Source organism: Thermobia domestica, chromosome 18 (assembly GCF_964235325.1).
Source record: "Thermobia domestica chromosome 18, izTheDome1.hap1.1, whole genome shotgun sequence".
NCBI classification, from domain to species: Eukaryota; Metazoa; Arthropoda; class Insecta; order Zygentoma; family Lepismatidae; genus Thermobia; species Thermobia domestica.
Window position 1 is genome coordinate 97,740,465 of NC_137471.1, and position 72,089 is coordinate 97,812,553.

At 32.1% G+C, this 72,089-nt stretch overlaps 1 protein-coding gene across 1 annotated transcript; it reads right to left on the reverse strand.

Annotated features, from left to right (window-relative positions):
* Positions 1 to 2,123: 2,123 nt before the first annotated feature.
* LOC145675796 (knirps-related protein-like) lies at positions 2,124 to 58,188 on the reverse strand. Its single transcript, XM_081746498.1, has 3 exons — positions 57,360 to 58,188; positions 21,546 to 21,623; positions 2,124 to 6,445 (listed from the first exon to the last, which is right to left on the reverse strand). Exons 2-3 carry the CDS (start codon positions 21,621 to 21,623, stop codon positions 5,360 to 5,362), a joined length of 1,164 nt encoding a protein of 387 aa, XP_081602624.1. The 5' UTR covers positions 57,360 to 58,188; the 3' UTR covers positions 2,124 to 5,359.
* Between the last annotated feature and the right edge of the window lie 13,901 nt (positions 58,189 to 72,089).

Here is a 72,089-nt window from a genome sequence, read left to right on the forward strand (position 1 = left end):
TTTTAAAAAAATAATAAATGTGTGACAGTTTCACCAACTAACTGAACATATAGACTTCATTAGACACTTTCTGACAGTGTCTGATGAAGACAATATGTTCAGTTAGTTTGCGAAACTGTCACGCATTTATTATTTTTTAAAATAAAAATTTTAGAAAATAAATATTGCTTTGCTCAGCGATTTGTATTTTTAGTGTAAACTAACCTATGTCGTGATAGAGTTTCTTATGAAGTTATTGTTTTCCGTACTATCCCGCCGTAGCACGCATCGCGGAATCATACTCCGCGGAGAATCCGCGGATAAAATTTTGTTTTCTTAGAACTGTTAAAAGAGTTTGTGCTGTAAAATATACGTGGGCAATTGTCAAAGAAAATATTGAACAATTTAATATCACTTCAAAACAAAATATGCATTAAAATGAGATTAATAAATATTGCGGAGTGAGACTCCGCTCGCGTGCCTTGATGTTACAATTGACTACGCGGGCTATGGAGGGTTAAATGGCCTTGTTCGTTAAATGGCCGTATTAAATGATATTGGTTTTTCGTTGTTTCACTCCTACTCAACACTTCATGTAGCACAAGACATTCACCACTTCCAAAATTCTGGATGAAACCTTGGTAAAAACAATATGGAAAAATCGTCACTAGTTTGTTATTCTGATGAGTCATTGTACTATATTGAAGAGTTAAATATTTTACACTATACGGTTCTGTATTACGCCTCTAAACGAAGTACTTTACGAGCACATATTTGCAAAATCATAAAATATACTCGAAATTCAATAAGAAAATATGTTTACAAATTTACTTTATTACGCATTTCAGTTTCATATACAGGGTGTTTCGAAAATAGAAACATAGCGAAACAAATAAAATTGAGGACAACACAAAAACAAAGCCCTCTTAATAGAAAAATAGAATGCAGTGACACAATTAATTCTATTATCTGTTTTGCATTTCACAGCGTAGAAAACTTGTAATAATAATAATAAACAATATTATAATTGACGGCATTATAATTCGTCATTCGATGGGATGAAAACATTTTAAGTTTTAATTTATAGGAACTGGCCTTGGTCCCAAAAAAACAACATTGAAATTCTGACTGTTTTCTTCTATATATATCAGAGCCATTAAACCATATTCATAAGATTAATAAATAACATATTTACTTACATAATCTTCGTCTAGAGATACTTTTTTTTTAATTATACTCGATTCAGAGAACATTTATGTATGTTTTGAAACGGAAATGAATTACTAAAGCGTATCATTTGGATTTTACAGAAAAAATATTTTGAAGCCCTATTTTCTACAAATAAAGAAAAATATATTGTGATTCATTGCACTGATTTCAATCTATCTTCATTAATTACTCAAATTTTATTTATATTGTTTTAATACATGTTGTACTTTGTTAATGAAGATATTTTCTCTTCTAATACACATTAATATTTAAATTTAGATAGTGTTAGTTTCTTGCAAGAATGATATTAAATACTTGCATAAATCTATTTTTGGAGGTCTACATGGAGGTCTTTCTTCTTCTTGTCAGTAAGTGACCATACCAAGTGTACTTAAAGCTAATAGAATTTGTATCATATTACAATTTAAATATCATTTAAAATAAATTTGCTTGAAAAATAGGGCTTCAGTTTTTATATTCGTACGACGAGTCTTTGAAATATTTTTAGGTAACATATAATTGTTGAATATATATTATTTGCTTGGAATGACAGTTGACCACGTATTATTGCAATATCACAACTTCTCTGTTTTAATAAAAACTGTTTCATTAAAAAAAATCTATTTAGGATGATTCAAAATTCTTCCAATAAATAAACATAAATATTAAGTTTGGGGCATGTACGAAAAATGCCTCCTAATACTTTAAATTTGTATAGCCTTTGAGCAACGTTGACACATTTTTAACACCAGTGTCATCTCTATCATGTTTTTCGAAAATATCAATTTATTAACATGTTTAAGATTCAAAACAAGCTAATGTTCGATAGTAACAGTATTCCAAAGCATTTATATAAGCATGGGAGGTAATTAAATATTTAATGAAAATTAGTTGTAGACAGATTTTAATTTTATAAATGCATTGCGGCTCGTATATTTTCTTAATGTTCAATTTATTGATGTTGTATATGATGAAAATAATATCACGTACAGTCTTGAGAAACCTACCCCGCTAACACTTTTTTGTTTAACAATGCATATATTAAGAGTTGCAACTACACCTTCATCGATATATTTTACATAGGTGCTTATTACAATTATTTTTCTATCAATTTTTATACAATTAAATCTTCTTTGGCGAAATTAGAAACATGAACTAGTTACTTCTTTATTGATCCACACGTATAATTTCCCAGTAAAATAAAATTTGACCCTTCGCTAAAATAACATTCTGATTTGACTATTGTTTTTCAATATACCTAGGTACGTAAATGAAAAACAATAACAACAATATAAAATACCTACGTAACTATATGAGTAAAGAACCCTCAAATTCAATGCAATTGAAATAAAAGGAGTGTTAATCCAGTAAGTATCTATATTATTTACAAATGAACTCATGAACTAAATTAGAGTCTAGACCTCAACAGGTTGCTCTGAAGCTTAAACAGACTGATGAAAGTGCAAGTGAAAATGATGGATGATCTAATTCAATAAAGATAATGAAAGACATGAAGAATCGTAAGAAATCCTATAGGCACCTTGTTGTTTACCAAAATGTTTCATGTCCTGAGTTTGAGCCAGAAGCTTTTCTTATGAAACTAACAAGAAATTAGTAATTAAAATAACATGAAGAGGTACTCAATTTTGAACTTACCAGAAGTATTGATATCAATATATTAGATAAATTATTTTTGTTAAATATTACCAAGTGTATTTGCAAGATAATGACTCGCTATAGACTTCTATTCAGTAAAAATTATATGGAAGTAACTTGATGATTTTATGTCTGTAACGAGTAGAAACTTCGTAGTATTGGAATGCTTATTGTTTCTAAAGTAACAAAGAAGTTGTGACATTACAATCAATATCTTAGTTAATGTTTCAAACAACATGGTGTCAAATCTGAATATAATATACAATATAAAAAATCTATAGAGTATTTAAAATGTCAAACATTGTATACACTTCGTTGATTTACTTTTAGACTAAAAATAAGTCTCCTTTATCGACTTTTTCTCCATAAAATTGACTCTGAATTAAGAGAAGTCAAAGCTTAATAAAGTTACCTAACATTTTAGGCAAAGGGAAAATAAATTAGAGAAACATTATAGTGTCGTGTTTTTGAACACATACACATAAATACTGGCCATACTACGTATTGTAGATTGTTTTACTCTTGAAATCTCAGACCAGCAGAGATTTCTATATTTCTGATTGGCAAATGTACTTTCATTGCTTTCCATTCTCTCTTTAGAATTCTATTATATATCGTGTAAATGCACACTACCGTTTGTTAAATAAGATATGATTATATAACACCAACTTGTAATAGTATGTACTACACTTAAGATTAAATTCCAAAGTCTGTTAGTAATTTTAACATTTATATAAAGATTTTTACATATTTGTCATTAGTCATTATAATACGTTGAAATAACAATTTTGTATTTCTTTTCATAAATAAATAATTTCAATACTCTTTAAAATTACAAGTATAGTAATATATGGACTTGTGGTTATCAACCTGTAAAACATAAATATTACACGAAAAAAAATAAATAATAGCAAGAACTAGGCTCATGGAAAATGTTTAAATGAGATTTTCTTTTTACAACTTTATAGTCTTGTTCATAAATAATCCCAGTTAGTTTCCTTTCACAGAAAATTAAGACATTGTTTTAAAAACAGATAGTTCTCAACAAACGAACAATGATAGGAGTTTTAAATCCATGATATTCCTCAGAACTAAGTATTGCAATAGGCTAAGTTTGTAGCCGAACTCTTGTTTCACGGAACAGGAAATCTTTCAACCACAAATTTACAGTTTAAGTTTAGGTCAGAAATATGAATTCCATAACCACGATGTTAAACAGTGCCGTACATTGTTTATTTCTGTGCTTCATGAAGGAACTCCATTATCTTCTATATTATATTCACAATAAAATTATAGTAAACTATATGTACGTATTAAGATTAATAGCATCTCAATACATTTTCAAGGTTATAAAAAATCGAAACTTACCATGCGAATAAATTTTTATCACAATAAACTTGTAGTAATGCTTGGAAGTATACAAAGTTAGAAGAAAAATTTGTTCAAGGGATTACAACAGGAAATAATTGACTTAGTTGTACAGCGTTCATCAAATAGTATCAGCATTGTTATATAGAAGTAATGTTCTTCCTAAATATATAGAGCCGTATGTAACTAATTATCAAATTTGAGGACTTTCTAAATCGCGGGTTAAAGATTATAATTACGAGTACCATTAAGTACCATTCAAGTTTTAGCTTTAATAAGATTAAGCCAGGCTTCGCCAACTGGTGTGTCTGTAATACAACAGAATTAACTATAATGTTAAAACAACAAACCTTGGACTAATCTAATTTTGTTTCATTTCTTCTGATTCTGTGCTCAATGATTTTAATTCAACAATGGAATTCCCTAATGTTTTGATACAATTTTACATTTTTTTTATAGAATCTACTAGTATGGTCAATCATAATCAGTCTTATATCCAATATTAACATAGTTTTGTATACTTCGCTTAATAATCAAAACTTTTATGTTCAACTAATATATTATGTACATTTGCCATCCAGAAATACTCTATCTTAGATTAATGTATATATTTATCATCTTCCTTTCGTAAAACAGAGAAAAAAAGACTATTAGAAAATTCTGCTTGGAGCAAACTTTTGCCATTATTTTAAGGTCACTTAACTCTTTCTTACTATTATTGTCATTCATAATCCTTGCTTCTTATTGCTTCATATTTTTACTTCCTAAGAAGTGTTTTATTGTACTTATTTCTTGTATATATATCATGTTGATCAAATTACCACATTTGCAGATAATGTATACTACAACATGATGTCATATAAGCAACGCACACACATATAACTTTATCCTTTATACCACCTGACTTGCAAAACGTAACTATTTCTATATAATAATATAGTATACATCTGTTTCATGAAGCAAACTAATTTTTTTTTGGTATGAACAGTAGACAAAAATAACTAATATAATCCCCCTATTTAACAAATGTTTTAAACAAATGTATCCCCTAAAATTACCACAGAGTGGATGTACATTTATTGAACACTTCATGAGATAATTTTAATTCTGTCCCTCTATTCGTACTCGGGATCAGAAATGTTTAAATTCAAGTTTTTGTTGTTAAGTCTAACGGCGTGCCTTCTCTTTCTTCATCACTTTTCATTGCACTGTCATTTTCATCACCACTATTTTCTTCATTATTCACTTCACTGATGTCTTCTTGATCAACTATTTCTTGTTTCGCTTCACTCGAACACTTCGCCTTCTTCATCGAAAGATCAATCGGACTATTTTCATCATCGTCCTCATCATCATCTTGATCATCTTCACTATGTTCCAGTTGACGGTGATGTGGTTGTTGTTGATGATGATGATGTCTCGATTGAAGCTCGGGACTTTCCCTACTAAACCCGCTAGGTGGTGATGGTGAAGATTCATGATTTAGTGCTGCCGCTTTTTGAGATTGCAGAATAGCGTCCAAGTACACTCTTTTACTATACAGATCATTAGGTTTGGGGGGATAAAGGTAACTTGCAGGAGGTGGAAACAAAAATTTTTGTTGTGCTGCTGCGGCTGTTGAAAATGCTGATGGTAAGAATGCAGGTGGTATAACTGGTGCTATTGACGACAAAGAGGCAAATTGTAACGGCATGAAGAAGTCTTTCGGATCACAGAATTGACCCATACCGGGAATTGATGATGGCGTAGCACCATTTGGTTTTGGTAACCCTAATCCTCTATGATGAAGCCCACTAACACTACTACCGATGGCCAACCGATTGTCACTTACTTCAACGGATGAATCTGAATTATGTGATTCTGGTGAACTAACGGATGGTGATGTAGAATTCTTGTATTCATCTGAGTCCTCTTTGGAGGCAGCACGTAAAAGTCCTTGCGGCACAGAGAGCAATCGAGGATCTCTACCAACATCTGGTGATAACATTCCAGCAGCAGCTTTGTTTTGAAAGCTTGGGTCCATATTTGCCTGCTCTTGTAGAAGACAGTGGATTTTAAACCAATTGGATCGGCGTCCATATCGAGAACCACTCTTTGACATCCCAACCATGAGGCACTTACGTAAGCGACACGCTTTGCAAGACGTCCTGTTCTTCTTGTTAATAACACATTGTCCATTGTTTTTGCACTCTGATATGGAGGATAAATTGTTATATGAGCGACCGAAGAAGGACTGAAATGAGAAAAAGAGAATAATGTTAGTGCTTATGAATCAACATAAATTTAGCTAATCAAAATTTCACATCTAGATCTGTGTCTACTTTGTCGCAAGTGACAAACACGTTTCATGCTGGTTCCAATTTTTTTACATTTTGCTGCTTCATAGCCTGAGTTACAACTAAGAATTAGTATACAAATGTTCAAATACAACTACAATTACAATTAGTTACAGGAATAATTAAATCTTTAGATAATATCTTTATTTCAAATTGCATCCTGTATCAGCAACTAAAAAGAAGATCTCCCACTCTTCTCTCTCACTTAAATTTGATATGCATTCTCTTTACAGTAGACGTGTTCTTATTCAACAAATATATTTGTACAAAACAGTAAATTCAGTGGAAGATAATTGTAATTTACTCCAATGTATTAATTTCAATATCCCAAAACGATCATTGCGTAAGAATTTAGTATTTAACATAATGAGATCTGACATTACAATCCACCAGGAGTCATTCATAGTTAGAGCTTGTAAAAAATTCAATCAGTTGGTTTCATCAGTTCTGGATCTTGACTTCTGTTATCCTATCTCTGTATATTTACGTACTCTCAAAAATAATATCTTGAAGTGACATTATGTATGGAATAGCAATAAATTAAGTAAGAAGTGTTACCTCTATGAATTTTGAACTTGTACTGGAGACTATTTTTCATATTTTTAATTTTTTTAAATATTTATACTACTAATATTTTAATTTTGTTTTTATTATTTAACTTTTATTTTTTTCCTTCTTTACTTGTATAATCTTTTTTCTTTCACTATATAGATATATATGTATTTTATGTGTAATTATATGACTATACCAATGTTCCTCTGTAAATGGAGTTTGGCTCTGTAGAGGACTATTATAAATAAATAAATAAATAAATAAACGTGTTACTACTATTGTTTTTTCTTGATTTATTTTCTTCTTACACTTCTTATAATTTGCTACTTATTCTTTTGTTATTTTCACGTTTAGTTAGAATTTTCTTTTCTTTATAGTCTTATTTTTTATGTAGGTTTACTTCAACTTCCCGTTATTGAAGTTTCATTTTGAATTTTCAGTAAACAGAATGTGTAAGCCATTGGACTTATCGTAACGGAGACAACAGTCAATGAACAAAACGAAGTCGTGCAAGAAAGTTATAATATTGTTTATTACTCCTACCGCCCTACTTACGTATGAAAAGATTCCTCGTCTTACAGTTGGACCCAAAATATAAATGTTAAGTATGAATGGCATTTTATCCAGATAACTAATAAATTTATATGCAATAATTTTTATTACGGTAGTAATTAATACACGAATACCAGAAATAACTGTAGAAAGAATTCTTGCATTTGGTTTTGAAATAATTATGAAACCCATTTAACATAATTTGATGGGACCAATAGTACTTCCGTTGAACAAAAATTTGCTTAAAGCGGAATCAGGGTTGTTTGACATAGTACAGTATTGTATATTCGCATGCAAATCTCAACTGGTAGATGTCTCTTAATTGTACAGTACAGTACAGTACAGGACATGTGCTAAAAATAAACAGGGATGGCGGGGTAGTCGGTAAGTATAGTCAAGAGCCAATGCATCGTAACAAAGAACTTACGCTTTGATAAATAACTGTTAGACCAAAACAAATACTATACCCATTGTTGGTGTTTTAAAATGGGTCATACACAAATAAAGTCTTTTTTATCAATTCTGATAACCTGAAAATTCGGTAAATGGGGATTCGGTTAAATGAGACTGTAGTGTGCTGGTGATTTTCTTTTTTAAAATTTTCATGCTCTAAGAGAAGACTTTAAAACTCACATTTTCACTTCCTTTATCCTAATATATAATACAGGTTTCAAATAACATTTAAAATAAAGAATTTGAATTTAAAATTATATATATGTGGGGTAAAGGGAAAAACAAGGAATGTCCATGTGTCTGCTTTAACGGGTGCTTTAACAGTGTTGATGATTCTTGGTACTATTTGTCTGTATATGCCATGCATGGGGCAAATGTAGATGTCGAAATGTCCAAGGAAAGGGGCAAAAGATTTCACTAACCCTATTCATTTTGTACGCGGTTTTCAATATTAAAGCGTAGTTTTCTCGAAAATAGTTTTGTGACATTCCTTCTTTTTTCCCCTTACCCTTCATTTTGACTTTCTATAGCAATATAGATAGTATGCACTATTATAGTTACACACTTTTCCTAACTGTTCCGAGATACACAGATCAAAAAGTATATGAAGCGAAGATTTAAAATACAAAGATCTTTCATATATTACAGAATTCTGTGTAGAACTGGCAGTGGCGTAGGCAAACACTTTCAGAGTCTTAACCTCCCTTCTACAAGGCATTATAGAAAAGTGCACATTTATTGTGTTACGACATATATATATATATATATATATATATATATATATATATATATATATATATATATATATATATATATATATATATATATATATATACCGAAGATCGCGCGTGTCCTTAAAAGATACAAGATTGAGTGCTAGAATCCCCCTTGACGAATATCTGCGGACCCAACTGAATTTTTAAAATTTTAATCTCAATGACACATAGGAACAATAAACAGTATACCTCAATATATCTAACTGAAATATGTAAATATATTAATTAACCAAGTGAACTCTTTGTAGTGCATAAAATTATTTCCAGTAATCCTAGAAGATAAAAATCATCAAAATATATAATTTCACACAGAGAATATTATCTCAGGCGCTTTGATGCATTGACATGTAGAGCTTATTTGAATGAGTCATAAATAAATAATTGGCTTTTCAAGAAGATTAGCTGATGTGAGGACCACAAAAAAGGAGTAAACCTTTAAAAGCACTCTTGCTTTTATTAATGACCATTTCATTTAACATTGACAAACTTACCAAAATACTCATTGTAATTAATCGGCCACATTAAGCGTGTAATTTAAAGAATTCTTATTGCTTCTCCGTATTCGTGTGAAAACGTTTAAGTTGTTAAGTTCAGTATTTCTTATTCGTGAATTAAAACTTACATGTTGTCTTTTGGTGATCGTGAAACCTGTAGTAAAAGTGTTTAGCTCTAAAGTTACAAAGATGCCTTAATAATGCTTGTAATAAATTAAAGTAATGAAAGAATTAAGACCTCTGGTTTTTCATTCAGGTTGGGTATTTTTTAATGTTAACGTTTTAAATACCAGCGAATCATTAAAGTGCAAAACCTAAAAAAGAATTTCATCTAAATGAAAGAAAAGACTTTTTTGTGTTGTAATCATGATCTGAAATTTCTATTGATATTTAAGAATTAATATTGCTTTTCTTTCCATCTTGAATTTCAAAGTTGGTATGAAAAACCAAACCTATTGTCATTATGCAAATGAGGTATTACCAGTTTGTTTCTTTTATGAGTTTTGTTCCAAAGACTTTATTTTTTTTATTATTTTTGTAAACAAGCACCTTTCACTACTGAAGATATAGTATAGGATAAGTTCAAACAGTCTCAGAACGAGAATGAAGCTAGCTTTTGTATTAAAGACTTCCCGAAAGAGGTGAAAGTAACTCTAAGTGATGCTCATCTATCCAGTTTTTTTTTTTTTTCGTTTCGTACGGTTGAAACTTATTGACAAAAGAGAAATCTTTGTATTTCACCTTTTACCTCTGATTTCTTGGATGACAAATATGTATTGAAATAGAAATAAGCCGACTAAAATTAATATTATAAGGTAAAAATTGCTCCCATCTTTATGGGAGTCTTTGGTACAAGTGTAATCGGCTTCGATTCTTGGAGCGTGCACAAATTTTTAACGTTAGCCCAGCATTGTGTGGCAATTGGAAAGCTACTTGAACTAGGAGGTAGCGAACTCCGGTCTAGAAAGCCAGAAATACTGGCGATAGGAGCTGGTGCGATGAGTGTATATCACATATTACGCAACAAAAAGATCGTCTTGTCAACCTTATCATGCTGTAAAACCACATAGTTTAATGTGGTATAATTTAAATTAGTCTATAAGAAATAGTATGACAATTGAAGTTTATTCCACATTACAGTAAGCTTTTGCTGGCTACGTAATGTCATAACTATGCCAGATAGCAGATTCAATTTCCAAAGTAACTTCTATAACAGACCCTGTAGATATCAACCAGCTGCACATTGGACATTCTCCGTCACGAGAATTATGGGTAAAGCATGGAATACTCTCTTCTGCAAGTATATTGTGCATAATTTATACAGGTAACAGTTAGGTTCCAAAGAAGTGTGCTACATATGAAACTTAGTGGCTTTGTCTTGTATTGATTCTCTTTTGTCTAAACTGTAAAGCTAAGGAATGTAAGGAGACATAGTGCATGGAAAAACTTCATTTTAACATTCATACTATAAGGAATCAAAAATACAACTTTTAGAACCTTGCTTTCGCGTTGTCACTGGAAGTGACGAAATTACTTGGTTCATCATTGGATTTGAATTCTATTCGTAAACAGATTATTTATTAAGTACTAAAATTAAAAGTAAATTACTATGGACCAAAATCTACTGCAAACATGGGAAATTGCAAGTACCTGATACCTACTCCTTAACTAGTATCTGAATATAAACTTAATATCACACATCGTTTAACTTTCTACAATGTTTATATTTTAAACTGAGATTAGAAACACAAAAAATTCATAACATAAAATTATATTTATTTTATAAAGTTCCAGTTCGTGCGGGAATTACATGTTTATTTCGTAGTCTTATTCCGAAAATTTTATTATTATTATTATTATTATTATTATTATTATTATTATTATTATTATTATTATTATTATTATTATTATTATTATTATTATTGTAAAGAAGTACCTTAGATTTACTTTTGTGGGAATGCATCACCCAATGCCATTGTGTATATATTGGTTATTAATATTTATGGGAAGTGACTTCACTATATTATTTTGTTCGAATAATCCTACAGCGTATTTATATATATTTTTTAAAACGTCAAGATTTAAATGAGAACTTATCAAGTAATTATAAGAACATACCATGCCCTTCATATATGAAATTTCCGTCCTCCTCCCTCAGGCAACAAATCGTCGAATGTTCATAAATAATATATTCTGTATTGCTAATTTATTCTGCATATAATGGTCTTAGTTTTGTTGATTTAGGGCTTTTTGCGACTGATCTACGGATTTTAAATACTAATTTTGTATTTTACTAAAAATCTGCCCGATAAGCTAAAGATTAAGGAGTTTTGTGTGTGCTTTCAGGTGATCAGTATCAATTTTAGTTCATGGTTTATCGGGCTGCCTCATGGTTAAAAGACTAGTGTTACATAGTTTGATGATGAGGCCTCGGGTCTATTCCCATTGGGAGCTTATTTTGTTTTCCACGTTAAATTGTACGTCCATATTTCGGTGTTGAATAGAGATGCAAAACTCCAAAGTAATTGCTCAATCCATGGCCCAATCCATCAAGTGGTTATCTTTTCTTCCACACCAGTTATTTGTAACAAGTTCAATCTTCAATGACTTCTTATCTTCGTTGTTACTTTTTGTGATACTTATGGTTAGCTTTTTCTTTGCAATAATTCTGGCATTTGGCTCGTGTAATGATAGAACTTCATTTAAAAAAATGCTTAGTCTCTATAGTTCTTCCGTTTCCTTCATCATAATATATTTTTCAACCCTTATATTAATATAGCTACATCACTCTCCATTTCCCACACTTCATTTCCGAGTACACATTCGTATTAGACGTGATCGTATTAGATATTCCAAAATCTAAACTTACAATAATCCAAAGATCACTCATGTACATGCTACCTACTAAATTCGACATATTTCCATATCATTACCGCTGAAAGAATTTTCCAAACCAAATTGTGCAAAATTAAATTCTAAGTATTGTTACATCAATGTTAGTTAATTTATTATGTTAATCTTTATGATAATTTATTATGTTAGTTAATTTATTTTGTTGTATTATTTATTTTCCCTGTTGTTTTGGTTGCAAATTTTAGTGTAAAATGGTCAAGGTATATCTGGAATTATACAAATATATAATTAAAATGTTGGATAATTATATTTTTTTTCGTTTTAATGTTCTCAAACAATCAAAATTACATCGTGTAAAATTATATAACTTCATTATTCAGAAAAAGAAAAATGGATACTTAAACACTGTACATTCTAAGTTTTCTTCCGTTAAGTATATATATAAAACTTGTCCCTTTAAACCAACCTTAAGCAATATATATATACAGGGTGGGCCATTTTAATTAATCCACGGAAATATCTGAAAAATGATAAAACATAGAAGAAATGTTTCAAGTACACGTTATATATTGCTAAGGGGGAAAACCAATTCCGCCAAAAGTACCCCTTCCCGCCCCCCGTAAATGGGGGTAACGGGGGGTAACTTTGAAATGTCAAATGGGAACATGGGTCGAGTAATACCTCGTTCGAAAGGTCTTGGAAAACTAAGAAACGCTGTACCAAAATATGTTCCATATTGTGCACCGGTTTCAAAATGGCCGCCATGATATGGTTCGGAAACTCCAGTACCCGTAGTGTGAAAACCATGGAAGGTAAATGAATGGAACAAAATTGAAATACGTAAATATCATAGGGCATATCGAACGGTGTGGTTCCTGTGATCCCAGTGACCTCCCTAAAGGGGTCTTGGGGGCTAACTTCAAAATTTCAAATAGTAACATGAGTCGAGTGGTACCTCGTTCGATAAATCTTGCAAAATCTAACATATTGCATGAGAAAACGATTGATGAGAAATGGCAGTGTTCTCAAAAGGCCGCCGAAGCATAGTATCCGTGTCAGAGAAAAGGTTTAGTACCCGTAGTATGAAAGCGATTGGAGATAAATCAACAAAAGAAAAACTGGAGTAGCTAACTGACGTAAGGCACATCGAGAGGTGTTGTCGGGGTGACTCCAAGGGCCAACTGAAAGGTATCCGGGGCCAACTTGAAAATTTCAAATAGCAGCTTGAAGCGAGTAACATCACGTTACATAGACAAATTAATATCAAATAGCTTCTGTAAGAACATTTTCGACATGAGACACCGTTTTCAAAATGATCGCAAAGACATGGTGACTGTGTCTAAGAAAACGTCTAGTGCCCATAGTATGAATACGGTTAGACATAAATGAAAATAACGAAAATTAAATAGGAAAACCACGGAGGCGTTCAAAGGCTCGAGAATAATACAACAGAGATAAAAATATTAGAGTGAAATTGCCATAATGTATAGAGACAAATCCAAGTCCTGCAAAATAATCTCTCCCTGCGCTCTGTATGTGAGTGGGGTGGAAAGTAAAGTGAAAGTTCAAACAAGAACTCTACTTTAATTCGTAAATTAAGGCTAACCTTACAAATTGGTATGGTGTGGTTAAAACATTTGTTTGTAAGGATGACGCTGTAGTGACTAAAAAAAGAGAAACTTTTATGCAATGCGTGCTGGTTATTCAGAAAGCATTTCGGGGATATACGTACACACCGTTTCGTCCCTCAAGCTCACAATATGATATGAATGCTAATAGTTAATCAAAATGTAACTGTGGCCATCCGCGTTAACTTAGTGCACTAATTCTCTATGCATGAAGTCTGCCTTCCAAACAGCATTGGGTAGGTCAAGCGTACGCCCGAACCGTTGTCCGGTCGGACATTGACATTTTGAAGTTAGCCCACAAGACCCCTTCAGGGAGGCCACTGGGATCACAGGGATTACATCATTCGATACGCCCTATGATATTTACGTATTTCAATTTTGTTCCATTCATTTACCTTCCATGGTTTTCATACTACGGGTACTGGAGTTTCCGAACCATATCATGGCGGCCATTTTGAAACTGGTGCACAATATGAAACATCTTTTGGTACAGCGTTACTTAGTTTTCCAAGACCTTTCGAACGAGGTATTACTCGACCCATGTTCCCATTTGACATTTCAAAGTTACCCCCCGTTACCCCCATTTACGGGGGGCGGGAAGGGGTACTTTTGGCGGAATTGGTTTTCCCCCTTAGCAATATATAACGTGTACTTGAAACATTTCTTCTATGTTTTATCATTTTTCAGATATTTCCGTGGATTAATTAAAATGGCCCACCCTGTATATATATATTGCTTAAGGTTGGTTTAAAGGGACAAGTTTTGCCGATGGATGTCCCAATGGTCTTCGTATTTTTCTCATGTATTTTCTACCTTTCACCAAAATTCACAATTTTTCTTATAAATTTCAATCTAGAGACTTCGAATTTTTAGAGAAGGAACTTCATAGCCTATCGAAGGCAACACTCTGTTCCGATTTTTTATTTATAACTTTCTTCATTGTTGAAATGGCTTAAATGTTGAAATTGGATATCCAAATCTTTAACAATATACTGTTTCAACAATGAAGAAAATTCTAAATAAAATATCAGCATGGATTGATGCCTTCGATAGGTTATGAAGTTCCTTCTCTAAAAATTCGAAGTCTCTAAGTTGAAACTTGTTAGAGAAATCGTGAATTTTCTTGAAAGATAAAAAATACATGAGAGAGATACTAGGACTATAGTGACATCTATCGGCTAAACTTGTTCCTTTAAACCAACTTAATGACTGAACATGAATGTCATTGGAGCACCTTATGCTCAGAATTTCCTGTTTTGTCACAGCATCACGAGCATGGGAATAAATTCCGGTCCAAGAAACCAGAAATAATTGTGTTAGAAGCTTATTTGTTCGTCACTTATCATTAATTTAAATATACATTATCGGATTAGCGAGATCGCGACTTTGCATGCTGATTACTTTGGGGTTTAGGAATAGTTTAGTGTAATAAATAAGTCAAAAGAGTAAGGTCCCGCCAGAAGTCCTAAACTATTGAACCTCACAAGCACGAGCTCTAAAAGTGATTAAGATGCATAAGTCCTAGAAATCATTAGCTGGTTTCTAAAACGTAGAAGTTCTAAAAGTTATTTACTTTCATACTTTTACAAGTCCTAGAGCATAGAAGTCCTGAACTTCAAAATATCTAAATTTTAGGACTTATGCTCATATTTATAGGGCTTCTGCACTTTAAGACTTATGAATATCACCCAAAGGATATGATTTTTTTTCCTGTCTCCAAGATCTTTAATGGTTCGTTGAAAGCCTACAGAGATATTATCTTAAGCGAATGCCGTTTCATATTCAGGTTTGCGTAAATGAGATACAGCCATTACATAAACTATATAGATTGTAATAGAAGATGCCGTGGAAATATGAGGAAAAAAGAATCAGTTTTTACTCTCACTTTTTTCTCAAGGTGATGTTGGCATATGGACCACTAGGTCAAATCAGGATCTTTTTCTCTTTCTTTTAGAAAATAATACTCTTTTCTTAAATACATATACTTCCCGTGTTTACGGAAACAATTGCACATCAGTGTTATATGTTATATGCATGGTAGCGTAACAGGTGAAATGATTTCACCTCCATTCTGCCTCATCTTCTTCTCTGCCTCCTACCATCAATGCTATTCTAGTTTCGCGCTCTGCTGATCAACCGAGAAAATCTAATTGGCGGGCAAAACGGTTAGATGTTGTCTTGTATTATTTTTTCGTGTTTGAAAAAAAAAAGAGATGTATATAAAAGGAGGGAGAATCATATCCGTGCGCATTTAACTTACATAAATCTGCTTTTCTTGTTCTTTTTCTAATTTAACAAATTGATAAATTAATTTCTTTATTATTCCTTGTAATTGAACTTCGTTGCTGAGAAAAGAACATCAATAGATTTTCTTTAAATAGTTTCCTGTTTCACTCTTTTTTCCCTTCTGTTGTTTTTATATGTTTGAACGTGTTTTTTGATTTTCCGGTAAATTAGAAAGTACAGTAAGTAAACAGTTGTAACCTTTTATACACTAGCTTTATCTAACCTGCTTTGGGATCAGCTAAAGGAAATAAAATTCTGAATAATAATAATAATAATAATAATAATAATAATAATAATAATAATAATAATAATGATAATCTCATATTATTTAAAATCTTAAGAAAATAAGGAAAATATAGCAAATAAGGCGAAACAAAAAATGTAAATAATAGAGCAATATCGCAATAGTAAAAGAAATATGCACATTGGGTTTTGTATTGGTTGTCCCTTACAAAGTTCGTGCATGTTCTATGAAAATTAAAATCAACGCACATGCGCAGTAATTAGTAGCAACAGTGAGAGATTACCTTCATTGTAATATAATAACCATTTTCATTATAAATTGTCTCAATTTGTGTATAGTTGATAATCAAAGTGAAATGACCAAAGCACAATTGGATCCAAGTGCTGAACTTGCTCAAAAATTCATTTTACACGGTTCAGCTCTTTTGCTTGATATGCAAGTCGATTTCGTTTTTTATATTTTCATGTACACCATATTGTAACGAATCAACAGATATGGCCTTGGGAGGATTTCTGACTTATTCTCTCCAAGTACATTAGAAGACTAGATTTCTTTTGTTCTGTAGGTATTGATTTTGGGTACTATATTTGCAAAAGATAAATTTGATACCTGTCAAACTCATGGTTTAGAAAAGCCAATAGCACGGAAGTCAACGTTGCTTCTGCTGCAATACTGTACGTCCTAACAAAATACTTTCTGTTTCGCTTCTTTATGAACACGCTCGTTATGTAATGACTAAATATCAGGTGTTAGATCACTACAAATGTGTTTTACTCATTCATATCAAAGTCGCCACTAAAATGATATTTAGAAAAATATTAAAGAATTCATAAATTGCAACATAGCAACATATTATACATCATAATACAGACAAAATGAGAAGATACTCAGTACCATAAAGGCTAGAGTCGGCACTTATATTAATTTTTAATTTTAATTTTTTTAAATTTTTTTTTACGATTTATGGACAAAAGCCTTTTACCGACCATACTAAATAGACATTTTCCTGAACACCTTTTACACTACTACAAAATAAAACAGCTGAATATTATAATGAAAAATATTACATTATAAGAAAATAAATATTTATACATGGTACTGTCGGTGCATGTAATCTATACAGATCGACTCCCAATGAATGAATTTAACTTTAGTTTTGACGTAGCCACCTGGGGAGATAATGAATTGGATGTTATTAGTTTGTAGGTATTAAATATGTGCTTATTAATTAAACATGAAAAGAATTCTAAGAGCTTTAGTAACTGAAAACCTTCACAGTTTATTACAAATGTTTATGTCATTAAAGAAATATTAATGAAGTACGAACAAAATATTATCCCTTGTAATACGTATTAAAATTCTCTCGCACAAACCAAATTCTATTTCTGGATGAGTCAAGGCAAATTAAACGATATCGAATTCCAGTCTAGAAAAAACAAGAAAGAATGGATAGGAGCTGAACTGTTCAGCATATGTTACTCAACTGGAAGCCGCCTAATTAGTCAGTGATATTATCCATCACGATTTCTTTTATTTTTTTTTATTTGTTTCAAAAAGTTAAAATGAACTAAAATGTTAGTTCATGTAGTAGTATTTTGATTTTATGAAACCATTTCGTTCTTGATAAAACATCTTTTAAATTATATTGTACGTTCAATGTCCTAAGATTTGAAGTATCTTTTGTAAGCTGCATTGCGTAATATGTAACAACCACTGGGCAGGGAAAAGACATTACAGTATAATGCTCAGTGATTTGGATGCATGGGTCTGAGAGTAACTTGATGCTGCCTAGCGTGATCAACTTGCATTTTCATCTTCTTTTGTTAAGAGTTTGTGAGAAAGGATTTTTTTTTTTAACTCAGGAGAGCGGAAATGAATTTCTTACGCTAGCTTGGACACGGTACACTAAAAAGAAAGGAAAATCTTCCTCTGCCTCCTCCCCTCTTTTGATATGTATCATTGTATGTGAGTACATGTAAAAGGTAGGCCATACGCACATACAGTCGTATATATATACAAATAACACAGTAAGAGGTCTAAACAATAGAAAAACGAAGAAAAGAAATAGAAAAAAGCAAATTATGCAAGCAAATGTGAAAATGTTATGTAATATCTGAACCCTCGCAGTGATACTATACTTATTTATCTTCAATGTATGTACATTAGAGTATGTAGGCTTTGGACCAGAAGGTTTCACTTGATATGCATTGACCGACAAATCAAGTTAATTCTCTTCTTTTTCTGTACAATTGTTCCAGATTCTTTCTTATTTACATACTGAAACCATACTATGAGTTCATCCTTAAATTCCATCTGAACATTTCATCTCGTGTCCATTACAATTAGACATATAATAACTCATATGAACACTGTTATTGATTTCTTGTAACCCGTACACAACAGATGATCTCGGACGTTTTAGATTAACTAACTCCGTACACATACGCTTATATCAATTGTCAGAAAGTCATTACCACTGCAATTAGTCAAAACATCCCAGAGTATTGCGATCCATTGGAAGTTTACCATAACTCATTCAGAATGCTACTAAATTGCCACGTTGTTTGATTCCCTTTCAGATCTACTAAATAAATGAAAATAACATCACAGCAAAATATTCAGTCTGTGCTATTGTGACTGGACAGCAAGTCGTGTAGTACCATGTAGGAATTTTTGCTGTATTCTGAGGTGGGTGAAGAACTTTGGAAAGACTGGTAATATATGCATATCGACCTGTTTGTGAAATAGATGTCCAACAACTGTCGGCAACTTACAAGTTATATTATATTTGAAAATAGCACTCAAAAATCAATTTGCCGTGTCTGGTGGATCGAACAATTATAATTTATGCGATACTTTGCAAATGAATACATATTCATGCTTATAAACTATTACAATAATAATAATTATTATTATTATTACGCCGCAAGTAGAAAATTCTATGAATATTTATTATTGGTTTTAATATATATATATATATATATATCGCAGTCTTTCATTTTATTTGCAGATTTCCTTCATTTGTAACGTTACTAATGTAAGATATATTAGTGATATCCTTCTGAGATCATATTATCATGTTTTTCCAAGTGATGTTATGTGTAATGTATCTCAAATGTTGATCGCTGAATTGTACCATTCGCAGAATTTCGGGAATGATTCATTCAGATAACATTTAATTGAACAGTTCGGAGAAACATGATGGTACGTCACATTTTCTAACGTTCGAGCAAACTGGGAAAGAAGGTTCAATATTCGCATGCAGTTCAATACAATGCCACATACCAAATAAATATTTACAGATACGTTTCTGAAATTAAACTACCTGCATACTGTTCTGTGATTCAAATCCAATTTACTTCACTTAGTAATTCCATTTCATCAGAAGTGACGCTTATCATTATGTTCGCTACAGGTGATCGTGAGATTGTGTGTTGGAGGGAACCATATAAAAGCAGGAATGTGTACTGTAATATATTAAGTATATTGGCTTTCTCCGCACTATACTGCAGAAGATATTTTGGTAGGACTACTCTTATTTTCTGTAGTAAAGTCTGGTTGTAGTGTTTTTCCTAGTGGGTATATTTTTTACTTATATGTCAACTACGCATCCTTTGTACCAATACAAATTTTCCAACTAGCTGGGATGGTTTACTGCCCTGGGAATAAATTTATGCCAGAGATATAAATACAATTGTAACTTATCCCGCAGTATAGTCTCTCTTTTTGCTGTATTATTGCTGGAATCGCTAGTTACTCTAATCCAGGTGAAAATATCATTTATCACGAGTAAGTAGTAATGGAATATGGAACACTCAGTACACATAGGATTCGAGTGCATTTTTGGTCATTTTGGACATATTTCATATTTAAGATATTTATCTGAAGCTCCTTTCAGTGCTTAAAAACTCTGAAACTTAAAGTTTTTCCTCCTATCAATAGTTAGTGCAATGAATTAGGAATTAGATTTCTGGGCTTTCAGCATCTAAGACTATGCTAGCCCGTCACATATGAGAGATGACGTCTCTCGAGGGGGACACACTATCCGAGGAAAGGGAAGGAAGAAAGGATTGGGGGGAATGAAGCGGCCTAAGATCTGCATGTTAGGTACCATCCCGGCATCTGGCTGGTATGAATGAGGAAAACCTAGGAAATCCTCACTCAGGATGGCTGGGCTGAAAAATCGACTTCCATCGAGAATCAAACTCAGGACCGCTCGCACCAAAGGCGAGAGCGTTAGCGAGTACATCACAGTTAATGAAATGAATAAGAACTGGAAAATATATAATAAGTGAGAATAAATGTTTAAAATACAATTGAATAATGATGATCTTGAGAAACATATGAATATCTTAGAAATATTACTGTGAAATATATTCTGTATCTTTTAAGATACTGATAAATAGAGAGATTAAAGTTACAGCGATGTAACTCGCGTTTCCTTTTTATCCAAAAATTAATACAAACTGTACTGAAATAAATTCGAAAACAAAACAACTGTTTCTTTCATCACTTGAACTTCTACTGCCATCTTTTGACAGTTGAATGAAGCTTTGACTTATAATTTTCTGTTAACAAATTGACTTATGTAGTCTGATTTTCGTGTCTTTCTTTGTGATAAAACACCGTAACTTTAAACCGTCCAAATAATATTGGTTTGTTTTATAAACATTTAAGGAGAAAATAAGAATATCCTTAATCTGTCTCTCGTTACATGAACAATAATTTGTAATTGATAACTGAAATGTATAATTTAAACATTTTTCTAGACTATAAAAGAAACTTGGAGTGAAATGTAAAGCTTTAAGTTATATTGAGTTTTACTAACACAGAGATTTTGACAATTATAGAACTGTCTGCTTGTAAAATTATTCACATTTTGTACGTCTAACTATTCACTTGACCCTCAATCAAAGAAGAGAAAAGTGAAACCACAACTAACTCTTTTAAATCATTAATACACCTCATTATAGTAATGTTATAGGTATATGTTTCTTACTCATGATTTGAAACTAAACAATTTTTATTTCAATTATTTATCTACATTCTATAATTAAAAACAAATTTAAATGTGGTTTGAAAACTAAGATTTCTAAACCTACAATCTCTTCTATTTCTGTAAAGAATTATAAAATTAAACAAATATACACTTTACACACCTTACAGCCTTCGCATGTAAATGCTCCGAAATGAAAACCTGCTGCTGGTTCTCCGCAAACTTTGCACTGTTGGTTCATCTGGAAATGTAAAGATAATAGGTTAGTATGTGATTATTGGAAATAAAAAGTCATACAAATGCATCACTCTTTTCATTGTGATGCTATTTGATAAGTATATTAATAAAGTAAGTTATATAATGTTTAACGTTTAACTTAACTATTAAGTAGGTAATAATGGTAGGTAATTATAACAAATGTATTGATCAGTATTAACTAATGTGAGGATTAAAATATATCGATCAAGTAGTGTATTTTCCGAAAGGAAAAGAAAAATGAAAATGAAATGAAATCTTTAAGTTTTACGTCCCACGGTTATGCCGGTTAGGCTAAAGGAGACGGTGATAATGAGAGATGAATGAAATGGTGGAATGAATAAAGTGGGAGGAAACGGGAGAACCCCGAGAAAACCCACGAGCACGGCCGAAAGGAAAAGAATTCTCCGTAATATAATAGAGTAGGTTAGACTAGAGTAGTGTAAAGTGCAACAATGTTAATAGAGCAGAGTAGAGTAGAGTAGAAAAGAATAGCGTAAGTAGTAGGTTAGATTATTCAGTTAGGTTAGATTAAGTTATGTTAGAGTCACGATAGTATTGCACTCTAATAAATGTAGGAATTACAAATTAATTTTTTTATATTCCTCTTTCTTTGTGAAATGATAGATATCATGTCTAATATTTGCAAATTTGTGCAAAGCTATTATTAATCATCACCTTAATCAGAGTATATCCTTAGTCATTCTAATTATAATAACTTTTTAGCTACAAAAATTAGACAGTTTGTAAATTCACTTACAAGAATGTTTTCAGGAAGTAATGGCATGAGCAGTTTTGTGAATTAGTATTGACATGTTATTATTCTATTGACATTGACATGCCTACTCACTTCACAAACAATTGCTACACATAAATTGTTTTCTCCCAAAGTTCCTACACATATCTCATGATATCGTTGTTTACATACTTATAAGCAAATCCAATCATATTTTATGACATATTAATCAGAGTCACCCCTAACACACAATCACAGTTCATATGATATATTTTTTTCGGATTCATTTACATGGTAAAATTGGTTGACACGGGTCATCAAAGGAATTTTTTCTTAACGATTATCTTTATCTTCAAAATAGTCTTGCTGCTCTTTCTAATATACGAAATATTAAAAAAAAAAAAAAAAAAAAAAAAGCCTTCAAAATTCTATTGTCGTTCATCTTACACGTAAATTCCATGTTGATGTTGAGAAAATATTTCGTAGCTTTTTGGTGACTAGATTTTAGAAACTGCTCTGTCTGATGTTTGTAATTTGTAGGTACTGTGCGATGATAAATAAAATAATTGAATCTCATGCCTCTCTCAAAATTCGATTGCCTCAAGTAGATCCGTTATTTTTGCTTTTGCGAATGAGGAAGTGTCACTCACAGAAGTGACGGATGAACGTGACGAAATGACGTCCGAAATATACAAACATTGTATCTCTCACACAATGCAAACGCTTCAGTAAATCTCATGTGGTTCGGATTTTACTTTAATCAGCATGTCCCATCTCCTATAGCCTCGCTGCTGAAAGGAAGGTTAAACTCAAAATCAACTCAGCTTCGGTAAGTGTACATACTCACACAGCTTTGGTACCTTATCTGTTGAGTGCATAATATTATATCAGGCTAAGAAAATAGGCGTTGCAAATCACCTTGCAAAGAAAATATTGACATTGCCAGAAACTGTTGAGTAAACGGAAAATAATAAAAACACCAACGTCTACACGAACAACAATTTTCAAATCTGAACAGAAGTTGATGACACTGCTGCACATAGTAAATATGAAATAAATATTTTTTTCTTATTTTGAATCAAATAGCCCTGGCCACCCCTACTATAACATTTAGTTATATTTTACTGTGTTACTAACAGAATTCTTCCTGTGTCGTCACTTGACATGTATGTTGATTGAAAACATCTAAATATTGAAATGGCATAATCAGTCCGTTGAATTTTCGATCGAGAGTTATGATATTGTCCGTAATCATAACCTACGAAGAATTTTCGTAATAAGATACGAGACGTAACAGAGTTCTTCCAATAGAACCAGCTACACTTTCCGAAATGAGTGTAGACTTTTGTCTTATCTTTAATTATCCATCACGAACTCACATTGCTAGGATTCTAACCTGCGACCGTTTGCTCTACGGGGGAACGCTGTATTACTTACTAACCAGTAAGATGTCTATCATTTCTGCAAACTTCTCATAGCTTTATATTTAAAGGGTGCACGGTGTCTCAGTGAATAAAATCTGATTTCAAAAAGTGGTGGATCTCTCTGGTGTGAGGAATCTTGGTCCGATTCCTAGTCAGATGAGTTTTGGTGCACAACATTAGACATAAGTTTTCTCGGAGTTTTCCCGTTTTTTTCCGTTTGCTGTATCATTGCATCGATTCTTTCTTAGTCATTAACTTTCATTATTCATTCGTTTCCCTTAGCCTAAAGGATGTAATCATGGGGAATAAAACTTAAAGATTCGGTTTTATTTTATTTAAATGTTAATTACATGTACAAAATTTTTATTATTATTATTAGTATTGAGTTCAAAGCATTATATATAAAGAAAACTTATGTCAATAGGCAAAAACATGTATGAAACTCAAAATAAGGACACGAAAAAATATGTTGAGTAAGGACAAAATATAACTGTAATGTAGGAGATACAAAAAATTACCAAAGATTAAGTGTAAGCAAAGTGTATGTGTTTTTCTGTTCTCTGACTTAACTATTATTTTGTTAAAATGTAGGTCAGACATCAAACAAAAAAAAAGCCAACAACCAATTGTCGCACTATGTTATTTTGTTTTTATAATTTATCCGTCTTTCCGCTTCTTTGCAATGACTTGTCACTCAGACAGTGACAGAAGGAAAAGAGGGACAGAAAGTAAAAAAGAAGAAACACTCGTGGGACACGTTCACGACAGCTTGAAGTCGGCAAGCGACAGTGAAAGTACAATTCTTTCCCTCCTGTTCGAATGACTTTATTCATTTGTTTATTATGTAACGAAAACAGAGCTATACTAAGAGCCAAGTTTATGTTTCTACCTATACTATGCTGCGAAAATATAGGTCTTTGTAGTCTTAATTATTGAGTTACATATTTGTACACTCAGAATATTTCTAAATTGAGTGACACGTTAAATTACATAATTATTTTTGTGCACATTGTGTAGTGGATGTACAAGCTACCCGAAAGGTAGCTCTGAAATGTCTAACTGAAGTAGTTCCTGTTCGAATCACTGCATGAAAGTGTTTTGAATATATTCGTAAACGGCAATATTAAAGTATTAGTCAACTGCTCAACACTAGATGGAACCACTAACAAACGGCGAGGAGCCAAATTGAAGTATGGGACCATTTTATTTTTACGTATAGTAACTCGCTTGGTAAATCGCTCATCTTTAATATAAAACGTTCTGTTTCTATCCTTTACACTGTGAAGTTTCGATATACAACATGGATCTATGGGATTTCTCGGTGCTTTTACTGTTTCCTTTAAGGTCGCCACGAGACATGACGAGTAAGAATTTTCTTCACGAGACAGAGAACTCTTCCCATAGAAACAGATACAATTCCTGAAACGAGACATCATTATCCGAAACAAGGCAGTATCATTATCGTCTAGTAGCCAATTTTACCTTCATCCACTTACAATTCGCCAGTGTTAGTTTACAAGGCATATCGTGGGACATAAGATCTCATTAATTTCATTTCGTTTATAGACACTAGAAAGTATGAAACCTGTGAAAATCGTGTTTATCCAAATTGAGAAAATGAAAATCTTTATTTCTTTCTTAAGGAATCGAAGCCTCGGTACATTATTGGGGCTATGCAGTTATGCATATATGAATACAGTACTAAATGCTGAAGTATTGAGAGTGGACAGAGTTGCGCATATTCTTAAGGACAATAAAATAAATAACGAGTATTCAAATCAAATATGTTTCTAATATGCTGTAGATGAATATCACAATCGTTGAAGAAAATGAATCGGCAGTTCAGATCTCCCTTCTTAGTCATCACGCAGCCCGAGCTTACTCTAAATGTTTTCGTTCTTTATCGTGTACATAAGAAGAAGAACAACTTTTTTATCTTTCTATAAGGGTGTGCTATAACATAATGTAACGCTAATTATGGAATCAATTTTGCCCACCCAAGTAGCATCTAGCATCCTTTAGCTGAATTTATATAATAATATTTTGTTTTATTAGTGCATGCGGGGAATTACACGGAGAGAGATTCAGAGAAGAGATATAGGAAACAGAAGAGATTCAACTAGGAAAATAATATAACTTGTCTATTTTATTTTATTTTATTTATCCACTTTATACAGTAAAATCATATAGTAAAATCACGTCTTTATATTGTGTACGGATTTACTAATAGAATTATACCAGAAATAATTTGCAGAATTATACCAATCTTCAACCCCAGGAAACAAATTATTGGTAGTAAAAGAAAGACTATTTGCTTTCATCCTGTTTATTTTACTTTTCGAGTGAGTAAGTAAGTAAGTATTGTGGAGGAACAACATGTTTTTACTTTCGAATATAAACAATTGTAAATAATGTTATTTCCTTTGGTCTTGAGAATGTTGAATGTTGAGCAAAAATTCAACGTATATTTTGAAAAACTAATAAAAATATAAATGAGCAAAAGTGAGCACCTAAATATTTATTGACAATATATGGTGAGCACAAAAACTGGTTTTCGATTTCTTATCAAAAACCGCTTACGGTTTTATATTTTAAAAAAAAGTTTCACTTTTCAAAGCGGTTTTGTTTTATATCCAAACTGAAATGTCGGGTTTTGTTTTTTCTACAAACCGGTTTTGCTCATTCCTAGTATAAAGAAGATAGTTAACTTATTGTGAAAAGCTAAACCGTGATAAGAATAACTAACAACTCAGTTATATTTTATATAAATACAGCATTTAATGCTGATGAATCGGAAGTGGTCAAAGTTGTGCATCTCTTTAGAGGCGGCAGAAAACCTAAATAAGGAGTATTCAAATTAAATTTGCAAATTTGCAAATAATCCGGAAGGTGGATACTATTTGGGCACCAGTTATAAGATGAAAGATCATATTTGGCTGACAAATATTATCCGATTAATAGATAAGCCAGGTATAGCCGATCACTCGATTTTATATTTGGATAACCACATAAAATCGTCCTAACTTTCTTCCCATCCTCCCATTACAATGATTTTTTAACATTTGCAGAATTATACCTTTATTACAAAGCCTTGGAAAAATTAAGTAGGCCTAATATATGTCTTCTGCTGCGCTTGTTTCCCACTTGATTATAAGAGTACAAAGGGAAAAAGGTACAATATCAAGAAGGAATTTATATTATGTATTTTGAAACAAAACCTTTCAGTTTAACGTCCAACGATTATGACCTTTAGGCCAAGAAAGATGGATTATTAAGGGAAGTGAATAATGATGGAAGAATGGTGGAATGATAATGTAGGAAGAGGAAACGGGAGCACCTCGAGAAAACCCATGGACACAATGTTGTCTACCACAAATTTACTTGGCCGTGATCGAACCCAGGGATCCCACGCACCAGAAGTAAGTGCTTTACAACTGAGTCACTGTGTTCCCCTGTATTTATGAAAGGAATACTGGGTACAGTTCTAGAACAAACGAGCTAAATATGGATACTCTGCTTATATTCAGCCGCTTGGAAGATAGACTATAGTTCAACGTAAGATCAGAGTAACACTTATTTTCACTTGGGAACAAGTTAAATTGTAAGTATACGTATCGAATAGCCTCTGAATTAAAAAAAAAAAAACATTAAACTTCAAGCAAACAATAATATTATTCCAGCTGAAATGTCTATTCTTTGAACAGAGTGAATAATGTTTATGCAAAATCTTTGAAAGTAAAAAAATGCGTGAAATAGGCTATATAACAACGGTCGATATACCGCTATCGATTCGCGGGCCAACTCGCATGCTCCGTTCTTCGTACGGAAATAATAAGGTTAATACAAAAGAAGTGAAAGATCTGAAAGGTATGCAACCTGTAACACAGAGAAAATTTTTGACTTTCTACCTTATGGGCAATAAGATTCACTGTACATATATGTGCATTGAAGTTTGACCTCCCTAATCCCCCTCGAGTCAAAAATCGAAAAAACTATTCCTACGCGATTAGATCTGGTAATACATATGTGTACAAAATTTGGGAGTCTAGATGACTCCTCTCTATACAAAAATTTGACAACACACAAAGCACTACTGTGTAGTTGTGTAATTTCTTTTTGTTCAAATTAAAAAAAAAGTTAATGTTAAAAGTATATTAGATATCTCTCTAAGTGACGTAATAATTACTAACTAACTCTATGGCCTATGGAACCCAGAGCCAGTTCACAAGAGTTCTCCATCGACTTCTATCCTTAGACAACTGGATCCAGTTTCTACTTTGTATTCCTATTTCTGAAAGATTTGCTGATGTCGTACCAGGTTATCAGTCCTGGTCTGAGGCTTCTGTGAATGTTTCTAAACAAGTGCTTTTTTTTTTTTACATGATGAGGTTGTTAGCCTCATGGCAAACCCCCAAGCTGGAGAACCAGCCCTTGTCCTCTGTCCGCAACTGCTTATTCAATATATTCGCAGTTAACCTCTTTATCCGGACGCCTTTTTTACGATCTGCAACCTGAGGACGTGGCATGTTGTAGTGAAAGAGACCAACGACGTAATAATGAACAACTACCTATATGGCATAAGCATTATTTAAATACGCTAGTTGTATGAATAAAATACTAGATTAATTAACTTTCAACTTAATTTACGATGAAGTGTTCTCCGGAGTAGGCGACTATAGACCAATAACAGTGTAAAAGAATGTAAATCGAAGTTTCTAAAACTTTAATTTAATACTTCAAAATCATTCATTGAAAACACTCAAATACTATGAAAATAAAAACTATGAAAGTAAAATATGACAATAGAATGAATGAATGACTAGGGGGATTAATGGGGACGAATATGATAACAGAGTTCAACACAACCACAAAACCAAACAGTTTGTTATGCTATTACAGAATTACTATTCATTATGTACAGTGTTTCCACATCAAAACATAAGTTTCAGAGCAGATTAATCTTAGAGGGTTTATTGAATATTTCTCGTGGAAAAGGACTTACAGTCGATCGGCCTTTGCCAGGCCAACGCGTTTTTACTTTAATTATTACTATTAACAACTAAATGTAATATATTTGATAATTTTTATTTTGTTTTTCTATAAGTGTTTTTTTTTTTTTTTTTTTTTTTTTTTTTGTTGTTCGATTTAACTAAAATAACTTGTTGAACATTAGAGTTAAAAAAAGAAAATTAAAAGGAAAATACTGTTTCTCGCACCTGATACCGTCAAATACTAAGACTAAAGCGATGGCTATATCCTTTCATATTTTAAATCTTCTCTTTCGCTTTATTTTCATAAATTAACACCACGCAACTTAGATTTGGAGCAATCTGCTGCTACGATCTTAATACGAAAAATGTAAAAAGACAGAATAAACGAAAGAAAAAAAATTGCTGAATCAAAAATGATTTTGCTTGAGCTTTTTCTTTTTCTCTTACACGGAAGAAGGAACTTTGTCTTTTATCACCGAAGAGGATAATTCGTGCTGAAGACATTTCTTAAAACTTGCTTTTATTTAATGTTTTATGCAAAAATATGTTTCTTTCTGTGACCACAATATTATAACCAAAGTGAGAGCGCGAAGCCGCATGCAGTTGCTTAGTTGGTGTTAGTGTGGTATTCATTTCAGACTATGTAAGCGTAGCATTTTGACAAAATCAGCATTTAAACTACATTGCTACTATTCACCAGTCTTTATGGATGAAAGATTTTCACCTCAGCTTTTTTTTTTCATTTCATATATTCACAACTCCGTGTTTATTCTCGAGTAGAATAGTACGAGTGAATTTAGTTCATATCCAGACTGGAGTGATTTCCTTAAGAAACAAAACATTTATGTTTCCAGGCTTAATGCTAAAAGTTAATAATAATAATAATAATAATAATAATAATAATAATAATAATAATAATAATAATAATAATAATAATAACAGTAGCAACAGTGATGAAGAATTTAGAAACAGTGGTAGACATAATGAAAGCGTAATAGATGGAGTGAATGTGCGAAACGTGAAAAGAAACTCGAAATCAAAATTAAAGATTATACTTAATCCGGTTGTATTTGATGAAATAAAAAAAATATTACGGTAGTATATCACATCATAGCGTATTATTTCTGAGAACAAGAAAAAGAAAAGTAAACCTTATTTTAGAATTGTCGTTTTGTTCTAGGAAGAAAGAAAGAATATTGTATCAGATTACATGTACATAAACAGAAAATGCTATACTAATGCTCGTCACCACACAATTAATAATAAATGTAATAAAACCATAAACTAACCACAATAATATACGCTAAATATTATAACTTAACGTTTCCGATTGCAATAAACATATTACACTAAATAGACTAAAGCACCTTCGATACTCCTACAAACTCAATGCCGATACTCCTACTAGTAGTTTACAAAACCTTTAATTTAATATAAATAAATATATTGAAAATAGCTTAAATTTCTCTCTCTAATTTCACTCAATAGAAACTGAAAATCTAACATTATCTTCGTTAATGTCTGCTGCCCAGTAGGTTTAAGCTGTTCTAGCTTTTTTCAGAAAAATGTGGAAGAACTTATTGTTTTATTGTTTTTATTACTATCACCCTCGGTTTTTCAACAAAATGAATAAAATATGAAATTTAGTGGTATTAGATTTCATTTTAATGCAAAGATTTCGTTTAATTTTTGTACCTATTGTTATTTGATTTCTTCTAACAGTATTGTACATAATCCTAATAGTGACGCATAGATTACTTGTAATTACAGTATTATTATCATTAATGAGAATATGATGATATGTGTACAAGAAATGTCTATGATGTTGTTTCACAAACACTTACGATCAAATTTTATGTTACGATAAAAAAAAAGTTATAAATTTGTTTGATTTTCTTATTTAGGGATTTTTAAAACATGGATTTAATATTCTAATATAAACGCGAATTGAGTTAGAATGTTTCTAACCTGTGGTTCACTTGCGAAAGGTTACGCGTACACTGTGAAAATAGGACACTTCTTGTGCATAATTGTAAAATCGTATATTCACAACTTCTCATCATTGTAATACGTAAAATTGTTATTATATTAAATATATGGTGTTTGATTCATTATTCAATTATTTTTTCACATTTATGTTTGACATGTATGAATACTGGATTATTGACTGTAACGTGAAGGAGTACGTTGATTTCTATCGATCTAACTTCTCGTAGCCCCTTTTACAGGGAATTCTGGGTTGAATCAAAGATAATTAACCTTGTAGTTTTTTTTAAAATTATCTTTGTTCCCTTGAGCTCCTAGTAAATGGGGATGTTACATGCTGTCTTCTCATTTCGTGAACGTCACTAGAAATCATGTTCAAAATTTTAAATTTTGTGAAGTCTAGCTCTTTGGTTTCAACACATTAAAATTTGACAAGAGTTATACTTTTCCTTTAAAAAGAAGGAATTGTATTGATACTGCAATATTTCTACCATTTTGGTTTATTTATTCATGTAATTATTATAAGACAATATCATTTTCGTATTCGACCATCTAATTCAATTGCAAAATATTTAAAATTGAATCTTAATGTTGAACTCTAAAATCTAGCAATTAATTCCTAGCGTTGTTAGTCGAGACATTTATTCAAAATTCGCAATATGCTACGACGTACTTAAAATATTTCTGATAAATTTTGTATGGTTTTATATACGGAGGAAATCAGTTAGGTTTGCCTAAGATACAAGAGTTCAAATTGACTCTATTTCTGCCTTGCCGCGACTTGTGGACATCCCTAGACTTAGATCGTTTCCGACGTTCCCACCTTAAATCAAATTATTTTGACATTTCTAGTCTAGTTCCCAGATTTAATAAACTATTAAGATTTTATAATTTTAGTTTTCACTACTTCCTTTCAAAATATCAAAAACATTTGAACAATTTCGCTCACGATAATATTTTGTGCAAAAGCTTTTTTTGTATCATACTGTTCGCTTTTCTGTCACAATATTGAATTTTTAATATACGAAAACAGCAAAAAATGAGCTAAATTCTCAAGGATTTTGGTGACTTTTGAACTGTCTAACAATAGGTCATTCTTCGAAGGTCTTGTGATGAAATATTAACATCGGTAATAAGAAGAGTGAGAGGGTAACTGAAAAAAAAAAAAGAAAAGAAGACAAAAAATCTTGTTGATTGCAAAAGTGAAGAGGAGAAGGGGTAAGTGTAGACAGGAAGGAGGAGAATAAGAGAAAGGGGGAATAAGAGCAATCTGCAGAAAGAAAACCGAAAAAATAAGAAATAAAAACAAACAAGCAAACAAACACGATCTGCCTTCGCGTCAAGTGTAATTATTTGAACACGAAATATTCAACTTTTTCACGAATCTACGAAAGAACTCTTCTCTAACTTCTTTATATATAGATATATACGTATTCGCCTTTTCTTCACCTCACGGCTTATCAGTCACGCTGGGAAGAAGTTTGACTCCAGAATACCCAGCCTGAAAATGTAATCCAGAATCACGTTTGATACAAAAGATTCATAATTGCCTTTCAATGTCCAGGAAAAAAGATGTGGAAATGATTTTTTTTCTTTTTTGGTATTATTATTCTAAGGAAAAGAGCAAGTAGATTTGAGAAGAGACGCATGGGCAAAAATAGTAGACGAAATCTTGCTTTAAGTTTGTTCAGACGAGAAAAATGTTCCCATTCTCATTTTTAAAAATCCAATTTTCTCTCTCTTTTTTACAAAAAAGAAACAAGTAACTGTGTAAAATATATTTATTACTAAATTATTATTATTGACTTTAACTGGTCATTACCTAAACCTATTTTTCACTCTTTTAAAATTGGTCAAGTTTTGTAGTCATTGTTCTCTGTGTTGCAACATCTTTCGAACGGTGATGTCTAATTATGACTAAGATATTTTATTAATTCTTTTTCAGTTCATTGCCTATACCATATGAAGGAAAGAAAATCTTCAGTTGATGTCTTGTGTTTATATTTGGTATATGCAGCATTTCTAAAACTATGGAGAACAAGTGATCCTTGATGTCTGCCCTTGTGGTCCTCTTAGATCATGCATGTGCAAGTTGGAACAGGGGTGGTCCAATCACAGAGGACTTATTGGCATGGATAGCCGTACATATTCAATGGAGAAACTCGCTTATCATACACTAACATCACAGGGACATAAAAACTGTTATAACGGTAACCAATATATTTATTTACTAAAGAAAAACAGAAAAATCTATTTTATTTACCATTTGCATGGGGAAACCTGACTCTTTATGTTCTGAACTAGTCTCTCAATGTTTGGTGATACACTGGACGTTCCAGCGCTGAGAATATTTTCAAGGTAGGCATCAGTTACCCATGAAGAAAATTCGGTTCAGTTTAAGAGATCACATAAGAAATACATTTTCAATAATGGGACAGGCGGGCCGGATAAAAGATTCAATGGGTCGTAACTGGCCCGGAGACCGGCTGTTGCCCATGGCTGTCTTAGATTGGACAATATTTTAGAAAAGACAAAAATAAATAAATAAAATTTAGGTGAATTGTGTATCATGCACTATTTGAGTGTCAAACAGGTACATATTGTACAATATAATATGGCAAAGGTTATACAAATTATAACAGTTTATACAGATGTTCTATAACATATTATTGATAGCCTTCAATTATTAAAAAAAAACTAATATGTGATTTCTTTTATTAATACCAATACAAAATTAAGGAGATTTTAATTAATATAATTTAAAAACAGTGTAACTGTACTGGTATATTCTCAAAACAATCTTTTAAAAAAATGTAAATTTGTTTTTGGAAGGAATAAGAGTGATTTGGTGTGTAGAACATTCTGACAATATAGATTCTGTAAGTGATCCCTACTTGTAAAATGTTTAGGAAACATTGCTATAGGGTAAAAGAAATGATCGTGAGTGATAGTGAAAGAATTGGTTGGGTGATGGTCAAGGGATGTAAACAGCGAAATCAAAGGAAGTACACGGTCAAGATGTCTAACAGAAATGTTCTGCTCCAAGATCAAGCCATCTACTCTTCGCAACAAAGTGGAGCTCTACCTATATTCGAATATATGAAAGGATGTATTTTCTTACAGAAACATATAAGAATCTATATGAACCAATATTTTTTCATTGAAGACAGGTAATATGGACCGGAATGATTTGAGATCAAATCTTGATGGTCATAGTGGAGAACTATTTTTCTGAACACACCTCGCACTATGAAGAGTAAAAATAAAGCGAAAATTTATATATGTTGCGTATCGGAACCAACAGGAGAATTTAAAAAGACGATGAAAGCAGCAATTAAGAAGTCTATTAAATTGATCAATCTCCTCATGAGTTTGACTTTTCAAGTTTTCCATGCCATAATGAAGAAGTTGAAAGATGTATCAAACTTGTCACAGATTCTGCAGGAAAATTTGGCGGACAAGAAAACAGAAATGGTTCCATTAGAGCAACTTTGCTCTCAATAATGATATTAAAAGCATGATGCTTTAAAATTGAATCCCAAATACACATATAATAAAAACGTATTCTCTTGATTGACATCATATGCTTATATTTATATATTTTGAAGTTTAGTTAAATAATAAAATAATAATAAAATGTACGAATCTTTCTCGGTATTGAAGATCAAACTTGAAAAATTATTTCAAGATTTTATGCAACAGTGTCGGTACCAAAAAATATAATTAATTAATTAATTAAATTCCGAGCAATACACTGTTCGTTAAAAGTTGCCTAAGATCTTCGGTAAAGGTTATCTTGCTTGTAATATTATCATACGTATTTTAGTGTCGAAATGTAATAGCGAAACTTCTAAGAAAGATGAAAGATCAGTAGTTCTATAGTCCAAAAATTAACAAGAAGTATTGTAAGGGCAGACTTATTAGTTGTTTTCTCGTCCTTTATTACCTGTGGTACACCAGCAGTCTACAACTATCCACAAATTACACTTTTAATGTTAATATATTGTAATATTCTGAGCATTCAAAGGTAAGTGAAACTAGTAAACTTTCACATAAAGCAACATTATGTGAAAATATTACTTTATTTAAATTCATTAATTACGCAGATAGTTGTCAGCAGGGATATACTATATCCTTATTTATTCGCATACAAGCTGTTAAATTAGGCATTTTGTACTTAATTTATTTCAGTGCATAGAAGTATGAAGCGTATTTTGTGTGTTTATAAATCTCATATTTACTTTGCGTCCTTTCAAGTCATTTCTTAGACCGTTTGTTTTATATCCCTGATAACAGCGTGTCAAACTATTATATACTTTACATAGAAAAAATGTTTAACGATGGTAACAAGCAAGAAACGACGTTACATTTCTAGTCCACTTCATACAACGCGATGTTAAATAGATGCAACATCTTGACGTAGGAGTATGCCAATTTTCGCAATTCTTTTGTTCATAGCTATTGCCACTCAAGTGAATTGTTATAATAACCCTTTCTTTATTGAAGCGCTGATACCAGATATGTAGTAGTTCATGGATATTTTGAAAGCGTTTACATTTATTAGCTCCATGAGAAAGCATACAGGAGCTTGTAGTTTTACTCCAGGTGTATTTGTATGCATCTCTTTATGTGTATGCGGTATTTTATTTCTCGATAACTACTCAGCAGATTTGAGCCAAATTTGGTGGGCAATTAGCCCCTGGTTTAAGGAATAGAAGCCGCTGTATTTGCTTCCCGAGTTTGACCAGGGACAGGCTCGTCTTAGCTTGTACTTGGTACTTTATTTCTCGGTAGCTACGGGCGAATAGCTCATCGTCTAAGGAATAAAGCTCGCTATATTTGGTGGCCAAGCTCACCTAGGGATAGGCTCTACTCGGCTCGACTTGTATACGTTGCTGAAGTTTTAGTAACTACCGGCACTGGCTGAATCTGAACGAAATGCCGGGAAAGCTTATCGTTTGATGGATATATATATATATATATATATATATATATATATATATATATATATATATATATATATATATATATATATATATATGTATATGTGGTAGCCGAACTCAGCTGGAAACAAGCTCGACTCGTCAACAGAGGCTGTTTCACAGCTTTGCACGCCAAGGTCTTCTGAGTTCGATTCACATCGACTTCTCTTCTCTTGTTTCTGCATTTGGCATTTGTGAGAAGGAAATATATCCTACCGCATGTTTTCTAATTTGCATAGGCACACAAGTCACCAAAATGAGTATAAATGCTACTTTTAATAGCGATATACCACGTTTTAGAGACAATATGCTTCCAATCATAAAGAAAATTGACTTGGTGCGGAATACTGTATCACTTCGACCACTGCACTAAATTCTACATTACCAATAATGAGCGTCTTTTCAGTTTGGTCAATTATGTTCGCATTTCCAATCTCTGTCTTCTTAATGATCCAGATTAAAGAACATAACACACTTTTCCTCATGGAGAAATGACCATATATCAAAGTTTTATTCTTGCTCTTGTTAATAATTAACTTTATATAAAAGTTATACAATATTTGAAACATTACAAAATATAATTCAAAAGCTCAGAATAGTATCCAACAACCTTAATAGTGCAAAAGTGAACGTTGCAAGAAAATATACGTATATTATCTAACGTCAAACGTACAAGCTTAGTAATCGTCTAATGACATAAAGAATGCCATCTTTATAATCCTCATTTCACGAAAGTGAATTCAATATTAGAGCTTGGATCATTATGCCTTTGCTTTACTGTACTATTTTCATATTTCTTAATCCTATTGAACACCGCTTCATCCTACCGTATAGCACCACATAACATACAATAAGTTCTAAATCAAATGTGAACTTAATATTTCGGGAACGTATTTTCGTTAGTCATAAATTCCACTTGGAGTGGATCATTTGAAATATTATTGTTAAACTCTTTCCTTTTGTTGTCACACGCTTCTGTTTCGCAGCGGTTTTATTGTAACATAGCTACTTCAACATCTGCCTACAGTATACCATTTGCACACGATATTGAAGCACATAAGGAGATCTGCTCCATATAGTTATTATTGGTATCAAAAAGATTTTATTGCTACTAGAAAGTAGAATGAAAAGGGTTATATCCCTAGTCATCATGGACCCTTTTTGTCTGTGTCTTCAATTGGTGTGACTACGCATTTCATTAAGAGATTTTAGTCTATTTCAGAGCACCAGGAACTAGGTGAATGATAATCTATATAGGACGGAAAGAAACTGAGAAAGATATTTTTTGTTCGTTTTCTATCCCCCTGTAATTCTAATTCTTTGTGTTTATTTTTTTTTCTTTCCTTGGTTGTCTATTCTTCTGCTTAAACATAACATTTACATGTAATGTATTAGAAATATTATTACAAATGTATTTAGTTCACTATTACGGGTACGTTTGTTACCGTTTCTAGAAGACAAACAACAATAGATACAATTTGCTAGTTAAAAGTATATTTTCCACCATAAATAAATAATATATATGCTCCAGAAAAAAATACGAGGGATGATCAGAAAGTAATGTTACAAAGTCTGCAGTAAAAGGTGTATATATTACTTCATACAACCAATACAGCCAATAGATAGTACATACTTTAGGTTATTTTTCTACATTGTCTCTATATTAGTTGAGACACTTGTCGTATCGTGGGATGAGTTTGAGAGTTTCTTTCTAGTAAAAATCTTGTCCTTGCGTATACAGCCACGTTGTCATGAAGTGTTTCATTTCTTCGTCTGAGGCGAAGCGACGATCTCCTGGGTGCTCCTTCAAGTACAAGAACAGGTGAAAGTCGCTTGGAGCGAGGTCCGGGCTGTAGGGAAGATGGTCGATCTCCCAACGAAACCGCTTCAACAGCGTGAAGGTCTTCTTCGACAGAATGAGGTCTTCCGACACTATTATGCGACATTACAGTCTCTCCGTAAACCATTACCAACTGCCGGTGAATTTCAGCTGTGGTTACCTGTTTAGACCACAGAAATCGAATAACTGAGCGGACTTTTTCATGAGACCAGTTTTCCAAAAGTGTCGCCATTATGTTTACATACAACTAGCGTCGTAGGTGGCGAATGACTGAAACTCTGCACAGTTGCCATCTCCATGTATTAAAATTACCACGCACGCCTCATTTCTCTATAACAGACGGAACTCAACAAATATCATTTTTGTAATCCTACTTTTTGATATTTCCTCATACTACCGATTATTATTAGCAATGAAAGACACATTTTTTGGCACCATAAAAATTCGTTTTCGTCAATTTTCTCAAAAATCACTCATGAGAATTTACTATTCAGCATGTAATTTTATTCAGTTTGACGTGACCTATCGATTAACATATATCTCACCTTTTGACAATATAATAGTTAATAAAAAATTATAGCTTGAGAATTAATCGTAATTTGCTCTATTTTTCATTAACTATAGCGCACTGTCTCAGTACACTCATGCACATACTGCTAGCTACAATATACTATGTGTACTGTATTATTTACATTCTATCTTGCTATTGTTGTTATGAAAAGCTTCATGAGGAAAACTTCAGTATTAGTATAATCTAAATCGGTGCTTTGTGTGACATCAATATTTAGGTTTATTTTAAAAAACCCTATTCCTCTACTTTCTCGAAAATTACGCATGTGGATATAAACTCATCCATATTACTTTGTACAGCTTAGTGATTATATATATATCGTCGTTTGATTTTGTATTCTTTTAAACAGCAATAATATTGTACAGTCAGCAACAGAAATTCTTCCCGTTTGATGAAATTAGTTTCGTAAATAACTTTAGAATGGAATTTGACAATGACAATTTGAGTACAGTTTTCAATATATTAAAAAAGAATGTAATTTTCTGTATGTTCGTCATACCATTATTATTTCCAAAATAAATTTTACCAAACGAAAATAACTTTTATCGCTAACTGCTCAAGTACTAGAAATCAAATGAGAGTAAAAAAACTCACAAGTATATATCAGTGGATGTTATAGAAAAACTTTGTTCATGATCTTCACATTATACCGCACAGAAGGCGCAACCTTCTAACGGTTGCTGGCTTTTCGCTGGCATAGGAGAAAGAAAAAAATCTTCATATTACATTTATATACATGTACTTTATATAATGCAATGTATTTAAAACGATTATGTGTAAAATGAACCGAGTGGATTATATCAAAATAAACAAGTCGTGATAATTGTGAATAGAGAGATGCATTATTTCGTAAGTATAAACTATCAAAAATTTAAGAACAAGCTTTTTAAATCGCTATAATTCAAAGCAGACATAGTTCAAGCAATTCAAAAAATTTTAAATAAACTAATTAACTGAAACATTCATTTTTCTCAGGACTCTGTTCGGGACCGACATAAATACGCAATTGAAAAATGTCAGAAGTAAGTATGAAGCAACATATTACAGGCTTAGAAAAATGAGAAAATAAAGAGTGTATTCGTACGAAAATTCGTAGAAAATTTCAACCTAGAAAAAATAAATACAAATATTAACGAAAGTGCAAGATATTAAGCTTTGCACGTATGAGATTGCTGAATTAGTAGTAGAACACAAAATGAGTAAGAAATAAGGTAAAAGGTTGAAGAAAATAAGGAAAACGAAGATCTTGACACATAATAATATTGAGAAAGTCAAACATATTTACAATAATTTAAATAACGAATTGAAAATGGAAAGGGAAGAACAAGGAAATAATTCCACAAAAGAAAATACAATTGCAAACAAGAATGTATAAAAATATATAGATATACGAGGAAAAGTATAGAAACGTAAAATAAGTGTAAACTCCTAGGAACCAAGAGAACATAACAATATTAGTACGAAATAAGAATCATCAGATAATAATCGAAATAAAGTTTTAGAGAGGTGGAAATATATTAAGAACTTGTATGAAAGTAAGGACATCGTACACTAGACACTGAATGAAAAGGAATGTGTTAGGATAAATGGCTTACTTTATCTCAAAATAAGTTTGAGAGTGCAATGTACGACATGCGAAATTGAAAGTGAATCGTGAGAAATATATGTATGTGTATATTAACTAAGTTTATTAAAAATACGGGTATGAAATTGATTGAAGTTTACTCTATTCAGCACTAATGTCTTAAGATAAGAAATACTGCTTAGTGTGTAATCCAAACAATTACTCTGGTTTTATTCTATTCGAGATAGACAACCTGAGGAGCGCACGGTGGCTAAGTGATAGAGTGCTTTTCTCTGGTGCGAGGAATCCCTGATTCGATCCCCGACTAAGTAAATTAGTGGTGGACATCATTGTGTCCGTGTGTTTTTGGGGTACTCCTGTTTTCTCTCACATTTTCATACCACCAATTATTTCACCATCATTTAGTTGCCTTAGTAATCCCTCTCCCTTAGCCTAAATGGCATAATCGCGGGAGGTTAAACTGAAGGACTTCATTTCATTTCAAGGAAACAGGCAGTTCCACCGGAAACAAACGAGTTAGCCACTAGAAAGAGAAAACTGAATTATTCCAACTCTATAATTAAAGAAGGAGAGGAACAAGAGGCTCCTTGAAAAAAAAAAGTGAAACAATGCGTAAGAATTTGGACCCAGAAAGATGTTAAAAATAATGAATTATTTGTCTCATTTCGCAAAAAGTAAAGTATATTTAAAATATTTGAAAAAAGGCAATATGAAAGAACAAATGATAACGATAGCAAAAAAGAGGAAAATTTAAGGAAAATAAGGATACAAAAGAAACTAGTGGCTTATAGGGAGTGAATGGTAAAAATGTCTATAGAGAAAATGAACGTTATCTAGAGACATTTTCTGTCAGAGTTAACTGGAATGTTTTGTTGGAATGCTAACAGATATTGTTTTAGAACAGAGGCTCAGAAACTTCATATAAGTTACCTACAAGATTTATAATGGGAAAACATATTAAAAATGAGTAATCGTAAGAGTTCAACGGAGATGTTTGCTCTTCTCAGTATTGTTTATTAGCTCCTTAGAAAAAATAGAAAAGAAGGGTCTTTAAGGAAACAACAGTATTTCAGTAAGAAGCGGACAAATAATTTTCTTGTTGAGAAAGCTGAACGAAAGATGTGAAGAAGAGAGGATGAAAAATGCTTAAGAAAGCAATGGTGATTCTAACGAAGTATGTGTGCGAATTACAAAAAGAGCAAGGAAGAAAAATAGCTTTTGGTATCTATTATCAACTGGGGAGAAACAAAAGACATGATAAAATGACTAAAGAAGTCTTTAGCATAAGGAAGCATCTTTTGTAGGTTTTTTAATTAAAAATCACGAAATAGGGTGATAAAATTATATGTGAGTATTGTGTTGTACGGGTTGGAAACAATAACATTACACAAAAGCGACTAAATGATTAGATATTTTCGAAATGTGAGTATAGAGTAGAATGAAAGAAACGTATATGAAACAAGAACAATGAGGAGTTAAAAGCGTAATGGGCGTAAAAACCATTCATATTAGAAGTAATTTAATGAAGTAAAAAAAAATAGATTAGGGCATGGTTTGGAACAAATTTTATTTGACATGAAATAAGATATCATGAAAGGAAGAAAAAAGAAGAAGAAGAGAGGGAGCCTACAGTTGATAATGTAAAGGATTCTAAGAGTGTTTAAAAGGTCTCCGTAATTTCGGAGAAGTGATCTGTCAATGAGGCGGAATACGTATGATTATGTTACTTCCCGCAACTTTATCTTGGCTTTTGGATTGTATATTGTATAATCCGTGCACTACAAATGATCTTCCAGGTTTGCTTTCGTGGTTCTCGTAGACTGAACATTACTTCAATAAGGAAAGAAAAAATAAAATTCAAGTTAATTGCGTATCACATTATAGTTGAGAATCAAACAGAAATAGAGTGTATAAATAATAGATTATACTGTACAATTTAATATGACTAACATTATGTAAATTCTAATATCTAATATAGATGTATTATTACATTGTTAACCGTCTTTAATTATTTAAAAAAATAATATTTATTTTTATCTATTAATACCAACATAACATTATTGGATAATTAACATATTTTTATAATACATGTATCCTGGTTTTAACATATGCTAAAAATATTTTTAATGATAAAATTTGCTTTCGAAGGTGATGAGAGTAAGTTGGTCCGTAGAATACTCTGAGTAATAAAAATAGTCCCTACTTAAAAGAAGTTTGAGAATCGCTGGTATACGGAAAGACAGGGAATTAGACTGAAAAAGCATAAATCTTTAAGAGCACGTAATTAGGTATCTTTGAGAGTTTCCTTGATTCTTTGGTGTATGTGTGTAAACTTGTGAAACTCCTAAAGAACGCTTTGTCCTTATTTTGTTTTAATCAACTATTTGATTTAATATTTACTATTATAACTGAGTTAAGTGAAGCGCAGATCTAAAGTCTTGCCGTTCGGCATGTATATGGAGTGTTACTTTGTCGAAAGTGGTTAGTAGTTTTCTCTTATAGTGTGAGAGGTCTCCGTGTGCTTTGTGAATGCAGCAAATATCCATTTAGATTTAGAATTTAAGTCCATGCTCATCAAGTTTTAAGGACACCAAACTTCAAAGAATTACACAAAAACCTACATGAAAAATATTTCAAAATGAATAAATAAACTGATATATTTGATAACGATGCTGTAAAGTCACTTTTTGGTCTAATGCGGAGCAGAGAGAATTTATAGTCGTGGCGCATACAATAGTTGTTTCTTAGGTAGTCCCTTGAGTCCAAGAACAAGAAATGTAATTAATGGATATCATAATTTTTAATATTATTAATTTTGAATATAATAATATCTCATTTTGCATCATTTGCTTTAATCCTCCTACACTACTTCTTTCAATTACGAGTAACATACTTGGTACTTTCACCTCCAACTCGTATTAGCACAGTGTTAGTTTTCATTAACATCCATTTCTGATACACTTGTAGCTTGTACCTTGGCAGAGTAATGATGTTCCTTTCCATTTAAATTATAAGAGCGATATATATATTCTGATGCATTATGCTCTGCATAATAGTAAAAATATTTTTTATCTACGTCTCAGACCAGTTCAGAGGGAAAACGGTTCGGTTCATGATTGCAAACATCAGAGTTAGAAAACATACAACTTCAGAATACTGAATTATAAATAATGAATATGCAACTTGGAAAACAAAAACTAGCGAAAAATTGAAAAGTAACACGGGAAAAAACATAAAATAATAGTAAAATCCCAGTTTCTCTAAAGCTGGATTTCTCAACCTCTAACGTTGGAATTAAGAAGTAGCAGAGGAAGCTGTAAAAGATAAATTTAATTAGAATATAGAAAATATTTTTAAAGGTTATTTTAAATTTCTCATTTTTATAGAAAATTTTCATTTGCATATTCATTGTTAAATGCATATTGAAATACAATTTGAAATGAAAGCTAGTATGAAAGCTGAGCCTGGTATGGTTTCAATGTTTCACAAGTGATAAGCAGTAATTATCAAAAACCTCTCTTATAAGGATCACTGACAAGAGGATGTGATCGAAAGGAGGTCGTGACATGAGATAATTGGAGAAGGTCTGCTCAAAATAATCCAACCCTTCATTGGATGCAAAATTAAAATCCCGTAGGTCAAATACGCACTCAATTCTAACTTTAATTTGATTTTAATTTAACGTCCCGTTCAGCAGCGGAGCTACGTGAGACGGTTCTACTGATTAATGTGGAATTCAAACCATATGAGCTCCCGCCAGGAATCGGACCCGCGTCTCCCATGCGAAAGGCGCGTACGCTAACCGCTTAGCCACGAAGGAACTCAATTCTAACTTTAATAAAACTAGCGTTATTCAAATACCACTATTGAAAACGGAACGTTTGTCCAGCTTGTTCAATTAGGAAGAGGTAAATACACAATGCTTCAATAATGCACGAAATAAGAACTGTACAGTGGCTCTGTCACCAATAAATTAATATTGGTAATATTTCAACTCGCCGAATTATGCGAATACAAATCATTATTATTGCAACAATTAAAATGCACAAATTATTGACAAAACTCTAAATGATCTTTTTTTGTTTCAGTTCTTAACTGTAACTACATCGACAGTAGCGACACCATACGGCGTAACTCTGAATTATTCTAGCTACTACCGACACTAGCCTCACCAGGCGACACAACACTAAAGCTTTTGCTTCCACTGGAATGAATAGGGACTTTCTCAGTATTTAACCAGTCAATAAACAGATCCATCGTAGCTAAATACAAACTTTCTTTAGAAGTGAACATCTTTTTACTAATTTGATAAAGCTTCTACAGTCTGTCTAAAAAGAGTTTCCGATTTTAAATAATTATATTTTTGGTTATTTACGTCGTGTTTATTGTATCAGCTTGTATATTTTTTAGTCATTTGTATTGTTGTATTTGCTTCTTGTTCCATATGATGGTATATTTCAGTCTACATTACCCAATATGGGACGTTCAGGGCACAGGGAACACAAATCAATTTCCAAAATTGGGAGAAGAAAAGATATAAAGCTTGTACGCTCCGTTTAAGTACGTTATACATGAAAAACGAACATCGCTTTTAATACAGTAAGAGCTATTTAAAGGAGCATCAGGTAGAGAGAGATTAAATATGAAATATGTCCAAAATGATCAAAGAGGACTCCAATACTTTGTGCACTAAACTTTCATATGGTTATATTATTATTATTATTATTATTATTATTATTATTATTATTATTATTATTATTATTATTATTATTATTATTATTATTATTATTATTATTACATCAGTTGCTAGGTTCTTATTTCATGACTACATGAATGTATTCGCAACACGGAAACAAATACTAAATAATATTAAATATTCATTCTTTGTGAGTACTATGAATATTGGACAATATTTCCAAATATTACTATCCTAGCTTATCAAACGTTACGAGATTTTTTAGAACAAGACATGCTGAAATAAATTCCTAATTGATAATTTTCCACAGAAAGATCAGAATTCAGTAAAATATATTAAGTATGATAATCTAGGTCTGTTCAAGGAGAATAATACGAAAGTTTAAACATATATATGAGACATACGTCTTACTAGCTCCATAGGTAGTCATTTCTAATATGTCTGACGCTATCTGTTTTTTAAGTTGTTATGTTTAATATTATTACAACTAGTATACTAAACATGACATCAAGTTGAATCAATAAAAGATATCTGAATTTTGACCTGCAAAATTCAGATATCTTTTATTGATTCAACTTGATGTCATGTTTATATATATATATATATATATATATATATATATATATATATGGAATTTATTTTTAAAATTATCAAACACCTACATAACTTTCTTAAAAATGTTATATTACTGTTCTTAGCATTCTAATGAATTATTATTATAACCAACAACTTTACTGTCTAATGATTCTTCAAATCATTTGAGTAACCGACAACGTAATTGACAATGAATTGAAAATTCAATATTAATTTAATGATTACATTTATTTACCTATTGATTTCTAGCAACAAAATTGAAGAATTAACACCAAAAGCTTGACAAAATCCAAAATTATTTTTATCAAGAAATGGGATGCTACTGCCGCTAATTATCTGCCAAAATATAGCATTTAATCATTAATTTCAATAGATAAAAATTTATTTTCATATAAATGAGTTATCTAAATAGATGAATCTTGATTTGCAGAAACAAAAATGCGTTATTATCGAAGTAGAAATTTTAGGGCCTCTCTCATTTCTAGTATCAATGAGTCATCGTTGGAAAAAGGAAATAAACGATAAATTGTATATGAAGTTTTAACTTGATTTATTTCCTTCATCTATCTTAAGAACTTTTCCAAACCTCTGCATGGTTGGAATTCTTCAATGATGCAGTCATGTATGGAAATATTGTCAAGTGGAGGAAGGAAATAAAGCAAAATTTTTGTTGTTATTTTTACATTAGCGCTTTTTTCTACTTTCAAGTAATGATTACATTGTAAGTCTCAACATCCAGAAAACAATATGAAATTAGAGGGAACAATGTTTTGTGTCAATAGCTGATACTACGCTGTTGCAATTATCATCTTTATCTTAGCGCAATAGTGGTGATTCTAAAGGTTAAAGTAGCGCATACAGTAATCATTTATTTCCGTCTAAGCTGTGCTAGTTTTTCCTTGAAGGAGTTGCATCACATATATATAGAGGAAGAAAAAGAGAGTGATTGGAAAACCTTGAATACGAAGATGACAAAAGGTGAAGGGCATTACAATATTACGTTTTTGAACAAGCATTCCCTCTATATAAAACTTATTATTTTGTCTTCCATGTTAGACGCACTGAGTGCGCACATACTTTCTGTATCTTTTAATGAATATACTATTATACAGTTGCTTCCAGAAGAACTGTCCGCTTATGTTTTACCATAAATCAAATGCGTACTCAAATACCTAAATGTGTGTTCAAGAAATCACAATGGTAGTCTGAAAAATAATAAAATACTAGAAAGCCAACTTCTCACTACTCGAAAGTAGTAGGCCTATCATATTACAGATAGCGGCATTTTGTGGCTGTTGAGATGTTACACTCATTGCTTGCATGATATAATTTGGTCATTTGTATAAGCGAGTAAAATTAATGAGATCCCATGAAGGTGTTTTTATTTACAGTATAAAAGCTTAGATAAGATTTTTATTGCCAAATATTAAGTTTGTAAAATTCAATCATGTGTTTCTTGAAAGTACATAATCATTCGATTTTTCAAATAACTATATATAATTTTAGGATTGTTTTCATCAAACTTAACTTTCATTATTATTATTATTATCATTATTATTATTATTATTATTATTATTATTATTATTATTATTATTATTATTATTATTATTATTATTATTATTATTAAATACGTGTTTTTCAATGGAAAGCTATCAGATGTTTGCAAAAATAGTTTTTAAAAACCAATGTAGTTTTTTTTTTAATTTTAATAGACCATAAACCCTACATATAAAGTAAATAGAATTATTATGAAAATTTTGAGAAGAAAAATCTGTGAAATATAACTAATAAGTGGTTAAAAGACAATTTCTCATGGTAACTGAAAGTTGCTGAATAAGACGGGAATCTAACGGGAATCTAAAACAGAAGCTCTTTTGCGTACCAGTAAACAAGAAAATATACAGGAATAGTTAGAATTGTTTTAATTCTTTCTTTGTGTTGATTATTCTCGGGCAGGTCATTATGAAATTGTTATCATTTTACAATAATTGCAAACATTTTTTTTTAATTTTTAAGTATCTATTCTGGTAAGTAACACAAATCAAAATAGGCTACTGTCTTTGATGGTAGTCAAAATACATATATTTGAAGTTTCTTCATGATTTCAAATATAATAATGTTCAAAATATCAAAATAAATTTTAGGAATATCGTGCGACAGATTTTACTGGTGGAAATAAATACAGTGCTTCTGTTTCATAAATTAAAGGCTATTTTCTTTAATATGAAAAGCGGTTCTAAATTTCAAAACTGATGCATTTCAAAACTATCAAAGCGTTAGAGTATAATGTATCATTTTGAACTCGAAACCTTACACACTCACAGGTACGTCTCACAGGTATGTCTCTATATCAACAATTTCTGTCTAGAGTTGGCAGATATTAGTTGCTTGTTCCCGTAAGAATATGCAATGCTGAGTTTTGAAAGAAAATTGATCCTGTAGCCCCTGAAAAACTCTATTCCTTACCGTAGCAAAAAATGCATTTGCTCAATCAAAATAAAAATTGTCCCCATTTTTGAACAATGAAATCCTACCAAAATTCACAATTATCCATAAAACTGAATATCTATTAACCTCATGCCTCGTAATTTTAGAAAAAAAAAATCACGAGGACAGTACATATCGTATGTGATTCATACAACTCGTCCCGCCTTGGTCGAACTTGTCGTTGAAATGGACTTTGATTTGATTAGTACAAATGTGAAATATTTTCCTATGGAGACCGTTGGTTCCCAAGTTACGGACCAAAAACACATTGATTGCTACTCAGAATAAGAACTAAAGGAAAACACATAGAAAAACCTGTTAACTATTCGTTTCAAGTTAAATATTGTGTGTATATGTACTCATAATAAAGTTTGGCTAAAATCAATGAAAGACTTTTATCCGCAAACGTAAAATTCTCCTTCATAAATCACAATCCTATACATTTTGAAAAAAAAATGTATTTTATATTAATCCTCTCCCCCACCTTACTCAATCTTTAATATTTGATATAACTGAGCTCCCATTTGTTAATCACACAGTCAAACCACTTTTGTCAACTTTCTCCATAGCAGTTGGTCATAGGAAATCAGGATATAAATAAGGATTTCTGGGACATTGAATACTATTATTCGTACTTTTCCGTCGGTTCATAAAATAATATTATTGAATTATCTAATGTTAGATCCCAGGCCATAGGTTTGGAGAAGTAGCGAATTCCAACGTAAGTTTAAAAACTTCGATTATTACCATATATCCTTTTGTCTGAAAGTAAGTATGATTCAATAAAATTTTACATCAAATTAATTTAAACCAGTGTTGAAGGATTGTTCCTAGATGCGTCATTTGGGACTTAAAGACTAGAAATTTCTGAGTTTGAGGTATATATGTATTTTGATTAACTACTTATATTGGAGAGTCTTCCCAGCCCCCCTCCCACAAGCAAAATCTGAAATGACGTTACTGTTTGTCTATTTCAAAATTTTAGTTATTAATCACATTTAACCCTTTAGTTGTTGTATTAAGTTACAGTGCTGCCCTACTATTGCGTAATTATCCTACTGCAGCGAAGCTAACAAATGGTATGCACTACTTTTCTCACTCAAATTCCTTCAATTAAATCAAGTTGTACTGTAGTTATTAACCGTACACAAACATTTTCTTGAGAAATACGAACATAATTAGAATGTGTTTTCGGAAAACTTTCCCCACAGAAAACTCATATCAAAAGTAAACCAGCTCCCAAAGATTTTTTCCATAAAAGATGACTTATGATATATGTTATGGTTATTACTGATATATTTGTTTATAAAATATCAACAAAATCGCATAAAATTAATTTACAAAACTGTCCAAAACAACTCACTCCTAAGAATAAAATACTCGTTGTGGATAAGTCAACTCTCATAGAAGTGATTTATGCAAAATTATAGCAATGTTAATGAAATGTTTATTTAAAAGTTATGAACAAATCGGACTGAGTCGTTTTTTGAAAAAATTATCCGAAAAAACAACCCCAAGAATAAACTAGCACTCGCAATTTTTCTGAACAAACAAGTTATACTACATGGTCAGGTTATTAATGAAATATTCATTTACGTAATATGAACTAAGTCGACTTTGAGAAAATCGTCCGAAAAGAACCGCTCCTAAGAGTAAACTACCGCTTTTAGATTTTTCCAGGACAAATTAATTATGTCATATCGTTAGGTTATAATTGAAATATTTATTTATGAAATATGAACAAAATCTATTGAGGTTTTTTTTTTTTTTTTTTTGGAGAAAATCGTTTAAAAATTCATCTTCAAAAATAAACTATTCCTCGTAGATTTTTCAAGCCGAGTGAGTTACGCTATACTGTCAGATTATTAATGGAATATTTATTTATACAATACGAATAAAAGCGCTTAAGTCGTTTTTGAGAAAATCATCCCGAAAAAATAAACTTCCCCTCGTAGATTTTCTCAAGACAAATGAGTTATGCTATATTTTCAGAATATTAATGAATTATGTATATATGAAATATGAAATAAATTCCCTCAGTCGTTTTGAGAAAATCATCCCAAAAATTTCACCGCCAGGAGTGTAAACTACCCTTTCTCGATTTTGCCCAGAAAATGACATACCGCTACCACAGTATGGGGTTGATATTGAGAAACTGATTTATAAAGTGTAAACAAAATCGTTAGAGCCGTTTTTGAGAAAATCGCATTTTTTATTTTTATCATTCAGTAAACTCTCTTAATTGTTGGGGGTAGTAAGAAAATTCGAGATAACCCTGAAGAATTACATAAAATCTTAAAATTCAAAATCTAGTTGGGTACATTATACAGTGTAACCTCTAGGCGAGTATACATCAGGAATAACGGAGAAACAGACGGACATATATCTAAAACAAACGTTTCAGTTATCTACGACCCATAAAACGTGTAAATCTGTTGAAATTCCGTAATCATTTTTTTTTTTTTTATGATCATTGTACATTCTTCTCTCCTTTCGGCGCTCGAAAGTAAACACGAAAATAAAGCTTCTTATTTAAAAGAAAATAAGTAAAAAGAAAAAAATAATCCCACGTAAAACCAAAACGGATTAGTAAATTTTTTTGAATGAAGTATAAAAGAAATCAGAGTTTGAGAAGTGACACTAAATATATACCATGAATAGAAATTCAATATCGAGCACGATTAAATTCCTACGTAAAACCTAATCAGCTTGATAGAATTTGATAAATGAAATGTCAATAAACTCATAATAATTTGAAAGGTGATTCAAAATAAATACCATTATCATCATCATTATTATAGCAAATCTACCATTGATGGCAGATTACTTACCGCGACTGAAAAGCTTCCGTGCTCCACGATCTTGCGCTATCATCTTCGTCTTTACGTACGACTTTTCTGTTTTGATATAATTCATTAATTGTTATCTCCTTCGCCCCCTCCCTCTCTTTCCTTCCACCATTTTCACCTTTAATTCAACGTCTCTCATGATATAGTTCCTTCTTGGCTAACGTTCCAACCATTTTCTATTCTTCTTCTTAATATCTACAATTGTTCTTTCCCCATCATTTCTAACACCCTCTCACTCGTTTTCCGCTCGACCCAGCTAATTCTCTCCGTTCTTCTCCACATCCACACCCAAATACCAAAAATTGAAATTCAATATGGTGGATGATAAACGCCATATTGTAGAAACGTAAATTTCATGTACAGTCTAAAGTGCTAGATAGAATTTCGTGAATTTCAATACATTCGTGATAATCTCGAATGTGATACTGAATATAGCATCAATTTAAAAACTAAATATGCCAGATTGTTAAGAAGGAAGGAAAATTGAATGTTAGTGGAAATATTGTGTGGGGTATCAAATGAAAGAACTCGTCGATATGATTTTAAATATTTATAATATATTTCTTTTTTTAAAAAAAAAAAAAAGGTTCAGGATTTTATTTATTTCGTATAACAAACATAATTTCCTGAAAGAAAATTGTAAATCATTTCTTCAACAAGCTTTAAAATATATAGATTATGGTTTTTAGCTCAACTATTCAGTTTGTATAAGATACGGAAGGAAAATAGTATTGTGGTAGTGAAAAAATTGGATTCGAGATTTTAATGGATGTACGTAATCATACCGAAAAAATTTCAATCCATGCACCTTGAATGTTTGACCCACGTATCAGCACACATTTAAACGCTATGCCGTTTAACACAAAATTTTAAACTTAAGATTTTTATAGAAATCTGTAGGAACATTTTTTTTAAATTTCGTGTTGACCACAAAAATACGGGTGGTGTGCTGGAGGGTGAAATACGGAAATTGAGGCTTTGTCATAAACGAATAACGTTTTATGGAATATTTCAGAATTAAGTACCGTATATAATTAACAGCCGTACAAAATGGTACATGTAATTTCTTTGGGAAAACTGCAGAGCAGATAAGTTAACCTTGATATAGAATATTTCTCAGATAACTTCTTCGAAAACAAGTCGAACCATTTTAATCATATTTCATAAATACGAATATACATTACACTAACAACTGTATAATATCGCAAAGTCGTTTTGAAAAGAACACAAGGGTAGTTTAATCTTAGGGATGAGTATTTATATTATAATTTTCTCAAATCAATTCATGTAATTTTGTTCATGTGAATATATATTTCATTATCATCCTTACAATAAGTACGTAGTAAGTCATTTCGTTTAAAACAATTCATTATTTCCTTACAATCTTCTTCAAAAAGAGGCTTAGGTGATTTTGTTCACCTTTCTTAAATAAATATTTCATTAACAAATCTACATTATAGCCTGTAATTTTCTTTGAAAAATAATAGAATCTGTAGTTAAGTATGATTTCTTTAAAATTTACTTTCAAGCGAAAATAGTATTAATGAGCCTTAGTGAAAAAAATAGATATTTCGACTGATTTACACATTTTATAGCTTCTACAGTCAGTGACAAAAGTTCTTTCCGTTTGGTAAAATCTGTTTTTGGAATAACGGGAACGTTCAACAGTGATATGGCTGGAACGTACAGAAAATTGCATTTTTTAAATTACTGAAAACTACTCAAATTATCCTTCCATTTGTGAAACTAATTTCATCAAATAGAAAGAGCTTTTGTCACTGAATGTACATACAAAAAGTGTTTTTTTTTTTATTCCATCTATCCGTTCGGTCATATGTACACAGGCCTAGAGGTATTACTTTTCAATGTAACGATACAAAATCTTAATACACTTGTTGGATAAGATTATGCAGATGAGTGTTTGGAATTGCCGGTCTTCAATAAACTATAGGGATGGTTTACTGGAAAATACAAACAAAATTTTGGAATTTACTAAAACATGGCTGTAATGATCCTCTTGGTAAATTATGAATAAATATATTTTCGAAAGAACCGAGCTGTTAAAAGTGGGGGAGATCGTCTTTTTAAAAACAAAATTTGAAACATTCTTTCAGTTGTAATTTAGAAATCCTTTAAAATTATACTGGAATAATCTTATATTTTCTTAAATCTATTACATTTTAATCATATCTTTTATATGAATGTTTTATTTTTGTTTTAAGTCTCACTATTAAATAATAAATTCTCAAAGAGTAATTTTAATTTACGTGTATTAATATTTCTACAATCTTATGCCTATGCTTTTCCAGGCCTAAATATTTCAGTTTATTAATTGGAAAGAAGAACGAAACTTTTTAAATATTGATTTAATTTATAGATCTTTACGGTAAGAAGATCAGCAAAAATATCCCATGTTTAATAACTTCTTAAAATTATAATAAGACACGAAAGGAAAATAAAAAGCTTATTGAAAAAATCAATTTTGAAGAATGTTTGTCGGATAAACTTTGCCTTCATGGCAATAAAAATATATATAATTTTTTCTCTATGTACGAATATATATTGATACATTACAGTCATATCCTTGTATTTCCAAATATTTGGGATGAAAATTGTATTATTATATCTCAATTTGAAATTTCATAGAAAAATAGACACGTTATGTAAAATACATTTCATGTTTATGTCACATATGAAAAGTCAAATAAAAGCAAAAGAATTCGTATCGAACATAAAGCTAGTAACAAAATATAATACAAAATATTCTTTAATAGAATCCTTTATACATCCAAGAACTTTTACTTTAAAGAGAGAACTTTATTTGTTTGGAGAATTCCATTTCAAAGCAACATAATTTAATCCCAATATGCTGTTAATAACATTGCATATTCATATTTAATATGACACATAGTTAATTCCAAATATTCCCAATTATCCAATCCTTCGACCACTGTTTCTAGAGGACAAGAACTTCTCTCAAACTAATCAAATAAAAAAGGTATTGAAAATTTTAGAGAAAAGAAGTGTTTCAAGTGTTAGATTAGTTTTTAGATCTCAATTTTGAAGTTTTTTATGTTCAACGAAATAACACAGAAGCATTATACATTTCTAATTAATTCAAAATTTGATGTCTTTATAGTGGTTATCATATATGTTTGAATACTAATGAAGTTAGTTGTCTCTTTTACAATTATTTTATTTCAATTTCATAAATGTGGCATACTAGTTACTTTATAATACTTACAAATGTAAATTACGGCCTAAAATTACTGGATGTTTATTAAAGCTTGATTAAAATATTTCCTTCTGATGTTTAAAAAAATAATTTTCAACAGATTAGTTTAGAAAAAATAGAAAAATCAATTAGATTTCGAACCACCATCACCACCACCACCACAATAATAATAATAATAATAATAATAATAATAATAATAATAATAATAATAATAATAATAATAATAATAATAAATTATTATTATTATTATTATTATTATTATTATTATTATTATTATTATTATTATTATTATTATTATTATTATTATTATTATTTTGCTATTTGTTTTATTTAAACTGGCACTTCAAAGATGATTTGCTATCTCCATCATCAGAATTACAATTAATGACAATCGCACTGTGTTTCTGAAGATCAATGCAGTAAGTACCCCTTCTGTCCAAATAAAACTCGGATCAACATCAAAATTAAATTTATTTAATTAAACAATTTCTTATTGTAATAGTTTCAGAATCAAAATAAAGAGACAAAACTAGTAAACTTATGTACTATAACTGAGATTTATATTATTGAAGCATAAAATTTTACCTTCACCAAGAAGGAAAAAAATCAAACTATTTTCTATGTATTGTTATTTTCAAATTTAATTTAACCTCATCAATTATTTGCTATAGTTTTCACATCTATAATAAAATAAGCCATAATGAAATTTCCTTTACATTAACTTAAATCGTTAATGGTTTCCATTTCAGTTTATGGTATTTTTTAGTGACAGTAAGGACAGTAAAGACACGAAAAGAACGAGTAGTAAACAAAATGTAGATAGTAAGTTAGGTATAATTTGCAAAACTATATTATGTATCCCAGTTCCAGCTTTTCATTTACATCCCAGAAAACTGTAAGGGCAGTTTATAATGTCACAATTGCCATTCCCTTAATTTTCTGCACCATCTGAATAAAAATCCTGAACAGAATTGCTCCTTGGCTTTAATTATTTTCCAAGTGTCGAACTAACTACTTTCAAAATTTACCATATTGTTCATTGTTATTGTCCTGTTTACATTTTTAAACGTCGGAAGTGTAATGGATAACCTTAGTATAACATTTTAGAATAAATTAATTTATGGTAAAAATTCTATTTCAGTTTATTATTACTCTATTCATTTTAATATTCGAAGGAAACCTATTTAAAATGTTGAATCAAATCTCACGTAAAATCGGAAACATTTTCGAGACAAGATACTTACTATTTCAATTCTCTAAACAATTCATATTGATACATTGGATTTTTTCTACTATTTTCCTTGTTAAATAGCTTTGCGTGATGAACTCATAATTTGGTCTTATAGATTCGCTTAGGACATATTTATCCAGGAACAAAATTAAGACGTAAAATTCATGGAGAAAAACCATAAGACTCTAAAGTGGTACTTTTTAAAAATATAGTGAATATTTCATTTCAAATATTTTAGTTATTATTGATATTTAATAACTATACAACCTGCAAATTAAAAGCTTGTAAACATTACAGGCTTTAAACTGTTGTAAAAATGTTACTATTATTGCGAACTATTCAGAGAAAATCTGTTTCTAAAATCTAAAATCTTCCATGAGACAGTTTCAAAGAAGACCTCGAGAGCTTCTAAAGTGAAAAGTTTGTTAGTATACTCATAATAGAAATATACGTTTCATCTCTTTGCTGTTAATATTAAATGCATGTATGCAGTGTACGTAATAAACTAAGTAAGAAATATAAAAATGTATCCAAAATCGATTGAATAATATGATTATTATACTGTCATTGAAAGCACACTGTAGTTCCTAATTATGGAAATCAAACTTTAAAATGAATGTTGACTAAGTCAAATATCAATTTTATTCTAGAATTTTACTGAAAAATAATATTATAGTTGACATGATACGGATTTGCAAAGTATCAAAACGTATAAACGTATGATTAACGTTACCAATCAGTAACATGTTATAAACAACATGAAAACTAAATTTACTTGTGCAACAGTCAACAAAGGTATGAGGTTGTCCAAATACCTTTCGGTTAAATGATATATGATTAGCACCATCGTTGTTTCCTGTATCTCAAGTCTAAAATTCACTACTTTTTAATTTGTGTAGCACATACTCAGTACACGCTGCTAAGTAAACGCAAACACTGTTATTTCGCCACTGGGACTGGGACTGCTATTTTGCTACTGGGACTACTGATACCAAACTACGTACACTAAATATTTGGATATACAAGAGGCCTAAAGATAGCTTTTATAAATTTTCAACATATTGGTAGTCAAATAATAGGGATTTCTACTTAATTAGTAAAGCTTCTAATATCTAGTAGTAGGCACACAACTTGCATTAATATGTTGCAATTAGTTTGTCCCTAAAAAGAAAGCAATACAAGTATCCGTTATTCTCAAAACATTCATTTTGTATAACAGAAAGAAGCTATGAATAAAACTAACTACTTTTAAACATATTGCAGTAGGAGTTACAGCTTTCGTTTTCAACGAAATCTATATTGTCACGAATTTTATTATCGGTTCGATTATTTAAATTTTGATGTCCCTTATTTTAGATATATTACTGTTATTTAAAATCTAAAAGACAGATAATTCTTTCAGACCGAAAGACATTTTACAAAAGTACATTTATTTCGTCCGTGGACTAGCAAAGAATTTTGTTATGGGTTATTTTAATAATAATAAAAAAGGTTTAAAACATTCAGCAACACATTTGAAAATAGTCTTTCCGTATATATATATATATATATATATATATATATATATATATATATATTAGTCAATATATTATTATTTTGATAACTTTTATGATTCAACATATTATTATTTCAGAGTAATTAGATTTAATTAACCTGGCAAGTATACTTGGTTTAACAATTGTTCTTTTTTATCAATGTGCAACCACAAAATGTGCATGTTTCTGTTGACGCCAAAATGTCTTGACATTAAAGGATAAAACCCTTGTAAACGGAAGAAAGTTATTAGAAATGTTTTTCTTAAGCTTCATTACATTAAACACCTTTCGCGCTCCGTTCTTTCTTTCTAATTCGTTATGTTTGTACTCTCATACTTCGATATTTTGGTTAGTAAAAAAATTGCACTGGTAACGAAAAACGTATAAATATATGGAGAAACCAAACCTCATTATACACATGTAGTTTGACGCCATTATTTATGTTATTACTCCACTACAGAACACGACTCTCGTTTGAATTCATCATGAAAAATTATTCTTGAGTTTTTCTTTTTAATTTTTTTCTTATAATGGTCCAGAGAACGAAAATGTCATCTGTTCTTTTTCGTTCCTGTTCTTGGTACATCGTGCTTGGCGTGACCTTGGAAGAAGTTATTTCTAGGAAGCTTCCATTACGTGGTTAAGTGTTCTGAATTAGTATATATTTCCATTTACAATGGCTTCCGAATAATAATAGGATACAGGCTAACTTTTCACATGCTTTTCGGTGGTAACCCTCAATGAATACCCATGTTATTTCTTCAGTTGTAAAGCAAAAGGTGAAAAAAATAAAAAGATTTGAGGAACTAGAAGTAGCAGCAACAAGAAGAGAGGTGAGACGAAAACATGACATTAGTAAAACACTATTCTTTTAATTCTCTTTTTCACTACTTCATCCTATTATTCTTCGTTTACACCGTTTAATCTTAACCTTCATGTGTAAATTAAAAAAGAAAGAAATACAAAAACTTCTATAATACCTTTTAGTTACGCGTCTTCACCCCTGTTGAAATCACCGCCTGGAAGCATGTGGACGACCTCGGAGGTACCAATTCGCATCTGTTGAACACGACCTATTGTTAACGGAATACAGCATTGTTGTTGATATGCTATTAACTTGATTGTTCATTTATTTGTTGTCCAAATGTTTGACTGAAGTCAATGCTTGCTATTTGTCCGGTATCAAGATCTTTCAAAATATCCAAATATTGACAATAATCTTTCACTGATAACCACACAGTTACATTAAAATTTGTTCACTTTTTTACTTAAAAAAAACTTATCACCATAAAAACAATATATATTTTCTTTTAAACTTCTTTATCATCAGTGCTAGTGCTGTCATTTAGAATTGAAGACATTTTGCCGCATCTGACAGTTCGAAATTTGACAGTACAACTTTGGTCAATTAAATAAAACAATAACAATTAAAATGTAGCACTTGTTATCACAGTCACTCGCCACCTTTTGGGAGTCCCCGTCAGGTATGTCTAATCCTCCAGTGTTAAAGATTGTTCAAGGGGAGTGTCTTGAAGTGTTGGAGTGAGCCGCCGTCATTATAGCCACCAGCTGGTCTTCGTGTGATCGTCGGGCCGTGCTACGCTTGTCGTCAATGGGGAAGGGAAAAAGGGGTTCGCGGGTCTTGATGCGCGCCACGGACAACAAACATCCAGGACCACCTTCTTAACGTGCATCAACCTAGCACCAGAATGAGCTAACACCAGACTAAGAAGAGTTCCTTTGGCTTCTTTCCGAAGACCCGAAGACCAAGAGCAGTAGGAGAGGAGCGGGGGAAGAACGCACTAACTGCAGGAGAGGAGAAGCAAAAGAGAATTCCCCTCCTCCTCTTCCAACAGACCTGGCAGAGACCGACAGAGAGCGACTCTCTCACACTCTCTCAATGTATACATACACACACACATGGATAGTATCACACTAACTAAGTGCCTGCTTTGGCCGATAGATGGATTTTTAGTGTTAAACCTGAAGTCGTTCAGAGTCAGTCAGAAGAGGTAAGGCAAGAAGGCCATTGCACAATCTAACTCGACATAACTACTTATTGGGTTGCATCTTTGGCCTAAGGCAGAAAGTAGGACTTCTTGTTGCGATAGAAAACAAACGACTTTCGAATCTGTAATGTTAAAAGAGAATATATGAGAACACCCACCCACATTGTCTCTAAAGAAACAACTAGCTTGTGAAATATCCGCCAAAAACAATTCTCTTAAATAAATCTTTGCACATACTATTCTTTTCTTTCTCTCTGCTGGCTTGTAGCAATTTTCATTACACGACAATTGTTATATGTGAAGCGTTAATGGACGAATTGTCACTTTTTTGCCCTGCAGTTCAAATAGCTTAGATCAATCTTTCAGTAAGTTTTTCCCGCAAAATTTTGAAATACTGGTTCGGTTATATGTTCGGCTATCCTGTAGAAGGACGCATACAGAGGGTGGGTCCTGACTCTCCCGAAATCTCGAATTTTCTGTAAATTTAGTTTAATTTTAGGGGTGATTTTACAAATTTTAATATAATTTATATTCATATTCAATTTGCATCCCCCAAAAGCTAAAAATCCCCGAAATAAATTCTTGAATACGTGCTTGAAGTCTCTAACATTGATATCCCAAATGCATATATCATCACAGCTTTAGATTTTTTTTCGAAGTTTTCAAAATTCAAATTTAATTTTCAGTCACATGGTTTTACCTACACATATTTACTTGCATACGCAAGCCGAAAATATCTAATCAGTTTTAATAAACTGAAAATATATTCACTTCATTTCTCCAAATTATTACAGATATTTTTTTTAAAAAATTTATATTAAACATCGAAGTTTTGCTTACAGCTGTCAGCATTGTCTGTCTACGACTTAGATAAGGAAATGTATTTTGCGGGATAGTATGAGTAGGAGTAAAATATTTTCGGAAATAAATAAATGTATCTTACTGAACGACATAAATAAATATATGTTCTTCTTTCCTTCAATGGCTGGTGATGATATTAAAGGCGATGACCCCGCTAACGCTCCTGCCTTTGTGCGAGTGGTTCCGAGTTAGATTCTCGGTGCGGGCACTCGGCCATAAACTTATTAAAATCTTTCTAGGCCAGACGATCCTCGGTGAGATTTTTCCTAGGTGTTCCTCATTTACATCAGGCAAATGCAGGATGGTAAATTAACATGAAAGTCCCATATTGCTCTTTTCCTTCCCCATTCCATTCTCTCTTCCCCACTTACCCGGGTAGTGTGATTATCATCGTGACGGGCTTACACGTGACGGGCTTACAAGACAATAGGCACCGAGTGCCCAGAAATATAATTCCTAATTCTAAAACGATAGTGAAGCTTGAAGATGACATGTTTTATTGTTTCATTGTTTAAATGGGTCTAACACTTCAATATGAAAATAAATGTTAGAAGGGTTTTAATAAATAACATAACACTACAAATTATTAGTTGTGTTGGGTTTATAGAATGCTGCAGACTAAACGATTTATAATAATAAAGTCTATAAAACACTAATAATATTTTAACAACTATATTAATTATATGTACTAAAATACTTTTTAATCTATATATGTATATAAAAATGAAAGTGACTATGTTTGTGACCTCATACCTTTTGAACCACTTGATCGATCTCGATCGAAAGTGAAAGATATTTAAAAATGATCGAAAATGATTGATATTAGTGTCGAATCCATAGTTTTTAGGGTCGCTGAGTGAACAGTTACACTTCTGATGCCGTTTAAATTCAAATTCAGCAGCTCCACAACTTGGGAAAGGGAAAGGAGAAGATACATACAAATGATCGAAAGTGCCGAATCCGTGGTTTTCGGGGTCGCTAAGATGAACAGTGATACTTCTGATGTTATTTGAATCCAAATTCAGTCCCGCAACTTTGAGGAAGAGGAGTGGGAGATATTTAAAAATGATCGAAAATGGCCAATATTATTGCTGAATCCATAGTTTTTGGGGTTGTTGAGACGAACAGTGACACTTCCGATGCAGCTTAAATCCAAATTCAGCCCTTTATGTCCAAAATAAAAGTATTCTCCCCGTGAGAAGAACAGGTATTATGCTAGTAATTAATACAAAACCAATAACAAAATGATTGTTGTAAATGTCTGAAAATGCCACAGAACAAACTCAAGCCTTATCCAAAATAAATCCTCAGAAGGAAAACACACTGATTAGTGTGTTTGTGACTTCGTACCACTTAAACCACCCGACCAATCTCGATCAAATTTGCTACATAGATTGTGTTTGGGCCTAGGATGGTTTACTTAGACGTTGCAAGATTGGGGAGGGATATATATATATATATATATATATATATATATATATATATATATATATATATATATATATATATATATATATATATATATAGGGCCGGATTTAGGAGGAGTGCACCGGTGACGTGCACCCTCCCTTCGTTGTTGTAAATATACATTATCTAAAATCAGAAGCTATCAGTGAAAATAGCAACACTTTCCGAAACTTTCTGCTGTCATGTTTACGTTTGGGGCTTGAAAGAAAGCAGAACTTTGCGAAAGCAATAGTTTAAGTCGATTTTCTAAAGATTGAAGGAAAAGGATTCACCAAGAAAAACAATATAACATTTCTCAAGTAGAGAAGAAAACGTAAGCCAGGAGGAAAGAAGAACATTTTTTCCTGCATAGCACTTGCGACCCTCTTTAAAATAATCCCCTCCGTTCTATGTATCAGCGCTGTCAGGGGTAAAGAATATTGTCACATGTCACTTTGAAGAGTTTCAGTGTGATTGGCTATTTTGGAAATTATAGGTGCACCTCCTCAGACGAACCTGGATCCGGCCATATATATATATATATATATATATATATATATATATATATATATATATAAATGATCAAAAATGACCGATATTAGTGTCGAATCCATAGCTTGCGGGGTCGCTTTTAAATTCAAAATCAGCACCAATTTATGTCCGAAATAAAACTTATTCTCCCCGTGCGCAGAACGGATATTTGCTAGTGCAGCGGTTTTGAACCAATGTGTCGGGACACAGTGGTGTGTCACATAGTTCTTTAAGGCGTGTCGCGAAATTTTAGAATTTAAAAATGAACAATTTAGTAATAATTAGTTAAAATCGAGACAGACTGTACCAATCAACACCTCAGCCGTAGCAATAATGCTCAGTGCTATATAGAGTCATTATAAAAACTAATTGGTTTCACTATTGTCATAGATGTTAGTATTACTATTATTTATAACAAAAATATTAAACATGTGTCCTGGATGTTCAATGAAGTGTATCGTCAGTCAAAAAAGGTTGAGATCCACTGTGCTAGTGTATACTACAATCTTGCTAGTGTCATCATGAAAAGCTAGTTTTATCTTATTACGTAGATGGTTATGGTACGATATTAATTTTTAAGGTCTTATGCTTAAGAAAACTCCCTCATTTATTCACGTCTGTCAATGTGTCCCTCCGTCCGTTGTTCAGGAGACACAAAATGTTTGCCTTTTCGTCCTGGAGACAAAAAAAAAAAAAAAAATCTCAGCAACTTCGTAATGGGTCACTTTCAATTTTGGCCAGGGTATAGAGGGTCAAATTTAGAATTCGAGTTCATTTGAATGGAGGTGATATTCAAACCGAAACTGGTATAAATCAACCAATTCCTGTTTTAACATTGGTCACTAAAGAGCCAACAAGAGTAATACATAATGAAAAGTGTTTTTCTGCGATTGATTAAACGTCCCAAGAATACATTTCATCTCCATCTTTATCTCTCTACTAAAACCGGAAATGATGCAAATCCATTACGACTTCTGCTTTTAATATTGATCTACATACACTGAAAATGATAAGGGATAGTAGAAAATTCTTCGTTGGGATCGATTTAGTGTTCTAAGAACAGGTACTATCTTCCCTTTTAACTTTCGATTCAAACCGGAAGTAGCATCACTACCACCAGTTAAGGTCTTCCACAAACTTACTTTGTTAATTTATTCGATTATACGGAAAAGTTAGCCCTATAGTTTCATAAGTAATTGTAGTCATTTTCTATTCCATCTCTTACGTTCTGTTACATCTCTTGTAACACTTTTTTCCTCAAATAACGTCTTAATAATTTTTTTATTCTCTTGCTCTTTTATATTTCCATTTCCACTATGTTATTATTCTTTCTCCAACTTTCAATAACATTTCTTCATTGGTTTTTAGTTGTACCCACAATTTTTTTCTATTCTTCTCCACACTTACATTCAAATATTTTCAATGGTGCACGCTCTTTAATATTAATTTTTTCTCCCTCTGTACAGTACAATAGTCTATATGAAACATTTCGTGTGCTTATTTCGTAATACTATTCAGTGATCACAAAATTTACTTTTTCTTAAAAAATCTTTAATCATTATTATTATTGTTGATTTCTCTTTTTAGCATTTTTTTCAACTAATACTCTTCATATCCGTTCCTCGTTGGAGATTCCACAATCCAACTAGAATAAATTTAACCGTCTCTAACTAATTCATCTACAAGATTCCATTTTCGTTAATAGATATTGAATATTCATGGTAAAATGCATCACTTCATTCAAACTTCTTTCCCTATTACACTTTCCTGTGTTTTCTAAATTTTATCTCAAATCTGTTGGTTCATACATTAGTTTCTTATCAATCTACAATCCCCTCGTTACTGTCCAACGTTATCCAGCACTTTCTTCAAAATATCCAAGTTTATTCGATCAAAAGCCTTTTTAAATAATAATGAAAAAGTTACATATTCTTCCTTTCTTTTTGGATAAATAAATTTTTAGCGTTTGTCTAAAGTAAACTAATGGTGTCTCTTGTGCCCTTTTTATCTCTAAACAAAATCTGTCACTGATTAATCTTCTAATTTGTTCTGATGGTTAAAAGGAATAAAATTGTTTAAGATGACTGAATACGTAACGAAGTTATGTTTGAATTCTTCCCTAAACGAGAGAATGGTAATTTTCACCAAACTTAACTGAGCCTCAATGTCATTTGTTGGTTCTTTATCCTCACTCGCTTTTAAGGAGTTTCACTACACTTATTCACACCTTTTTAATTTTAGTGAATTATTTAGAGACAATGAATAAAAACAACATATTTTGAAAGTAGCTAATATACATCTACTAAATATTATTAAATAAACTAAAGACTGTTTAGAGATTGATCACGAATCACGGGGCCCAATTTACCACGTGACAATTGTTAAGCTTTCAAATTTCTGCACTACACGAAAGAATTTGAAGAGAACAATTAGTTCATTTAGCAGCATTTTATAAATCCTACTCTAATTATTTTTACGTTTTTTTATTATCACTATGTTATTCATTAAAATCATGAAAAAAAAGAAAAGGAAAAGGAGCTGAGCGTAGGGGTAATCTTATAACCATTCTAAACGCTTAATCTCGATCTCAGCAATAAAAATAACGGAGTTTGAGGTAAAAGATCTCAATGTCTTAAAATTTCCCCACATATATTAATGAGATTTCAAATGTTGGGGTATCACAGAAAGATCTTATGATCAGAAATCTTGATCTAACACCTGTCTTGTAAATGCCTACGAATTCAGTTGTTAGTTTAACTTGCTATAAATGCCTTACCAATTGAGTTATTATTTGAACTTACTGTAAATGCCCTACAAACTGAGTTATTGGTCAAATTTAAAAAGAGTAGGAACAGACATAAAAACATCATGTATCAAGTACTCAAGTAATTATACGTATCACATAAGCAAGAGATCAGGATTTGAGTTTCTATCTGTTCAGAGATGTTACTAGTTAAAGATTTCTACACTAATCGTAGACCTGAAATATTTCAAAAGTACGTCATTTCACATTCTGGGGTCGCTCGGATTTCAGTTCATAAACGTCAATACAGCTTGGGCTCACTAACCTCAATGAGGTTTATGCTGTCCTATCCTTCCACTCTCTCAAAGCTCGATCTTGCTATCTTTAATTGGGCTCGCATTCTTCTATTCTCGCGCTTACTAACCTCATTGAGGCTCCAACTCCGGCGTGCTATCTACTTACAAAAATGGCTCTCAATTTTTGATTGAGGTAGATCGAGCCAGAGAACCTTAACATGTTTGAACATGTTTCAAATAGAAATGAATCCTCTGCTATTTCTCTACTTATTAAAATCACAGTACTCTAAGGTTATGCTGTTAGTGTGTTCCTTGCATCCATTCGCCCTTTAATCTGCACGACAACTCTTGAATTATTGAATTCTGTTCTTCTTAATAGATAGCTAGAGCGATTATCTCGATCGAGTTCGATAATGTAGTCAATCCGTCAACATCTTATCGGATCATGGGTGACTTTAACTGTGGTTATCTGTATCTCATATCCCATAGCAGTAAGAGTATTTTTGAATTCTGTTTTCTACCATAAATAGGTAGAGCGATTATCTCGGCCTAGGTTGTTATGGAGTCAATCCATTAACATCCTAACGGGTATAGGTGATTTTCTATATCATGTAGCAAATATATATAACGCTCATATGATCTTTTTTACTATCTTTAGCAGAGTTCAATATCAATTATCGACCTTATTTAACTACCTTTCTAATCAAATTCAACTGGCCTAATGATTCCTTAGCCTTACACTTTGAATATTTTCGTTCTTTAATCAAAAATAAAATTAAAAATAAGCGGTTCTGGTTTTTAAGCTAAAGGAGACAGATCTATATAAGTACATAAAAATGAAAGTGACTATGTTTATGACTTAATAACTCTTGAACTACCCGACCGATCTCTATCAAATTTTCAACATGGACGCAGTTCGGGCCTGGGATAGTTTTCGTAATTTTACTTTGACTGTGCAACTTAAGAGAGGGGGAGGTGGAGATATATAAAAATGATCGAAAATAACCGATGTTAATGTCGAATTCATAGTTTTGGGGGTTGTTGATATGAACAGTGAACCATCCGATGCCGTTTAAATCCAAATGCAGCCCCATAACTTTGGCAGAGGAGGGGATTATTATATATATTATATATAAATGATCGAACACGAGAGATATTAATGTCGAATTCATAGTTTTCGGTGTCCCTAAGTTAATTGGTTACAGTTTTGGTGCCCTTTATGTCCAAGATTAAAAGTATTCTCCCCGTGCGACGAACGGGCATTCTGCTAGTCAGAAATAAAACTAAGAATTAACACTTCTAGCTTTTAAGCTGAAGGAGACAAATTATTAATAAAAGTGAATTGTTATGTAAAAATGATGGAATGCGCATGTAAGAGGAAACAGTAGAACCCCTAGGAAACTCATGGACATAATATTGTCCACCACAAACTTATGTGGTCTGGGATCAAACCAGGCACCCCTCCCACCAGGGATGAGCGTTCTACCACTGAACCACAGGACCCCCTTCAACCTCAAGATATTGAGGTTGAAGTTTATCAAGTTGAACTTAAATAAGTTGCCCACTCTAGACTGAGCTACGGTTCCAGTAACAAAAATGCTGTCTCGTACAGGAAATTGCAAAATTCTTTCAGGAAATGAAACACTATTGCAAAAAAGCCCAAATGATATAATCTTCTCATTTTTTAAAAGGAAAACTACATTTTTAAAAAGCTAATTTGTAAACCAGAATAGGTGACTACTTAAAGAAGTGAACTATAGCGAGAGGAGAAGCAGCTACCATGAACCCAAGCTTCTTAGACTCCCCTTTACCCCTCCTTTAGACTGTACTTGTTTACTGACCCTTACTTCCGACGACGGTGTGTATTACGCCAAAGAAACAAACATAAAATACTTATACACACTGGAAGATGGGTTAATCCCTCCCTAACATCTTTTAACCTTACTCAACAGTTTATTTTTTTTTTCTTCTGGCATTGCTTGAGCACAATATGAGGATCACTGGATGAGCAGCTTTGTGGGGCAGGCCAGAAAGTGAAAGTTTTTTTTTTTTTTTTTAATTTGAAAAAGAAGTAATATTAACATTGGTTGTAGAAGTTGAAATAGAGGAGGAGACCTTAACCAAATCACTTTCACTTTCCTCTTCTAGCTTCATCGGATGTGATTTTTTTTCTCTCTAATTCTTCTTTGCTTTGAGTTTTATTTCTTGCGTGACGATGGTCCAGCAGCAGAAAAAAGCTCTTTTAGACTTCAATCGATTGGTTGAATGAGTAACTGCTGTGTAAGCAAGTCGAATAACACAAAAGTTACATTATTTTATTATTATGTCTTACTATTTTATTAATATTTCACTATTATTATTTTCCTTCCATTCAAATTAACTTCTCGATTTTCTTCAACAGCACAATAACACAATAAGGTTGAGTCATCTTCGTTGATCTACTGGTTTGTGCGTGCATCTTTGGTGCACGTGGTCATGGGTTCGATTCTCGGTGAGAAAACATTGAATTTGAACGCATTACGATAATTTGGATTGCATCTTAAATTGTAGGTTCGGGGGCCGCAGTGACTCACCTCTGGTGCATGGGGTCCTAGGTTCGATCCCAGCTCGCGCCAAGTGAACTTTGTGGTGGATAAACACCGTGTGCGTGGGTTTCCTCTTGGCTCTTGCGTTTCCTCCCAATTCCTTCATTCTACCATTTCATTCATTCTTCATCATTACCGTATACTTTAGTCTAACGGCATAATCGTGGTAGGTAAAACTCAAAGATTTCATTTCATTTCTCATTTAAATTGTAAATTCATGTATTATATATTCTCAATGTTGAACTTCAATAAAAAAAAAACAGTCTTAAGAATGGCTACGAGAAGAGAATTGAGATGAAAATCTTTCAGTTTAACGTGTCTTTTAGGCTAAGAGAGACGATGATTAAAACAAATGAATGATGTTGGAATAATTGGTGGAACGAGCTAGTGGGAAGAAAAGGAAATACCCTGAGAAAAACCTACCAACACAATGTTATTCACCACAAAGTTACTAGGCCGGAGATCGAACCACGGACACCACACACTAGAGATATGCCCTCTACTACTGAGCTACCGTTCCCCACAAGACAAGAGTTGAATCTTATGCTGTATACGTTTCATGACATTTGCGGTTTTAGGCTTTTAAGAAAGTCGAATATCTGAAAATTGGTTTTAAGTTTTTGCTCTGAAACCCTAGATCGATTCGGTTTTCAAAATCGTAACCGGTTTTCTTGGTATCAAAAACCGAAATCAGCTTTTCGGTTTCAAAAAAAAGAAACAGCCGATTTTCTATTTTGAAAACTGAAATTCGGTTTACCAGTTCAAATCCTGGAAACCGAATTTTCGGTTCTGAAAACGAAACCGATTTTCGGTTTCTCAAATCAAACATTAGTTATAAAAACCGAAATTTGAATTCTGTTTTGAATTAATAAAATGGTTTCAAAAACCCAAAAATAACTGACGATTTTGGTCATCTCTTCATTAGATAAATACTTTCACTCAAATAACTGTATTCGAGTTAGACGAAACGGTATTCCCTTTGTTCACATTTCTTTAAGTTTATCATTCCCCTAGTTTTTGAAACATTATCTACGAGTTTATAATCAGAGCTCGAAATGACAAATGTAAAATTCTAGCGCGGTAGCCTATATATTTTGCACATGAATTTTCAAGAGTTTCGTCTAATTAAAAACTATACGTGTGCAATCTCACGATGAAATATGCCGATATAAAAATTAATTTGAAAGAAGTGTTGAAGTATATCACACCAAAATATACTACTCATCTTGAGCATTGCATAATATACTCAGCACAGTAAGAAAATCTCTTCGGAGCTCCGGCACATTGAGATATTTTTGGTACACATGGAAAAGAAAGTATTTGACAGTTGACAAATTTTCTTTAGCCAATAACTCGGGGACAAATGAATTAATATAGATCTTTTAGTTGTTATCCTTAGAATAGTTATAATTTGATAACTTACAAAAATTGGTACTCTAAAAGGTTAATTTATTGTTGAGTTATTAAGAAAAGAAATTTTGCAAACTGAAGAATACTTTCTTTCGTGACTGTACTTCCCAATCAGAGAGTTGGTCAAAGTTTAGGAGGGTATTTGCAATCCTCTCCTTCAATCATAAAGTTATTTTGAAGAATAAGAGTTGAAATTTGGTCTTGTCAGAAACCATAACAAAAGACCTCCTTGAATCGACTTATACATGTGGTTCCTCCAATTTTTCTATGATGCCTTGTTTCCTCGGAGATCCTAACTCTTGTTCTGAGAGCCAGAGTTGGTTAGTTGTTCCAATATTTAAATGATTTTTACTTCTTAAACGTTACTTACATGTTAGCAATGGAGGAGGTAATCAAGTCAAGTTTACCACTAACATGAAGCTTTAAAATGTACAAAGCTTACATAAAATGAAGAATAAAATTGCACAAAAGTTTATGAGACGGTATGAGAAATCTTCATCTTTAGTCTCGCGGGCATCACTAATTGCCATAGAAAAAAAAAACCAGTAAAAACAGCGAGAAGCGATCTCTTGGAATCGGTTCATTCTCTCAAGAATAAATTTCATCTTCTCCGTTAACCTACTGCACAAACCAGAAATGGTGGAAATGTATGGTTTCCAATTTCAACACTGATTGTCATAGTAAAAAAAAAAAAAAAAAAAAAAAAAAAAAAAAAGCTAACAGTAAAAGCATTGTTTGAAACGATCAGCACCTTAAGAACATGCTTCAGTTCCGACTCCTTTCATTTATTGCAACCAAAAGTGGTAAAAAAAAAAGAAAGAAAATCAATTACCACTTTCGGTTCTAATATTAATTCAGCCATGGACACCCTAATTTGATTCCCAGCGGGAGCTTATGTGATTCAGATTCCATGTTAAACTATAGATTTACGTCTTACAGTATAGCCTCGATGGTAAATGGAACTCTAAATCCCAAATGAACTAACCAATTAATTTGAACGTAAGAACGTAAGTATAGAACACAAGCGGAAATAGATAGCCACTAAAGTTTTCTGGTACGATTTGTGAATCTCAAAAATAGATTTTTATCTCAGTTTTATTCTTCTACTGAAGCCTGGAGTAGCAAGATCTAGTACACTTTCGGTTTTAATATAGATTCCTAGTAACTGTGAGAAATTGTTTTCGATGTGAAATCAATGTCCAATTTAGAGATTTCATCTCTCACATTACTCAGTTACAGTCAGAAATTATAGATCTATTACTTTCGGTTTTGATATTGAATTCGCGTAGTTTGAAAGTATACAGTAGTTTTACAGTATGAATCGAAATCACTTGCCTTATTTCACAAGTTGCTTTAGTTGATCTTCGAGATCTTGAGCTGTTCAATACCTTGAAACTGCGTTATTCAGATATATTTGTAGTGTTCTGTTTCTTTTATTTTTTCTCTTTTACAGTATTCATTAGATGGAAAGCTTACTCTGTGTATTACTTTTCCTCTTTGCAGACGTATTGAGTTATTTTACTTTATCTTAAATTCGTACAGTTGTCACCGCTAAAGGCTATTAATATTTCTAGTAGTCTATGGAGTTGTACAGTTTTAGGACATCCACATATAGCAGGTGCTTAAATGTACATAATTTACTGGATGATTTTATCTCAAAACCGTTGGAAATGTTTACCAATAATCTGCTGAGAGGATTGAAAATCGTAGGACACAGAGAATCGCCTTGGAATATACCTTAGTTTTTCTTCATTTTTCGAATACTATCTTCTTCTGGTCGTTGGAAAAATGTAACATTGTGGACTATTGTTTCAGACTTGTTTCAAAACATTGGATCATTCGGTGATCATTGGATGTATTTTGTACGTATATTTGTAAGTATCCATTAAATGTAAATGCGGGATTGAATCGAAAGATATTTGGTAGTCTATAAACGCAATATTACATTAAGATTTCTTTTCTGGGATTTAGCTTGCTCAGTATGCACTGTATCTACTACTATCAGATCTCTATAACATCCATTTTGTTATTTTAACATTATTTTAATCTTTTGTAAGTAAGATTGTATTTCCTCAGTATTAATGTCATATATCCTGACGATCAAAAGTGGGGTCCCACTCATATGACAAACCTTACGTATAGAAAGATAAGTTCTGTAAGAATCTGTGATAAAATTGTTATTTGACTAGAAGAGTAGGGAGTAGTTTTACATAGTGAAAGCTTAGACTTTCAGCATCAGCGCGATATCATCTCTGAAAAGATTTAGCTTTTCAATTTCTCGATTTTTTGTCTGATACGTTAAGGTAAGCATCACAATATGTATCAGTGACAAGATAGGTTATTTTTGAAAATCGACTCTGCAGTCTATTTGTCGGAACAGTAATTTCCAGGGATGAGATAAAGAAAACAGAAAGAAAGAGATATAATGTCTGTAATATCTATTTGATTCATTAAACAAATACAGAGGCTGGACAAAAAAAATCTAAAAACACTTCATACAGAACACGTAAGTTTGGCCTTCCATTGTACAACACGTGTTGCGGTTGCCGATCCTTTTTTGTTTACAATGTGTCATGTGAACTTTCCTCCTCCGTCAGCTGTAACCAGTTCACGTCTGAGTGTCGTGGTGTGAAAGTGGTGCGGTAAAATGGGCGACCTGACAGACTTCCAAAGGGGTATGATGGTTGGTGCCAGTTTGGTTGGAGCTTCAGTGGCAACGCTGACGAACACGGTGGGGAGTATCGAAAGGCACCGTGTCCAATGTCACGAGGTCATATGGGCAAACGACGTCTGCAAAGCACAACATTGGTCGAAAGACAATCCTGTCAGATAGGGACCGGAGGGCATTAAAACGGATTGTAGCAGCTAAAAAGAAGACCACTGCAATGAAAATTACGTCTGAGCTCAACTCCGGCCTACAGAACCCGGTTTCATCGAAAACAGTGCGATGGAAATTTCATAAATTCAAAATTCATGGCAGGGCCACTATCGCCAAACCCCTGGTCACAACAGTAAACGTGAAAAGGCGTATCCAATGATGCAAGGACTAAAAGGCGTGGACTCGTGAGCAGTGGAAACAACGTAATGTGGTCCGATGAATCGACCTTCGCCTTGTTTCCTACAACCGGTCGTGTTTACGTATGGAGAACACCGTCACAGGCCTATGATACAGTACAGAGTGTCTGCTCCCAACTGTAAAGCATGCGGGGTGGTTCTGTTACAGTATGGGTAGTGATATCGTTGTTTTCTGCAGGTCCCATCATAGCCCTGAATGGAATGATGAATGCTAAGGCGTATGAGGCCATTTTGGGGGACCAGGTTCTACCCATGGTCCAAATATTGTTCCCTAATAGTGATGGCATCTACCAAGATGATTTGGCACCTGTCACGCTGCAAAAACTGTGAAATCATGGTTTAAGGAGCATGACCAGGAGCTGTCACACCTCCCTTGGGCCTCACAATTACCAGATCGGAACATCATTGAGCCATTTGGTCTGAGTTAGAAAGGCGTTTTCGGTCTCATTACCCTCCACCAGCATCCCTTAAGGAACTGGAGCAGGTTTTAGAGGAACAGTGGTACAAAATTCCTCACACCATGATTCAGGAGCTGTATACGTCCATTCCACGTCGGATCCAAGCTGTTTTGGACGCAAAAGGAGGCCCTACACCATACTAGGTATGACTTTTTGCAAGCATTTTAGATTTTTTTGTCCAACTCCTGTATATTACATTTACAAGACAAGTAAGAAAAGCAAGGAGACTTTAAAATCTGAACTTTTAAAACGCCCTAGGGGGCGCGAATATGAATAAAATTGCTAATATAACGATG

Excerpts from the sequence above, each read along its gene's own strand:
- LOC145675796 (XM_081746498.1), bottom strand. The coding sequence starts at position 21,623 with ATGAACCAACAGTGCAAAGTTTGCGGAGAACCAGCAGCAGGTTTTCAT. Across the intron at positions 6,446-21,545 it reads TTACATGCGAAGGCTGTAAG|TCCTTCTTCGGTCGCTCATA; the intron begins GTGTGTAAAGTG and ends TTCTCATTTCAG.